This window comes from Citrus clementina, unplaced genomic scaffold (assembly GCF_000493195.1).
Source record: "Citrus clementina cultivar Clemenules unplaced genomic scaffold, Citrus_clementina_v1.0 scaffold_4, whole genome shotgun sequence".
Lineage (NCBI taxonomy): Eukaryota > Viridiplantae > Streptophyta > Magnoliopsida > Sapindales > Rutaceae > Citrus > Citrus x clementina.
In genome coordinates, this window is record NW_006262274.1 from 8,916,740 (window position 1) to 8,988,828 (window position 72,089).

The window sequence follows — 72,089 nt, forward strand, 5'->3', positions numbered from 1 at the left end:
GAAATAGCCTAAAAAATGTCTGTCTTAGTAGAGCATATTAGAGCAATACTTGATTTTAGATTGGGTTTCCTGAGTTGGGTTTAACTTGATTTGAAAAGAGTCATGCTTAATCTAAAATTAGTGATGAACTAGATATAGAGATTCACCTTGCATGGTAACTAAAATCTAAAACGTGTAATGTTATATCTAATGTTAGCATAACAATTGGTCACTGTTAAGTTGTGTTTAGGTATAAGACATCCAACATGCGACAGTTGAGGATATATAAGGATTTTACCTAGTGCTGTAGTAAATCGAGCCAAACATTAGAAAAACAGTCCAAACCATTAAGTGCGTTTAATCACTCAACTACTTCATTCCCCTTGGTTATCCTTATAATTGTTGTGTTAATTTACTTTATTGCATCTTTCTTATTGCATATTTATTTTAATTAGTTCATTAGTTTAATAATTTGCTTTAATTCTAATTGAGAATAAAAATTGCATTGACAAGAATTGTTGTAGCAATTCCCATAACAACAATGCCTATGGAGACGATCTTGAATACTTATTATTATATTACTTATTGTGTACAGTTGCACATTGACACTAAAAGCATTAGAAAATCTACAACAGGTTTTTGGCACCGTTGCCGAGGATTGGTGCTTATTGTGATTTGTGAAATCAATTTTAGGTGGTGCAAGATTTTTAATTTTCTTTGTGTTTACTGTGTTTCCAGAAGTGCTCTGGCAACCCTTGCATGCGCAAATACAAACCTATTGAATTCTAATTTCATATAGAGATTGAAAGAACTGTAAGGAGATTGAGGAAAGAGAATAAGAATTCAAAAGCTGTTGTAGCAATGGATGATTTGCAAGATATGGGAAACTTGAATCCTCACGGAGAAATAAAACCAGTGAATGGCCAAGAAGGTTAAGATGAGCAGAATATTCAGGGACAACCAGGGAACAACAACATTATCTACATGATAGATGATAGAGACAGGGCTATTAGAGACTATGTCGTGTTGATCCCTCAATTTATACATCCTAGAATAGTTAGACTTGAAGTGCAAGCTGCCAATTTCAAGCTGAGCATTACAACCGCATCCTTGTTTCTTTTCTAGATTCTTTCATAAATAAATCTCTCATATCTTTCTTATGAAATTCCTGCTTACGACAAATAGACATCCTTGAGGACATTTCACCAGGTCTATTTTTTCTTAGAGAATGTCTCTTTTCTGATACTAATTTTGATTTTGAGTGCATACTTATTGTAGAAATCATACACTAACTACTTAGATTCAAATTTCATTCCAAGCCCACGCCATCCATCTAAATCACTCAAGCGTTCTAAAGTTATAACAATAAGCATGGAACAATACAAAAGACAAGTAAAGAAGACAAAAAATAGGAGCAAATGAACAGAGAAAAAAAATTGAAATTAATAATAATTGTTAAAAAAAACAAATCTAATGAATTAAAATAAATATGCAATCTAATGAAAAGTTCTTAAAAAAAAAATAAAGCAAAATCTACATCATAATTTGCATGAAAAACCAAATAAAAATGCAATTCTTATTGTTGCTTTTCTCCAATTTTTTTTTTTTTTTACAATTTTCCACAAATTAGCGTTAAAGTAGAAATTAGAAGATTTGAGAGGCAGAGAATTTGCAGGGAAAAACTTGACAATTTGTCAAACATGAGTTTAAAGGTCAATTTAGGTAAAATTAATTAAAACAAAATCTCAACTATTCAATTTCTTTAATAACAAATGTCAAATGGATTATTGAAAGCTTAGGAGAAGCTATAAGATAAAATGAATAGAAGAGAATCCGACTCCTTTTGGAATTGGCTACATTACTATAAAGGTTTACTTTATACCAAGTGTTTCAGCACCACTCGGCCTTTGGTAGAGTGGTGGACTGCTTGCTCTCACATTTGTGAGAGCAGCGGTTAGTGGCGAGACAGCTGGCTGTTTGCATCTTTGGTGTGTTTGAAAACAAAATAATTATGTGCAGAAATCTCTAGCGATCATGTAAAAATGTAATTTTTATGTATGATATAATTTTAATAAAATGATTTTTATAGTAAATATTGGTGAATTTTCAAAAAAAAGAAATTATTGTTTTTTCATTGCCGAGCCTATGCTTAGCCCGGAACGGGATTGAAAAATTTAAGTCTACTTTTCAACTTTTTTGCCATCCTAATGGCAACCACACAACTTTCAAATCATGTAATAATTAGAAGATTAATTGTATCTATTAGAAAATGCACATCGAAAACCATTCACATGGATGTCATCTAGTAAAGATATTAATATCTCTTGTGTGAAAATAAGAGATTTATTATTCAAACCTCGTTAGCATAGATAGGGAAGAAATAGATTGTCGTTAGGCTAAACGATAATAACAAATAAATTATATGTACTAGAAAATACATATCAACCCACAAATTAGCAGTAGATGATAGAAAATAACTAACGCAAAAGATGGTAAGTGATAGATAATTTATCCGTCTACATCATTGTCACTCATTTTTTACAAAAGTTTTCCTATCATGAGTTTATGATCATTTTTAACACTCATACATATGTGAACACAATTGTTTATTCAGAAATTCAAAATTATTTGAATTTACACTTCTTCTTTTTAATTTTTGGTAGGAAAATTGAATTGTTAATTTACAAATTTTTTATTCAATTTTTCGTAGGAAATTGATAATATTTTTTTGTACGAAAGTTCAAATAATTTGGTTTATATTAGCGGATAAATATAATAATTTTGTGACAGAATTTATGATGAGTATATTCTGTCACAAAGTGTTGATTTTTTTAGAAAAATAATATTATAATAATTATTATAATTAATTTATGAAATCCTGTTTTACAAATTTAATTAATTTATAAAAAGAACAGTTAACATTAAGTAACGTCCATTTGTTCCTGTGAGTTAATCTCAAAGTACATTCAATATCCATTGTGATTGCCATCAATACATAACTTAAATCATCTAAAATTCACAAAACCATCCCAAAGTATGAGAACTATATTCTACTAAAGCAACAGTCAAATTCCAATAAAAAAACAATTAAAGTCCAGCCACCAAGCTAAGTTACCTAACAAAACTTCCAAAGGTTAGTACAAATGTTCCAATAATAAGACATCCAACAAATCTTGTAGCAACAATACCATCTTCCACCAACAGATGTTATGGAAAAGTGCAACACTCAATATTCTAACCACATATCCAACAACACTTCAACCCAGTTACTTGAAAATAGCAAGTCAACAACAACCTACTTTATGCTATATCAATCAAAATACCCAATGTCATTAGATGTATAACGTCTACACTGGAATCTTGAATAACAACCATTACAGGTTGATATTACAACATTACTTTCAACAAATTCTAACAACTAATAAGAAGGTGCATCTACAGATTCATACTCATATTAACCATTTTGCTAATGTAATAAGAATGTTAGAAAAGTGGTTAGCCCACTCTAAAGTAACCTTATCTAATTCCACTGAAGTGTAAGTTTTGTTTCCGTTAAACAATTAATCATAAGATTAATTTCCTCAAACTTAAGAAATAATGATGCATACATTGAATAAAATAATTTATAATATGTCATGATCAACTTACATTGTTCATTAACAAACTAATGTCTGCCATTATGTCCTTCATGTACCCTCAAACATAATAGCCATATTCTACATTTCTTATTTGTTTTGGAGCCTATTCACACTAAACAAAAAATGTTGTTCACAAAGCCATCTATTTTAGTTAAGAAATATTTGTTAGAGATTGAGTCAGTATTTCAAAATACCAATATCCCACATTACTTAGATAAGAGAGCATTAGTTGGTTTATATATAGAAACCAAATATAGTGTGGTAAAAAGGCTATAAAGAGGAGGCCCACGCACACGAAACTAAGCCTAAGAGAAGGGCCCATTCTAGTAATCTTTTAACTGGGCACTCACGCCCAATAACTCACGTGTAGGGGGACCCCCTAGGAGGGTGTCGTGTATATGCGTGAGCTTGACCACCTTTTACGTTTTGCCCTTCTTTTTAATTTTATTTATTTTTAATTCGAATTAAATTGGGATTTATTATTTAAAGAGCTGATCATAGCATGCAGTGATTCTTTTAGAAAGTGCTATTGATAACTCTATGAAATGAGAGTTATTACAACAATTCTAAACTTAAATCAAGATCACTTAGAGAGTAAATGAGGTGTTTTTATTATATTTTGGTTATATTTTGCATAAACATTCATTTTAGTGAGTCTTAATAAGTTTTGCTTGAATTAAAGTAATTTGTGCTCAAAACGCATAATTATAGGTTTTCAGAAGTTTATAATTCATGAAGGGATGCTGAGATATTAGACCAGTAAGAGGAGGAAAGAATATTGCCACAAAAGAAGTTAAGCACAACTGAGAACAGTGCGGTATTCTAGCTGTTGTCAGTGCAACCATTGTTGTAGCAATACTAGAGCACTGAGGGAGAAAATTTAGCGCGGGTCAGCTGCAGAATTGCGATCTGCAGTTTCCTAATTTAACTCATGCACACCCGAGACCTTTGTTTACCCTAGTTTTTAGTTATAAAAGGAGGCGCGCACCATATAAAAAGGCAGTAAGAAATTATCATTAAAGACTTTAGAGAGAAAAAGAAGAAGAAGATCAGAATTTAAGAGGACGGCTTCAGCAGCATTGAAAAATCCCGCAGAATTATTTGGATTTACTTTTTGCCGTTCTTAACTTATATCTTTCTTCTTTCTTCGTCTGATTTAATGTATCCCGTGAACAATACTTTATCTTAATTTAAGTTTCCTGGATTAAGTTTATTTTGAATCCCATAAGGGCTATACTTGAAGTTAAGATTTGTGACACACTAGACATAGGTACTCACCTTGTAGGGTGGAGAGACTAAAGGGTCATAAGGTGATGCCATAGGTAGAATAGCAACTGGTCATTGCTAATATACTTAAGGGTAGAGAGTTCCAATACGCGACAGCTGATGATTCAGATTAATTCTACCCAGTACTGTAGCAATTACTGTAACAACTGGTGTAACTTGATGAAAAGCAGTCAGCCCATAAAGAGAGTTTGATCATTCAACTACCGTATTCTCAATTAAATTTTAGACACATTTAATTTAGTTTATTTCATTACTGCATTGTTTTATTTAATTCTTTCACAATTATCAATTTCGATAGAACCTACTTTACATTTGTTAACTTCGGACTTAAGTTAGATTGTGATTGTTGTAGCATTGCTAGTGACATCAATCCCTGTGGAGACGATCTTGAATATTCATCACTTTATTACTTGTTGTGTAAACTTGCACATTGGCATCAATAGCATTTGATTATAAAAATTTACCAACAAGTTTTTGGCGCCGTCGCCGGGGATTGATTGTTTATTTTTGAAGTGTGAAGTAAATCTTAATAATGTCAATTTGATTTGATTTATTTTATTTATTGGCAAATCAACACTTGCATGCACAAAGACAGATCTGTTGTATTCCAATTTGATCCTAAGATTGAAAGGACTGTTAAGAGACTATGAAGAGAACAAAGGAATTCAAAAATTGTTTCAAGCATGGATAACTTGTAGGATGTGGGAAATTTGGACCCTCACGGGCCCTTACAACCAGTCAACATTCAAGAAGAGTAGAATGAACATGCTAACCAGAGACAGCCAGACAACAACAACATTATTTACATGGCTGATGTTGTGCAAATTTTAATGTACTCGCAAGCGCACGAATCTATTGTAGTATAGACTAATGGTGACGAGTGTCGATCCCACGAGGAGGTGGATTTTAATTGTGTAGAATTAATTTTGTAAATGGGTGATTGGATTTATGGTGGAAATGATTTGGAACATGCTAAAACTTAAATTAAAATGGTGAGAATAAATTCTAAAATTGGTATTGAAATGGCGAGAATAAATTGACGAGAATTATATTGAAATGACGTACTTGGGTATCTGGATCCGTATCAACATGCATCATGGGCTAAATAATCCGTATTAATGCCAATTAAATCATGAGGGGGGAATCCACACCTCATGAACCACGCTCTAATCAATATGGTGCTAAGGGCTTATCGTGCCAAATAATAATAACCTTGTACCAGAGGGCCGGTGAAACCAAGGCGGTACTAGACAAGAATATTATTATTTGTCGACGAGAAGTCAAAACATCCACAAAAACTAGAGGGGAAGAGAAAATAAATTTACCAAATTAAGCCCATGACACATGTTGAGACTTCACCTTCAACCCAAGCTCGAACGGAAATTAGCTACTCATAATTGAACTAGGGGCAAAATGGAAATTTATTAAAATACGAAGAAAATACAAGATGGAGAGGGAATTACAGAAAATGGATCCCAAAAATGGATTCAGAGATATCAAATTAGGGGGGGGAGGCCCCCTTTTTATAGATACATGGAGTAAATCATGGCCATCGGATTAAAAACAGTTTGGACGCTCAGGATTGCGCCACGTCATCAGTCAACAGTCCACGGTTTGACCACGCGGATGAACAGTAACACGGTTTGACCCGACTTTGAACAGTAACGCGGTTTGACCCGGATGAACAGTAACGCGGTTTGGTTGAAAATAATCCTGTGTGATGCATGCACCGTACGCGAGATTTTTCGTCCACTGATATGCTGCCACGTCACCATCAACAGTACATAATCAGTCAATGCCACATCATCGGTCAATGCCACGTCATCATCCGTCTATGTGAACAGTGTCGTGAACAGTAACGTATACAGTACAGTGTCGTGAATAGTACCGTACATGTGAATAGTGCCATTTTTCCTTTTATGCTCCTCCTAAGGTTTTCGACCGTCCTGAGTTCAAAAGTGATGTCCGTTTTGCCGTCTGATCTCTCCTTTATTGTGAAATGACTATAATGCCCCTAAAATACATAAAATACTTAATTAAAATAAAACACATGTAATTAAATCACAAGAAGGTTAAATATATAAAAGTAAGGGTTGTTAGTAAGACTTAAAATGTAAAATGACGGTTTTCTCCTTTATAAATATGCATTTTCTAACACTCAACACACCCCCCAACCAGCTTATTGCTAGTCCCTAGCAAATAAAGCGAAAACAAAATTCAAATTCAATATATATTTTTTTTTAATAGAAACACTCGTATTTATTCCATCAGATTAATGATAGCAATCAAATAAAAGTATAAGCATTATCTCCAGTCTAAAGCAACATCACACCCACATCAACCATCCACATGAATTAGCCCAGTAGACTTTGTTTTAGCTACTCTCAAGAATGACATGTCAAACCCCAAAATCTCACTGGAAGTAGTGACACTCTCACAAATAAATTAATCCCAATAAAAATAGTCACTCCAATGAATGGTAATTGAGAGAGAAAATAATAAAGAAGTGATATCACATGCTCTCACCAAGATGAAATAAATATGCCCTCAGCTTAGAAATAATACGATCTCAAGTCAAATAAAATGTTAGTCAACCCACTTTATTTATCTTTTTTTTTTTTAATTATGCATCACTACATCGTTTTAGCCCATATAACTAGCTTCTACTTCAAACTATAGTTCCCTAAAATCAAGAAGGACTTTTATTAGGACGAAACGTAGGCTAGGGACATGGCTAACAAAGAAGGAAAATAAAGAAAACAAAGTGTATGTTTGAGAAAAATGCAGAGAATTTTTTTTTTTTTTTGGAAGTTGCAAGGTGGATTTCACCTATTTTTATTCTTTTGAAACAACAACTTTTGTTTTTGTTTTTGTTTTTTTTTTTTGCTTTTATTTGGCATAACTTCACTGAACAAAATAATTATTTACATTTTCTCAAACATAAATAGGTGATGGAACTTATAAGATATCGGGTAATACTCCAAATCGGAGTGGGTCAAGATGATAAGTTGACAAAGAAAAGGTTTTTTTTTTTTTTAAAGGCTCAAAAGGGTTAACTATGGATATTAAATAAAAGGGATGGCTTGAAAGGCTCAAACGGATCAAAGATGGCCTCTCCATCGTCTTTTAGGGCTCTAAATAATCTTCCATATCTACTAGTTAGATGGGCCTCCAAATGTAGCAACACACTCTTTTTTCTTTTTTTTTTATTTTACAATTTTTTTTTAAGGGTTAACTCAAAAGTAATTTAGAGATCGTGTATAAAATAATAAACTGCTAAGCTGTATAAAGAGTGGGCAAAAGGGTTATTCTCCAAGAAAAATAATAGGCTCAAAAACTCACTTGGTACTTATTATGACATGTTCATTCCTTCAAGCAACTCACATTTGTCTCCGACATCAACATGTAAAGTAGCAAACATAGCGTAACATCACTTAAGACCAAAGATAATACAAATACTAAAATTTGAAATTAATCATGTCATCCAATGTTAAAACAAATCACACATTTTTTTTTTTAAACATCATTCTACCCCCCAACCTATTCTAAACATGAAAGGAAAATATGCATGCAGAAATGTGAAAATGATGTATAAAAACTAATTAGAAAAGTTACACGTAAAATGATAGAAAACGAAAATGATTTTTTTTTTTAAAAGAAGATGCGTTTCTAGAGGAACTACACTCCATATTCAGCCATCTTCGACTCAAAAGTTGGAAAATGTATATTTATAGAGGAGAAATTAAAGAAGAAAAATAAACATAAACACATAATAAAGAAAAAGAAAATGTCTGAATTTTTTTTTTTTTGAATTTTTTTTTTCAAACAATGAAGATGCGTTTCTAGAGTAACTACACTCCATATTCAGCCATCTTCAACACAAAAAGTTAGCAACAGTTAGTTTCTACAACAAAAAATTAGTAAAAACTTAACCAAAATTTCACAATTGTCGACTATTCCCTCCCCCCAACCAGAACGAAACATTGTCCTCAATGTTTGAAATGAAAGAAGTAGAGTTTAGAAGACATCACCTGGGTGGTGCAACACAGAAGAAAATATTTACAGGCGGAGAGTTAAATCTAATTTGTACTTCTTACTGCGGCTACTGTTACCATCATTATTTGGACGCTCCAACACAAAGGTCCAGGGGTCTGGCTCCGGTCGATAAGCTTGTAACATATCAAGTAGCTCATTAGCAGTGTGAGCACAAATAAAGAGTTTTTTCACATTAGCGGGAATGAAATAGTTTTTTATTGCATGGTTAAGAAATGCGATAAAGCCATCATAAAAGTTATTGACATTTAACAAACCGATAGGTTTCTGGTGGATGTGCAGATGGGCCCAAGATGTTAGTGTGATAAGTGCCTCTAGTGTTGCAAGATCTCCTGGAAGGAAAATAAAAGCATCAGCATAATTAAGCATTTCAGTTATTCTTTCTTGCATACCTGAGACGACTAACTCTTCTCCAGTTGATGAGTCAGACGAACTGCCCAAAGGTTTTAGGGCTCTTGGGATGATGCCTAACACTTGACTTCCTCTGATAAAAGCTGCTTCTGAGACCATTTTGGATAACCCTCGGTTACCTCCTCCATACACCAAGTGTAATTTTCTCGCTGCTATGCTTCGACCAAGATCTATGGCTGCCTCAACGAACTCTTTATGTTTGCCATAGGTAAAACCGGAAAGCACACAAATGTTCTTGAATTGTCTATTGGGAGTAGCTGCCATTGCGATACTTCTAAAAAATAATTTGTGAGTGCTTGACAAAAGATATCACATTTAAGAGTCTTGGTGATAGTGGGTCATGGTTGTGTATGAGGTAATATGTCAGTGTCAAATAACGCGTAAAGCACGTGCTCGCAAGTCAAAAAGAAAACAGTAAAAAGGAAAAAGCAAACAGTAATAAAATTATTAAAGACAATAATGCAAACAATAAGACAATAGTGAAATAAAATAACAATAAAGTAAAAGGATATTTACAGGTAGTTGCGACTGTGGCTCACATCTTCCTCTGGTTTTACGTCCAGAAACGGCTTGAACGCCCTCTATGGGTCGAGGATAGGCTTCCTATCCAGTTTTCTTATAAACTGGCAAACAGGGTCGTTTATAGTCAGATTCCCGAGACTATATCGTGCATGCTCTTTCTGGAATAATGGCCATAACTGGAGAATCGCTCCTTGCACATATCCACTGGGATGCGTTTCAAGAGACAAAAGGATATCATCCAATGACTCCTTATTCAAGCCATCCCTAATGAATTGAATCTTATCTTCCCTGTTATCAGACACCATTCCTAAAGAACATGGGTTTTTATTGCAACTCATTCTGGCACACTTATGACAAGCAACAGAAATTCTTCGAGCTCGTCGTTTTCTTGCATAATTTCCTTTACCACAACCAGGCATGTATGCAATAAATTTTGGAGGTAACTCACCTGCCAATCGTACTTTAGCCTCGATTAACCAACGGATGTCAGCAGGTATGTTATTCCTCATGAGTAATCGCATGCGTTCGGACCGAGCTTTATAGATCGTAAGGAGGGCATTCTGAGGAAGTGAAGGGAATCGCTTGTGAAGTTTCGCTAGAATCTCGTTTTTGTCCATACCTTCGCCTCAGAATATCAGTTATTATGGGAAACTGAAGTAACCGACTTGATTGTCACGGAGTACCGTTATCCGCCACTTCACCGGGGTAACAAACTAAAGCACACAAATAGAAAAACAAATTAAAACACACAAAGAAAATTAAAATCGTCCTCTTATTGAATTTACCTCAAGCTCCAACTGGATGTCGTAAACACTTCTCTCAATGTCTCTGAGTTGGTGTTCTAAACCCTCAACATAGGCTACTAACTCTGGTGGTTGTAGAGTCCAAATGCGATGTGTTTTACAAAATTGAATTTGTCTTTTGAGATGAGTTTTGACACGTTGAAGTGGTTTAAGAATGTTCAGGAGGAACGGTCTAAGTATGAGACTCATGATTAACAATGATAAGAGAAAACTTAATGGTAAAATAAACACACTTATGCAAAAACAATTTCAATTAGCAAAAGAATAATAATAAAAAGAAAGAAAGAAAAATCGAATCAACGAAAAGAGAAAAAAAAAATCAATTCAAATTTGGTGGGTCACTCAAATTTATTTCGGTGTCTTCTTCATGTGGTTGGTACTCTAGATATGGCTTTAATCTTTGACCATTAACTTTAAACGTGACACCATTCTTTGGGTCTTTAATTTCAATTGCCCCATGTGGAAAAACAGTATGAACAATAAAGGGACCAGACCAACGAGAGCGTAACTTACCTGGGAATAGGTGCAAGCGAGAATTGAATAAAAGCACTTTCTGACCTGGAGTGAACGATTTTCTCATAATTTGCTTATCATGGAAGACTTTCATTCGTTGCTTGTAAATCTTGGCATTTTCGTACGCGTCATTGCGAATTTCTTCAAGTTCTGCCAGCTGTAATCTTCTTTCTGAGCTGGCTTGCTGCATGTCAAAATTGAATTTCTTGATGGCCCAATATGCACGATGCTCGAGTTCCACAGGTAGGTGGCAAGCTTTTCCATACACTAGCCTGTAGGGTGACATCCCAATCGGGGTCTTGAAAGCCGTTCTATATGCCCATAATGCATCATCAAGTCTTAATGACCAATCTTTCCTGTCTGGCCTCACCGTCTTTTCTAATATGTGCTTTATTTCTCGATTGGAGATCTCAACTTGGCCACTGGTTTGCGGATGATACGGGGTCGCCACTTTGTGTGTGATTGAATACTTTGTCAAAAGTGCTTTGAATGCTTTGTTACAAAAGTGGGCACCACCATCACTGATTATTGCTCGAGGGAATCCAAAGCGTGAAACAATGTTGCTTTTCAAAAATGCTATCACCACCTTGTGATCATTGGTCCTACATGGAATAGCTTCTACCCATTTTGATACATAGTCAACAGCAACCAATATGTATTGATGGCCAAAAGAAGGGGGAAAGGGTCCCATGAAGTCGATACCCCATACGTAAAAAATCTCAACCACTAAAATTGGATTTAGTGGCATCATGTTCCTTCGTGTAATGCTCCCCATTCGTTGACACCTATCACATGAAGAACAAAAAGTGTAAGCGTCTCGAAATAGTGTTGGCCAATAGAAACCACATTGTAAAACTTTAGTCGCTGTTTTCTTAGCACTGAAATGGCCTCCACAAGCTTGTTCATGGCATAATGAAAGGATATTCTGAATTTCATTTTCTGGGACACATCGTCTAACAATTTGGTCTGCACAATACTTGAACAAATACGGGTCATCCCAAAAGAAATTCTTTATTTCCGCAAAGAATTTGATCTTGTCTTGCTTGGTCCAATGCTCTGGAAGTTTACCTGTAACAAGATAATTAACTATATCAGCATACCAAGGTAATACTTCCACATTCATTAATTGTTCATCTGGAAATGACTCATTCAATGGTAATGATTCTGTAATTGTGTCAAAATGGAGACGAGAGAGGTGGTCCGCCACAACATTTTCTGTCCCTTTCTTATCTTTGAATTCCAAGTCAAACTCCTGCAAAAGTAACACCCAACGAATTAGTCTGGCTTTTGCATCTTTCTTTGTGAGAAGATATTTAAGAGCAGCATGATCTGTGAATATAATTATTTTACAACCAATGAGATAAGATCGAAATTTTTCTAATGCAAACACTACTGCTAGCATTTCTTTTTCAGTAGTTGAATAGTTCAACTGTGCATCATTTAATGTCATACTAGCATAGTAAATAACATGGGGAATTCGATCAACTCTTTGTCCTAATACTGCTCCTACTGCATAATCAGATGCATCACACATGAGCTCAAATGGTAATTTCCAGTTCGGGGCCTGAATGATGGGTGATGATGTCAACAACTGTTTTAATTTTTCAAACGCCATAAGACATGAATCATTAAAGATAAAAGGTACATCCTTAGCAAGTAAATTGCATAAGGGTCTAGAAACTTTGCTAAAATCTTTAATGAAACGTCTATAGAAACCAGCATGCCCAAGGAAAGATCTTACTTCTCTGACTGTTTTGGGTGGAGGAAGATTAGAAATGAGATCCACCTTGGCTTTGTCAACCTCAATACCTTTACTCGAAATGATGTGACCGAGAACAATACCTTGTTTTACCATAAAATGGCATTTCTCCCAATTTAAGACCAAGTTCTTCTCGATACATCTCTGCAGAACTAGTGTTAGATGATGTAAACATTGATCAAATGAATCACCAAAGACAGAAAAGTCATCCATAAAGACTTCAAGAAATCGTTCAACCATATCAGAAAAAATGCTTAGCATGCATCGTTGAAATGTAGCAGGTGCATTACATAATCCAAATGGCATTCTCCTATATGCAAATGTGCCAAAAGGGCAAGTGAAAGTAGTTTTCTCTTGATCTTTTGGTGCTATGGGAATCTGATTATATCCTGAGTAGCCATCTAGAAAGCAATAAAATTCATGGCCTGCTAATCTATCAAGCATTTGATCAATAAATGGTAAAGGAAAATGGTCTTTACGTGTGACAGAATTCAACTTTCTATAATCAATGCATACACGCCATCCTGTAGTTACTCTAGTGGGTATCAATTCATTATCAGCATTCGTAACTACTGTGACTCCTGACTTTTTGGGGACAACTTGTACAGGACTGACCCATGAACTATCAGAAATTGGATAAATGATACCTGCATCTAATAGCTTAAGGACTTCAGTTCTAACAACTTCTTTCATGTTAGGATTTAACCGACGTTGCATCTCCCTAGTAGTTTTAGCATTTTCATCAAGGTGAATGTAATGCATGCAGTCTACTGGGTTTATACCTTTAATGTCTGCTATGGTCCATCCTAATGCCCCTTTGTGCTCTTTCAAAACATCCAACAACTTACCTTTTTGTTCGTCATTGAGGGATGCTGAGATGATTACCGGTAGAGTACTTTCTTCTCCCAAAAACGCATATTCCAAAGTGTTGGGCAATGGTTTGAGCTCGAGTTTCGGTGGTGATTCTGATGATGGAATGAGTTGCTTCTCTGATGGTGCTAGTTGCTCAACTCTTGACTTCCATTTATTAGTGTCCATAGATGGTGCTGAGTCAAGCAGGGCATTGACCTCATCAACCGATCTGTCAATATCAAAATCAAAACCAAAGTGAGTTAAACATGTTTGTAAAGGATCATCACTAAGGTTTGAAAGAAAAGTGTTATCAACTAATGCTTCGATTAAATCCACATCAACAATTCCATCATCTGCACTGTGAGGTTGTTTGGCAATGTTGAAGATGTTCAGCTCCATATTCATGTTGCCGAAGGACAACTGCATATTTCCAGTTCTACATTGAATGTGAGCATCCGCAGTTGCCAAGAAAGGTCGGCCTAGAATAATGGGGATGTGCTTCCTTGAATCCTGTATTGGTTGAGTGTCAATTACAATGAAGTCAACAGGAAAATAAAATTTGTCTACCTGGATAAGCACGTCCTCCACAATACCACGAGGTATTTTTGTGGACCGATCTGCAAGTTGTAACACCACTGGAGTTGGGTGTAATTCTCCCAGTCCAAGTTTCACAAACACAGAGTAAGGCAATAAATTTACACTAGCTCCTAAATCCAACAAAGCATTCTCAATTGTGTGGTTCCCTATACTACATGAGATAGTGGGGGAGCCTGGGTCTTTGCATTTTAAAGGAATTTTATGTTGGAGTATAGAACTAACGTTTTCTGTTAAAAATGCCTTCTTTTGAACATGCATGTTTCTCTTTTTAGTACAAAGGTCTTTAAGAAACTTGGCATAAGATGGAACTTGTTTAATAGCATCAAGCAAAGGGATGTTAACACTTACCTGTTTGAAGATTTCAAGAATCTCACCTGTGGATTTTCCCTTTTTTCCTTTCGCTAACCTCTGAGGAAATGGAGCTTTGGGAACATATTCTTGTGGGTTGGTTTCTTCTTTCTCCTCCGGTGATGAGTCATCAACATTCACAGGTACAATTTGATTTTCTTTTGTCACTGGCATCTCCACCTTGTTGTCGACTTCTTTTCCTTTTCGCAAGGTCATTACTGCTTTGACATCTCCATGCTGTTGTGGTGAACTGGTACTTGCTTCATGTACTCCTTTAGGATTAGGCACTGGTTGACTTGGAAACTTACCTTTCTCAACGGTCATTGCCAAGGTCTGAACTGAAGAAGCAAGTTGTCCCACCATCTTCTCGAGGCTTGAAACTGATTGGGCTTGTGAATTGAAGCCTGCTCTCAACTCATTTCGTAGTCCATCAATGGTGCGATTCTGTTGCTCAATCGTGGAGTGAGTAACATTCTTGAAATTTTGGAATGCATCCTCCCATGGTCTGGGTTGAGAGTAGTTCTGGTTCTGATTGTATGGTCTGAATGGGGGCTGAGAGGCTTGAGGAACTTGAGGAATTTGTTGCATTGGTGGAGCTGGAGCTGCTGGTCCATTCTGTTGGAATCCTTGAGACCATGAAAAATTGGGGTGGTCTCTCCATCCAGGGTTATATGTGTTGGAGTATGGGTTGTAATTTGATGGCTTTCTCATTACACCTATGGCATTGGCTTGATCTGAGTATGAGTCATGGTCATGTGGTTCTGTTGATTTTGCAGTCGATAACGATGCTATTTGTCGAGCAAGACCTTCAACCATCTCCTTGACTTCTTTGATTCCCGAAGTTGACTCGCCAATTTGAACCTCATTCACTCCTTTAATTCTTCTAGTATTCCTGAGTGATCGACTCCGTTGTTGGGAATTATCCGCTTGTCGCTGGAAGAATTCCCAAATCTCTGATGCACTTTTTGACATTAGCTCTCCTCCACTTGTTGCCATTAGCCATTCTTGCACATTCGGCAATAATCCCTCCAAGAAGTATTGGCATTGGTGCCATTTCTCGTACCCATGATGTGGACACTTCAAGAGTAGCCCATTGAATCGCTCCCAAGTTTCGAAAAATTGCTCGTCTTCTCTCTGGGTAAACTCTGAGATTTCCCTGCGAATAGCATTGGTTTTATGCACTGGGAAATATTTATTCAAAAATTTCGTTACCATTTGTTCCCATGATGAAATGCTATTGGCAGGCAATGTATTAAGCCATGAACGAGCTCTATCCTTTAAAGAAAATGGGAATAGTCTAAGTTTAACATCATCGTCTGAAAAATTTTCATATTTAAAAGTTTGACAAATGGCATGAAAATCATTCAGATGATTATATGGATCCTCATTTTCTAGGCCATAAAATGTGGGGAGACAATTTAGCACACTAGGTTTTAATTCGAAACTCCTAGCAGCTACATTTGGGTATCTTATGCATGATGTACTCAAATTAGCTAAGGGACTGAAGTAGTCCTTAAATGGCCTCTCTTGTGGTTGCAAATCCATTTCAAATTTATTTTTAATGTGCTTTTGTGTGCGAAGTGTTTTTTCTAATTCAAGGTCTATAGGTTCAAGATTAGGTAATAATGACCTACGACCATGCATGCAAAATAAATAAAATAAAAATAAAGATGCAAACAAAACAAAAAATAAAGATGGGAACAAAACAAATAAAAATAAAGAAGAGGGAGAAATTACGATACTAACCTTATTGCGCTATTACAACCTTTCTATAAAAATACACAAAAATAAATACGTGAAAGAAATTAACTAAAAATTAAATTAATAAGATAAACAAAAAAAAATTACAAAGAAAAATAAATGGAAAATTAAATTACAGAATTTTAAAGAAGAGAAAAAGAAAAGAAATACTAACCTTTAAATGTAGATTCACTTTTTTTTTCTTTTTTTTTTAATTTAATAAAAAAAATACAAGAAAACAAATAAAAGAAATTATTCAAAAAAAATTAATTCTATGAATTAAAATTACTTACCTCCCCGGCAACGGCGCCAAAAACTTGTAGTGCAAATTTTAATGTACTCGCAAGCGCACGAATCTATTGTAGTATAGACTAATGGTGACGAGTGTCGATCCCACGAGGAGGTGGATTTTAATTGTGTAGAATTAATTTTGTAAATGGGTGATTGGATTTATGGTGGAAATGATTTGGAACATGCTAAAACTTAAATTAAAATGGTGAGAATAAATTCTAAAATTGGTATTGAAATGGCGAGAATAAATTGACGAGAATTATATTGAAATGACGTACTTGGGTATCTGGATCCGTATCAACATGCATCATGGGCTAAATAATCCGTATTAATGCCAATTAAATCATGAGGGGGGAATCCACACCTCATGAACCACGCTCTAATCAATATGGTGCTAAGGGCTTATCGTGCCAAATAATAATAACCTTGTACTAGGGGGCCGGTGAAACCAAGGCGGTACTAGACAAGAATATTATTATTTGTCGACGAGAAGTCAAAACATCCACAAAAACTAGAGGGGAAGAGAAAATAAATTTACCAAATTAAGCCCATGACACATGTTGAGACTTCACCTTCAACCCAAGCTCGAACGGAAATTAGCTACTCATAATTGAACTAGGGGCAAAATGGAAATTTATTAAAATACGAAGAAAATACAAGATGGAGAGGGAATTACAGAAAATGGATCCCAAAAATGGATTCAGAGATATCAAATTAGGGGGGGGAGGCCCCCTTTTTATAGATACATGGAGTAAATCATGGCCATCGGATTAAAAACAGTTTGGACGCTCAGGATTGCGCCACGTCATCAGTCAACAGTCCACGGTTTGACCACGCGGATGAACAGTAACACGGTTTGACCCGACTTTGAACAGTAACGCGGTTTGACCCGGATGAACAGTAACGCGGTTTGGTTGAAAATAATCCTGTGTGATGCATGCACCGTACGCGAGATTTTTCGTCCACTGATATGCTGCCACGTCACCATCAACAGTACATAAGAATTTTAGTCCAACAGGATCGTGACACCTCATCAGTCAATGCCACATCATCGGTCAATGCCACGTCATCATCCGTCTATGTGAACAGTGTCGTGAACAGTAACGTATACAGTACCGTACACGTGAATAGTACCGTACATGTGAATAGTGCCATTTTTCCTTTTATGCTCCTCCTAAGGTTTTCGACCGTCCTGAGTTCAAAAGTGATGTCCGTTTTGCCGTCTGATCTCTCCTTTATTGTGAAATGACTATAATGCCCCTAAAATACATAAAATACTTAATTAAAATAAAACACATGTAATTAAATCACAAGAAAGTTAAATATATAAAAGTAAGGGTTGTTAGTAAGACTTAAAATGTAAAATGACGGTTTTCTCCTTTATAAATATGCATTTTCTAACACTCAACAGCTGATGACAGGGACAGAGCTATTAAAGATTATGTTGTGTTAACTCCTCAAGTTGTACACCCTGGGATAATTAGACCTGAAGTAGAAGCCACGAACTTTGAACTGAAGCCAATGATATTTCAGATGTTGCAGACAGTAGGTTAATTCAATGGATTGCCAAATGAAGATCCTCACCTCCATCTTAAGTTGTTCTTGAAAGTGAGTAATGCTTTCAAGATTGTTGGAGCAACCCAAGATGCTTTAAGACTGAGGCTTTTTCCTTACTCCTTAAGAGATCGAGCAAGAGCATGTTAAATTTGTTACCATCTGATTCCATCACTACATGGAATGAGTTGGTTGATAAATTCTTAATGAAATGTTTCCCACTGATAAAAAATGCAAAATTACGGAATGAGATTACTTCTTTCCATCAACTTAAAGATGAGAATTTGTATGAGGCTTGGGAAAGATTCAAAGAACTGCTTAGAAGGTGTCCTCATCATGGCATTCCTTGCTGCATACAATTGGAAACTTTCTATAATGGGTTGAATCCTAGTACAAGATTGATGGTGGGTGCTTCTGCAAATGGAGCTTTGTTATTCAAATCTTACACTGAAACTTATGAAATTCTGGAGAGAATTGCCAACAATAATTATCAGTAGCCATCAACCAGGCAACTAGTAACAAGAGGAGCAGTAAGGGTACATGACATAGATGCAATTAGTGTTTTATCAGCACAAATAACCTCATTGACTAACATGGTAAAAGCCATGACATCTGCTCCAGCAGCAGTAAAGCAAGTTGCTGAACTTTCTTGCATATACTGTGGTGAAGAACATCACTTTGATAATTGTCCTGAAAATCCAGTATCAGTAAACTATGTGGGTAATTTCAATCGACAACTTCAAAACAACCCATATTCAAATACTTATAACCCTGGATGGAAGCAACACCTAAATTTTTCATGGAGCAATCAGAATCGAAATGCTCCAACATTGAATGGACAAAATAGGAACATTCAACCACTTGATTTTTATCAGCAGAGTCAAGGGCAAAAACATATCAGTCAGGATCCAATCACTTCACTAGAAGCACTGATTAAGGAATACATTGCAAAGAATGAAGCAATTGTGCAGAGTTAAGCTGTATTCTTGAGGAACCTAGAGAACCAAATGGGACAACTTGCCACAGTAATGAGTAGCAAAACTCAATGAAGCTTACCTAGCAACAATAGAAGATCCTAAAAGAGATGGCAAAGTAATTAACTTAAGATCTGGAAAGAATGTTGATATCCCTGTTGATGTGACTAAAAAGGGGCAGGAACTTAATTCCTCACAAAAACCTGGAGAACCAAATGGGACAACTTGCCACAGCAATGAGTAGCAGAACTCAATGAAGCTTACCTAGCAACAATAGAAGATCCCAGAAGAGAGGGCAAAGAACACTACAAAGTAATTAACTTAAGATCTGAAAAGAATGTTGATATCCCTGTTGATGTGACTAAAAAAGGGCTGGAACTTAATTCCTCACAAAAACCACCTCAAGATGGAAGCAAGTTACAACAACCCAACCATCAAGACACTGGTGACAGAGACCAAGCTGCAGCAACTATGGAAGGAACTCAACCAATACATGCTGAAAAAGAAGTTGCAACACCAGTAGCCACAACCGACAACAAACCAAACAAGCATAATTTGGCACCTCTTGAAGCAACCCAATAGTTTAGGCATCCACCCCCTTTCCCACAGAGATTCCAGAAGCAAAGACAAGACAAGCAGTTTAGTAAATTTTTGGAAGTGCTGAAACAATTACACATCAACATACCTTTTGTGGAAGCCTTGGAGCAAATGCCTAATTATGTGAAATTTCTAAAAGACATCTTAACACGAAAGAGAAGGTTGAGAGAATTTGAAACTATTGCTTTAACACAGAAAAGCAGTCATATGCTCCAAAGTAAGATACCTACAAAATTGAAGGATCCAGGAAGTTTTACAATACCATGTTCCATTGGAACTACGTACACTAGCAGAGCACTTTATGACTTGGAAGCCAGTATTAATTTGATGCCATTGTTTGTATTTAAGCAGTTGGTAGTAAGGGAATGCAGGCCAACCACAATCACCCTGCAATTAGCTGACAGATCTCATGTATATCCTGAAGGAAAACTTGAGGATGTACTGGTGAAGGTTGACAAATTCATCTTCCTAGTAGACTTCATTATACTAGACTTTGAGGCTGATAAAGAGGTACCTATTATACTTGGAAGACATTTCTTAGCACCTGAGAAAACTCTGATAGATGTCTAGTGTGATAAGTGCCTCTAGTGTTGCAAGATCTCCTAGAAGGAAAATAAAAGCATCATCATGATTAAGCATTTCAGTTATTCTTTCTTGCATACCTGAGACGACTAACTCTTCTCCAGTTGATGAGTCAGACGAACTGCCCAATGGTTTTCAGACTCTGGGGATGATGCCTAACACTTGACTTCCTCTGATAAAAGCTGCTTCTGAGACCATTTTTGATAACCCTCGGTTACCTCCTCCATACACCAAGTGTAATTTTCTCTCTGCTATACTTCGACCAAGATCGATGGTTGCCTCAACGAACTCTTTATGTTTGCCATATGTAAATTCAGAAAGCACACAAATGTTCTTGAATTGTCTATTGGGAGTAGCTGCCATTGTGATACTTCTCAAAAACAATTTGTGAGTGCTTGACAAAAAAGAAATCGCATTTAAGAATCTTGGTGACAGTGGATCACAGTTGTGTATGAGGTAACATGTCAGTGTCAAATAACGCGTAAAGCACGTGGCTCGCTAGTAAAAAGGAAACAGTAAAAGGGAAAAAGCGAACAGTAATAAGGAAAAAGCAAACAGTAATAAAATTATTAAAGATAATAATGCACACAATAAAACAATTAGTGAAATAAAATAACAGTAAAGTAAAAGGATATTTACAGGTAGTTGCGACTGTAGCTCACATCTTCCTCTGGTTTTACGTCCAGAAACGGCTTGAACGCCCTCTATGGGTCGATGATAGGCTTCCCATCCAGTTTTCTTATAAACTGGCAAACAGGGTCGTTTATAGTCAGATTCCCGAAACTATATCGTGCATGCTCTTTTTGGAATAATGGCCATAACTGGAGAATCGCTCCTTGCACATATCCATTAGGATGCGTTTCAAGAGACAAAAGGATATCATCCAATGACTCCTTATTCAAGCCATCCCTAATGAATTGAATCTTATCTTCCCTGTTATCAGACACCATTCCTAAAGAACATGGGTGTTTATTGCAACTCATTCTGGCACACTTATGACAAGCAACAGAAATTCTTCGAGCTCGTCGTTTTCTTGCATAATTTCCTTTACCACAACCAGGCATGTATGCAATAAATTTTGGAGGTAACTCACCTGCCGATCATACTTTAGCCTCGATTAACCAACGGATGTCAGCAGGTATGTTATTCCTCATGAGTAATCGCATGCGTTCGGACTGAGCTTTATAGATCGTAAGGAGGGCATTCTGAGGAAGTGAAGGGAATCGCTTGTGAAGCTTCACTAGAATCTCGTTTCGGTCCATACTTTCGCCTCAGAATATCAGTTATTATGGGAAACTGAAGTAACCGACTTGATTGTCACGGAGTACCGTTATCCGCCACTTTACCGGGGTAACAAACTAAAGCACACAAACAGAAAAACAAATTAGAACACACAAAGAAAATTAAAATCGTCCTCTTATTGAATTTACCTCAAGCTCCAACTGGATGTCGTAAACACTTCTCTCAATGTCTCAGAGTTGGCTTTCTAAACCCTCAACATAGGCTACTAACTCTGGTGGTTGTAGAGCCCAAATGCGATGTGTTTTACAAAATTGAATCTGCCTTTTGAGATGAGTTTTGACACGTTGAAGTGGTTTAAGAATGTTCAGGAGGAACGGTCTAAGTAAGGTACTCATGATTAAAAATGATAAGAGAAAACTTAATAGTTAAACAAACACACTTATGCAAAAATAATTTCAATTAGCAAAAGAATAATATAAAGAAAGAAAAAAAATCAAATCACCGAAAAAAAAAATCAATTCAAATCTAGTGGGTCACTCAAATTTATTTCGGTGTTTTCTCCATGTGGTTGGTATTCTAGATATGGCTTTAATCTTTGACCATTAACTTTAAACGTGACACCGTTCTTTGGGTCCTTAATTTCAATTGCTCCATGTGGAAAAACAGTATGTACAATAAATGGGCCAGACCAACGAGAGCGCAATTTACCTGGGAATAGGTGCAAGCGAGAATTGAATAAAAGCACTTTCTGACCTGGAGTGAAAGATTTTCTCATAATTTGCTTGTCATGAAAGACTTTCATTCGTTGCTTGTAAATCTTGGCATTTTCGTATGCGTCATTGCGAATTTCTTCAAGTTCTCCCAGCTGTAATCTTCTTTCTGAGCTGGCTTGCTGCATGTCAAACTTGAATTTCTTGATGGCCCAATATGCACGATGCTCGAGTTCCACAGGTAGGTGGCAAGCTTTTCCATACACTAGCCTGTAGGGTGACATCCCAATCGGGGTCTTGAAAGCCGTTCTGTATACCCATAATGCATCATCAAGTCTTAATGACCAATCTTTCTTGTCTGACCTCACCGTTTTTTCTAATATGTGCTTTATTTCTCGATTGGATATCTCAACTTGGCCACTGGTTTGCGGATGATAAGGGGTTGCCACTTTGTGTGTGATTGAATACTTTGTCAAAAGAGTTTTGAATGCTTTGTTACAAAAGTGGGCACCACCATCACTGATTATTGCTCGAGGGAATCCAAATCTTGAGACAATGTTGCTTTTCAAAAATGCTATCACTACCTTGTGATCATTGGTCCTACATGGAATTTCTTCTACCCATTTCGATACGTAGTCAACAGCAACCAATATGTATTAATGGCCAAAAGAAGGGGGAAAGGGTCCTATGAAGTCGATACCCCATACATCAAAAATCTCAACCACTAAAATTGGATTTAGTGACATCATGTTCCTTCGTGTAAGACTCCCCATTCATTGACACCTATCACATGAAGAACAGAAAGTGTAAGCATCTCGAAAATAGTTGGCCAATAAAAACCACATTGTAAAATTTTAGTTGCTGTTTTCTTAGCACTGAAATGGCCTCCACAAGCTTGTTTATGGCAGAATGAAATAATATTCTGAATTTCATTTTCTGGGACACATCGTCTAACAATTTGGTCAGCACAATACTTGAACAAATACGGGTCATCCCAAAAGAAATTCTTTATCTCTGCAAAGAATTTAGCCTTATCTTGCTTGGTCCAATGCTCTGGAAGTTTACCTGTAACAAGATAATTAATTATATCAGCATACCAAGGTAATACTTCCACACTCATTAATCGTTAATCTGGAAATGACTCATTCAATATTAATGGCTCTGTAATCGTGTCAAAATGGAGACGAGAGAGGTGGTCCGCCACAACATTTTCTGTCCCTTTCTTATCTTTGAATTCCAAGTCAAATTCCTGCAAAAGTAACACCCAACGAATTAGTCTAGCTTTTGCATCTTTCTTTGTGAGAAGATATTTAAGAGCAGCATGATCTGTGAATATAATTATTTTACAACCAATGAGATAAGATCGAAATTTCTCTAATGCAAACACTACTGCTAGCATTTCTTTTTCAGTAGTTGAATAATTCAACTGTGCATCATTCAATGTCATACTAGCATAGTAAATAATGTGGGGAATTCGATCAACTCTTTGTCCTAATACTGCTCCTACTGCATAATCAGATGCATCACACATGAGCTCAAATGGTAAGCTCCAATTTGGGGGCTGAATGATGGGTGATGATGTCAACAACTGCTTTAGTTTTTCAAATGCCACAAGACATGAATCATCAAAGATAAAAGGTACATCCTTAGCAAGTAAATTGCATAAGGGTCTAGAAACTTTGCTAAAATCTTTAATGAAACGTCTATAGAAACCAGCATGCCTAAGGAAAGATCTTACTTCTCTGACTTTTTTGGGTGGAGGAAGATTAGAAATGAGATCCACCTTGGCTTTGTCAACCTCAATACCTTTGCTCGAAATGATGTGACCAAGAACAATACCTTGTTTTACCATAAAATGGCATTTCTCTCAATTTAAGACCAAGTTCTTCTCGATACATCTCTGCAGAACTAGTGTTAGATGATGTAAACATTGATCAAACGAATTACCAAAGATAGAAAAGTCATCCATAAAGACTTCAAGGAATCGTTCAACCATATCAGAAAAAATGCTCAACATGCATCGTTGAAATGTAGCAGGTGTATTACATAATCCAAATGGCATTCTCCTATATGCAAATGTGCCAAAAGGGCAAGTGAAAGTAGTTTTCTCTTGATCTTTTGGTGCTATGGGAATCTGATTATATCTTGAGTAGCCATCTAGAAAGCAATAAAATTCATGGCCTGCTAATCTATCAAGCATTTGATCAATAAATGGTAAAGGAAAATGGTCTTTACGTGTGACAGAATTCAACTTTCTATAATCAATGCATACACGCCATCCTGTAGTTACTCTAGTGGGTATCAATTCATTATCAGCATTCGTAACTACTGTGACTCCTAACTTTTTGGGGACAACTTGCACATGACTGACCCATGAACTATCAAAAATTGGGTAAATGATACCTGCATCTAATAGCTTAAGGACTTCAGTTCTAACAACTTCTTTCATGTTAGGATTTAACCGACGTTGCATCTCCCTAGTAGTTTTAGCATTTTCATCAAGGTGAATGTAATGCATGCAGTCTACTGGGTTTATACCTTTAATGTCTGCTATGGTCCATCCTAATGCTCCTTTGTGCTCTTTCAAAACATCCAACAACTTACCTTTTTGTTCGTCATTAAGGGATGCTGAGATGATTACCGGTAGAGTACTTTCTTCTCCCAAAAATGCATATTCCAATGTGTTGGGTAATGGTTTGAGCTCGAGTTTCGGTGGTGATTCTGATGATGGGATGAGTTTCTTCTCTGATGGTGCTAGTTGTTCAACTCTTGACTTCCATTTATTAGTGTCCATAGATGGTGCTGAGTCAAGCAGGGCGTTGACCTCATCAACCGATCTGTCAATATCAAAATCAAAACCAAAGTGAGTTAAACATGTTTGTAAAGGATCATCACTAAGGTTTGTAAGAAAAGTGTCATCAACTAATGTTTCAATTAAATCCACATCAACAATTCCATCATCTGCATTGTAAGGTTGTTTGGCAATGTTGAAGATGTTCAGCTCCATAGTCATGTTGCCGAAGGACAACTGCATATTTCCAGTCCTGCATTGAATGTGAGCATCCACAGTTGCCAAGAAAGGTCGGCCTAGGATAATGGGGATGTGCTTTCTTGAATCCTGTATTGGTTGAGTGTCAATTACAATGAAATCAACAGGAAAATAAAACTTGTCTACCTGGATAAGCACGTCCTCCACAATACCACGAGGTATTTTCGTGGACCGATCTGCAAGCTATAACACCACTGGAGTTGGGTGTAATTCTCCCAGTCCAAGTTTCAACAATACTGAGTAAGGCAACAGATTTACACTAGCTCCTAAATCCAACAAAGCATTCTTAATTGTGTGGTTCCCTATACTACATGAGATAGTGGGGGAGCCTGGGTCTTTGCATTTTAAAGGAATTTTATATTGGAGTATAGAACTAACGTTTTCTGTTAAAAATGCCTTCTTTTGAACATGCATATTTCTCTTTTTAGTACAAAGGTCTTTAAGAAACTTGGCATAAGATGGAACTTGTTTAATAGCATCAAGCAAAGGGATGTTAACACTTACCTGTTTGAAGATTTCGAGAATCTCACCTGTGGATTTTTCCTTTTTTCCTTTAGCTAACCTTTGGGGAAATGGAGCCTTGGGAACATATTCTTGTGGGTTGGTTTCTTCTTTCTCCTCCGGTGATGAGTTCTCAACATTCACAGGTACAATTTGATTTTCTTTTGTCACCGGCATCTCCACTTTGTTGTCGACTTCCTTTCCTTTTCGCAAGGTCATTACTGCTTTGACCTCTCCATTCTGCTGTGGTGAACTGGTACTTGCTTCATGCACTCCTTTAGGGTTAGGCATTGGTTGACTTGGAAATTTACCTTTCTCAACGGTCATTGCCAAGGTCTGAACTGAAGAAGCAAGTTATCCCACCATCTTCTCGAGGCTTGAAACTGATTGGGCTTGTGAGTTGAAGCCCGCTCTCAATTCATTTCGTAGTCCATCAATGGTGCGGTTCTGTTGCTCAATCGTGGAGTGAGTAAGATTCTTAAGATTCTGGAATGAATCCTCCCATGGTCTGGGTTGAGAGTAATTTTGGTTCTGATTGTATGGTCTAAATGGGGGCTGAGAGGCTTGAGGATTTTGAGGAATTTGTTGCATTGGTGGAGCTGGAGCTGCTAGTCCATTCTGTTGGAGTCCTTGAGACCATGAAAAATTGGGGTGGTCTCTCCATCCAGGATTATATGTATTGGAGTATGGGTTGTAATTCGATGGTTTTCTCATTACACCTATGGCATTGGCTTGATCTGAGTATGAGTCATGGTCATGTGGTTCTGTTGATTTAGTAGTCGATAACGATGCTATTTATCGAGCAAGACTTTCAACCATCTCCTTGACTTCTTTGATTGTCGAAGTTGACTTGCCAATTTGAACCTCATTTACTACCTTAATTCTTCTAGTATTCCAGAGTGATCGACTCCGTTGTTGGGAATTATTCGCTTGTCGCTGAAAGAATTCCCAAATCTCTGATGCACTTTTTGACATTAGCTCTCCTCCACTTGTTGCCATTAGCCATTCTTGCACATTCGGCAATAATCCCTCTAAAAAGTATTGGCATTGGTGTCATTTCTCATACCCATGATGTGGACACTTCAAGAGTAGCCCATTGAATCGCTCCCATGTTTCGAAAAACTGCTCGTCGTCTCTCTGAGTAAACTCCGAGATTTCCCTGCGAATAGCGTTGGTTTTATGCACTGGGAAATATTTATTCAAAAATTTTGTTACCATTTGTTCCCATGATGAAATGCTATTAGCAGGTAAAGTATTTAACCATGAACGAGCTCTATCTTTTAAAGAAAATGGGAATAGTCTAAGTTTAACATCATCGTCTGAAAAATTTTCATATTTAAAAATTTGACAAATTGCATGAAAATCATTCAGATGATTATATGGGTCCTCATTTTCTAGACCATAAAATGTTGGGAGACAATTTAGCACACTGGGTTTTAATTCAAAACTCCTAGCAGCTACATTTGGGTATCTTATGCATGATGTGCTCAAATTAGCTAAGGGACTAAAATAGTCCTTAAATGGCCTCTCTTGTGGTGCTTGTAAATCCATTTTATTTTTAACATTCTTGTGCGTGCAAAGTATTTTTTCTAGTTCAAGGTCTATAGGTTCAAGATTAGGTAATAATGACCTACGACCATGCATGCAAAACAAATAAGAAAAATAAAGATGGGAACAAAACAAATAAAAATAAAGAAGAGGGAGAAATTACGATACTAACCTTATTGCGCTATTAAAACCTTTCTATAAAAATACACAAAAACAAATACGTGAAATTAAATTAACTAAAAATAAATTAATAAGATAAACAAAAAAATTCAATTGAAAATTAAATTACAGAATTTTAAAGAAGAGAAAAAGAAAAGAAATACTAATCTTTAAATGTAGATTCATTTTTTTTTCTTTTTTTCTTTTTTTAATAAAAAAATACAAGAAAACAAATAAAAGAAATTATTCACAAAAATTAATTCTATGAATTAAAATTACTTACCTCCCCGGCAACGGCGCCAAAAACTTGTTGTGCAAATTTTAATGTACTCGCAAGCGCACGAATCTATTATAGTATAGATCAATGGTGACGAGTGTCGACCCCACGAGGAGGTGGATTTTAATTATATGTAGAATTAATTTTGTAAATGGGTGGTTGAAATTGTGGTGGAAGTGATTTAAATTATCCTAAAATTGGAATTGAGATGGCGATAATAAATTCTAAAATTGGAATTGCAATGGCGAGAATAAATTGAAGCAAAATCTATTGAAATGACGTACTTGGGTATCTGGATCCGTATCAATATGCATCATGGGCTAAATAATCCGTATTAATGCCAATTACATCATGAGGGGGGAATCCACACCTCATGAACGACGCTCTAATCAATATGTTGCTAAGGGCATAATAATAACCTTGTACTAGAGGGCCGGTGAAACCAAGGCGGTACTAGACAAGAATATTATTATTTGTCGACGAGAAGTCAAAACATCCACAAAAACTGGAGGGGAAGAGAAAATAAATTTACCAAATTAAGCCCATGACACATGTTGAGACTTCACCTTCAACCCAAGCTTGAAAGAAAATTAGCCACTCATAATTGAATTAGGGGCAAAATGAAAATTTATTAAAATACGAAGAAAATACAAGATGGAGAAGGAATTACAGAAAATGGATCCCAAAAATGGATTCAGAGATATCAAATTAGGGGGGGAGAGGCCCCCTTTTTATAGATACATGGAGTAAATCATGGCCGTCAGATTAAAAACAGTTTGGACGCTCAGGATTGCGCCATGTCATCAGTCAACAGTACGCGGTTTGACCACGCGGATAAACAGTAACACGGTTTGACCCGGATGAACAGTAACGCGGTTTGGTTGAAAATAATCCTATGTGATGCATGTACCGTACGAGAGATTTTTCGTCCACTAATATGCTGCCACGTCACCATCAACAGTACATAAGAATTTTAGCCCAACAGGATCGTGACACCTCATCAGTCAATGCCACATCATCGATCAATGCCATGTCATCGTCCGTCTATGTGAACAGTGTCGTGAACAGTAACGTATACAGTACCGTACACGTGAATAGTACGTACATGTGAACAGTGCTATTTTTCATTTTATGCTCCTTCTAAGGTTTTCGACCGTCCTGAGTTCAAAAGTGATGTCCGTTTTGCCATCTGATCTCTCGTTTATTGTGAAATGACTATGATGCTCCTAAAATACATAAAATACTTAATTAAAATAAAACAAACGGAATTAAATCAAAAGAAGGTTAAATTTATAAAAGTAAAGGTGTTAGTAAGACTTGAAATGTAAAATGACAATTTTCTCCTTTATAAATATGTATTTTCTAACACTCAACACTAGTCTGAGAGGAGCCAGTAAAAGAAAGGGTAGCACTTCTGGAGGCATTGCTACAGCAGCCTCGACAAAACCAAAAAGGACCAAATCGGTGTCAACCAAGCAAGCTACCCCAGCCACAACACCTCCCACCAGCCCAGTGAAGAAAAAGACAAAGACATTGTTAGCTACCTCCCCACAAGCTCCCCCAAAGAATAAGCTGGGCAGTGCATCCAAGAAGCGCTGATGCCATCTCACCATGTTGCAGCAATACCCAAACCACAGGGGAGTATCCCCTTCTTGCTAGTCAATTTATTTAATTTTTTAAAACTTTTCTTTCATTATGTTTTCAATTTGTGTGGTCTTTTCTAAATGTCCTCCTTCATGTCCTTGTCAAATTGTGTGACTTTTCTGTTGCGTGCTTGTGAGGACACAACACCTTTTTAGTTTGGGGGGGGGGATGTATATCTGGGTGCTTTGGATATGTGTTTATGTATATGTTGTGTGAAGCTCTGATATCTAATATTTATGTATGGATTTGAAATCCTAATGAAGATAAATTGAGTGTTAATGGGTGATTATAAGAATACCGAGTAGAGATAGTAATAGATAGAGAGTGAAATTTTATCCTAACACTTAAACTTTGGTGGAGTTTATGAGACTGTTGTAGCAGAGCCAAAAGAATAAAAAAGATCTTAAGTTTGAGGGGGAAAAGTTTGATTGACTGTGCTAGCTATGACATAAATTCTACTCCAATGGCTCAAGTTGCTGAGTAACCAGAGCTGAGTATGTACCCCATACGCAGAGTTGTGTTCAAATGCAACAAGAGTTATGAGCAGTGCTGTATCAACTACTCTTATGAAAAAAAAAAAAAAGAGAAAAGTGAGACAATAATACAAGGAAGTCATTTGTTTAGGATATTGAGTAGTCAGGTCTGTTCATGAGCCCCATGTTCAGCCTTGAGTAAAAGATATGTCTAGATAAGATTATGTTACATATATTGCTACAACAACTCTGATCTGTGCATGGTTTAAGTAATTAGGTGTCATCATTACAATTGATTGGCATTCACATAAAAAATAAATGTTGTAGTGAGGAGGTTGAATACTCTCAAATTTTCATTCCTAAAATCAGCACAGTTTGAGTATGTGAGATTTATGCTACCCCATATATGAATAAAATTATGTTATTGCTGAATTACATGCAATCTCTTGGTAATGTTATAGCATTTCTGGAATTCAATCAAAGTAACACACACACACTGTGGACAGAAGGAAGCTTAAGTCTAGAACTAATTTACTATGGTCATTTTGCATGATTGGGATTGTGATCTAAAGGTGGAAGAATCCTTGCAAATTTGATAAAAAGAGCTAAAGTTGCGTGTTGCATGCTTGTTTGCGTGAAGTGTTAGTATGTTGTCATTGCTTGAGTACAAGTAAAGGTTTAAGTTTGGGGGTGTGATAACTCCATGAAATGAGAGTTATTACAGCAATTCTAGAGTTAAATCAAGATCACTTAGAGAGTAAATGAGTTGTTTTTATTATATTTTGCATAAACATTCATTTTAGTGAGTCTTAATAAGTTTTGCTTGAATTAAAGTAATTTGTGCTCAAAACAGGTGCACAATTGTAGGTTTTCATAAGTTTATAATTCATGAAGGGATGCTGAGATATTAGACCAGTAAGAGGAGGAAAGAATATTGCCACAAAAGAAGTTAAGCACAACCGAGAACAATGCAGTGTTCTAACTGTTGTCAAAGCAACCATTGTTGTAGCAATCCTGGAGCACTGAGGGAGAAAACTTAGTGCGGGTCAGCTGCCGAATTGCGACTGTAGTTTCCTAATTTAACTCATTCACGCCTGAGGCCTTTGTTTACCTTAGTTTTTAGTTATAAAAGGAGGCGCGCACCACATAAAAAGACGGCAAGAAATTATCATTAAAGACTTTGGAGATAAAAAGAAGAAGAAGATCAGAATTCAAGAGGACGGCTTCAGCAGCATTGAAAAATCCCGCAGAATTATTTGGATTTACTTTTTGCCGTTCTCAACTTATATATTTCTTCTTTCTTCGTCTGATTTAATGTATCTCGTGAACAATATGTTGATGTTTGTTTTTCTCTTTCAGAATATGAACTAAATTTACTTGTAGTTAAGTGACAAACAATCTAATGGGTTCTTGACTATTCTTATGAGTTGTTATGTCATTGTTGTAGCATTTTACTTAGTAGCTATTATTTTAACTGTTATTTCGGTTGACCACCCATTTAATAGTTCAAGTTAAGATAGAGCCGCAAAAGGGCATGTCTTAGCGGATATTAGTAGAGTAATACTTTATCTTAATTTAAGTTTCCTGGATTAAGTTTATCTTGAATCCCATAAGGGCTATACTTGAAGTTAAGATTTGTGACACACTAGACATAGGTACTCACCTTGTAGGGCGGAGAGACTAAAAGGTCATAAGGCCATGCCATAGGTAGAATAACAATTGGTCATTGCTAATATACTTAAGAGTGTGAGAGTTCTAATACACGATAGCTGAGAATGCAGATTAATTTTGCCCAGTGCTGTAGCAATTGGTGTAACAACTGGTGTTAACTTGATGAAAACCAGTTAGCTCATAAAGAGAGTTTGATCATTCAACTACCGTATTCTTAATTGAATCTTAGACACATTTAATTTAGTTTATTTCATACTGGATTGTTTTATTTAATTCTTTCACAATTATCAATTTCGATAGAACCTACTTTACATTTGTTAACTTCGGACTTAAGTTAGATTGTACTATTGTGATTGTTGTAGCATTTCTAGTGACATCAATCCATGTGGACACGATCTTGAATATTCATCACTTTATTACTTGTTGTGTACACTTGCACACTAGCATCAATAGCATTTGATTATAAAAATTTACCAACAGCTATACGTTCTATATTGCTTTCTCTGCCTTTATCATTGTAATTTTATTATTTTAAACTATCGTGTCGAAGTGCAGCATCATGATAGTAGTCATTGTATCCTGGAGATCAAACTCTTTTGTTATTCATTGCACCGAGATATCCTATCTTGAGGCACGAAATTTGGTATTAAGGATAGTGTTGTCGTACGTCTCAACTATTTTTACGTTTCAGTCCAGTGTTTAACTTAAACTTTCATTGTTTTCCGTCTTCATTCTCCAACAATCTTAAGATTAAATTATGATTGATCTTCTGTTTTCACCGGTCGCTGCACTTCTTGCCCTCGCAGTCTTTGCATTTACCGATCTTTATGTTACTGATTTTCCTATTTCCGCTGTCATCACAGGGAAAACTTGCCAGATACTTCCAAGATTGAATTGTTTAATGGCAAAAATTTTTAAGGGTTGACAAGAAAAGGTCTTTGATTTACTGGATTTTCATAACCTTACTGACCACTAAAACAGGGCATTGAAGATTAGCCAAGAAACTTTAGATTTGGAATATTGGTAACAAGGTTTGCAGGTATATAATACTCAATACTATTGCTGGTTCCCTTTATGATGTTTATTATCCATATAAGAATGCATTTGGGATATGAGCAGTACCTAAGAAAAAATATGTGGTAGAAAATATTGGGACTTAACAATATTATATTGATGATTTTCTGCATTATCGGATGGTGGATGATAAATCTATGTTATACCAAATCCATGAATATCACATATTGGTTAATAATTTTAAAAAGGAGGAAATATTTCTTCCTGAACGATTTGTAACTGGTTGTTTGATTGGGAAACTACCAGAATCATGGAGAGATTGTATTAATACCTCAAAACATAAAAAGAAGAAAGTGAGTCTTAAAGATGTTATTACACATATTAGCATTAAGGAGAATAATAGAATTAGAGATACATTTGATGAAGAAGAGGAATTTTGTTCTAATGCAACTATAATGGAGAACACTCGGCCTAATAAAAAGTGGAACAATCCTAATAAGTCAACAATTGATGTTTCTAAAAGTTCAAAAATTGAACAAAAAATAAGCACAAGGATGAGAAAAGCCATTAATTTTGGTAATTATTTCTATGTCTTTCTTACTAAGAATGATCCTCAGACTTTCACAGAAGCTATGATTTTTTAATATGCACCATTGTGGAAAGAAGCTGTCAACAATAAACTAGATCCCCTCTAAGCAATCATGTATAAGAGTTAGTTGATTTACCTCTAGGTACAAAACCCATTGGGTGCAAGTGGATTTACAAAAGGAAATTAAAAGCTAATAGATCTATTGATAAATATAAAGCAAGTTGGTTAAGTCTTTATATGGCTTAAAACAAGCACCGAAACAGTGGCATGAAAATTTTGATCAAGTATTGTTGTCCAATGGATATACGATTAATGATTTAGATAAATATATGTTTTTTTTAATTTAAATCCACTAGTGACGTGGGAGGTTAGGCGTGGACCCCTACTTGTCACATATATCAATAAATGATAAAATACATATGGAAGGGGGCATATACCAAAACCTCCACTTCAAAGAAACAATACAAGAGGTAAGTAAATCAACTAAGGTGAAACCTAACATCTAAAATATAATAAGCAATAGATAACTAGCGAGGTCTGCTAAAAAGTTGTTTACGATAATTGGGATTGGTGAGTAATTTGACCCCTTCCTAGATTGTTGCCTAGTAACACTAAAGTTGGGGCTTAGATCATGTCTCCAGTGTCCTCTAGTGTAGACAAGAAAGAACCATCATCCATTGGGTACTCATATGAATTGCGATCTAATAACTGTGAGACTTATAGTTCACAAGGTATTTAAAATGCTTGTCACATCCCCACTAATCCCTTCATCAGATTGTGTAAGAATATCGGTAGAGTGGGTTTTGCCCACTACTGTCGTGCCTACATCATCTGATAACGATTGAAAACTTGTAGATACCTAATGATTTAAAGTCCCAATGCTCTGCTGGGGAGATGCACTATTATCATGGGGCTCAAATTGTCATAGATAAATATATCTATTCTAAATTTATTGACAGTAATACTTTTGTTATCATATATTTCTATGTTGATGACAAGCTTATTCCGAGTTCTAATACTGGAACTATTGATGAGACTATCACTACTAGAAAAATGGTCTTTACTGACTTTAGAATAGTGTCAGAAATTACTTTTACTGACACTTATTAATTGTGTCAGTAATCTGGGAGTCAGAAAAATAGTGACACTTGTAAGTGGTGTCAGTGATTACTATTACTATAGTATCACTAAAATAATAACACCATGGTATCAAAATATTACAATACTATATTAGTATTTGTGATTACTGTTACTATAGTATCACTACTTTATTTATTATTTAAAAAAATAATTATATAAAATGACATGTTGCCCATTGATTTGTTGATAGAATTAAAAGGCTGTGAAAAATAAGAACAAAAATCAATTTATATATCAAAACCTTTCATAACATTTAAATATTATCAATATATATTACACAATCCAAATACTTCAATACACAAAGACGTCTGATTACAAGACAAGTTATTCTTATAATTGAATAATCTTAACTGCTATTATCCAATCAATTTGATAATGATACTTCTCTAGAAAATATCTTCATAGTATATGACTAATTACCGAATTCTGTCCACAGGATAAGGCATCTTGAGCAATGAGCCATATCAAATGAATTTGAGGGGAAAGGTAGGCGCTGTGTGGAAATGATGCCAAGAATTGCGGGAATTCCACGTTCCAATGCAAATTGAACTTGAGCTTCATGATTATCTCTTGGTGCAAGAGAAACCGTTAAAATTCCACGATCTAATAAATCACCTCCCCAGCTAGCAACCTATAAAAAAAAATGTAAGTGAGTTAAATTTATCCTAAGATGACCAAGAGGCACTATAAGAATAAACCATCAATGCAACATAGATTAGCCCAGTATATGATTAGATGAAAAAGTGGGCAAATGGAAAAAAAAAACTCACCCCACATCCAATGTCAATAGCAGTTCGAACTGTCCCATCTTTTATTTCTGGAATCAGATCTCGCATCAAATCAACATATGCACCAACTCCTTTGGGAAACATTGTACCTCCACCAGGAAAGAGGAACTTCTCTCCTTGTTTTCTCAGCCAATTCTGATTTGACTTCTGCTTGTTAATCCAATCATAAGGCACATTCCTGAAACCAGATCCAAATAATAGAACAAAATTGACTTACGGCCAACATCAGTGGACAATAAAACCAGTTCATTAATAGATCATAATACATGTACTAACATTCATCCCTACTTTTTGGCCACTTGATAGGTGGCTTATACCCATCAGGAGGGGGTATTAAGCATTCCTTCCTCTCAAAAACTGGAGGGCAGTGGCGTTCCATGAAAGTCGCGTTCCATGAAAGTCAGCCGATGAGCACCGTACTTTTTCCACCTCTGTAGCAATGAATGTTTGCCATCAATATGGCCACTTGATATCATATAGCTTTGTAACATTGCCTAGAAGCTGTTACTATTATCAAATAAGCATTTAAGGTATACCTTTGGATCTGTGCATGGAGTGTAGTCTTGATAGTTGCTGCTGCATTCAGGGAAGTTAACAGATTTGATCTGAAGCGGAGCAACCACTGGATCCTTGGGAGACGAGACTGCTTTCTGGACATCCCTAATCTCGACCCTGTTTTTCTCAGAACAAAAGATTCCACCAAGGTAAAACGAAAACCCACGTAGTGCAACAAACAATACTGTCAAAGGAACAATCCTGGGACTTTTATCACCATTTGGAGAAATCGGTTTCCCATCTTTATGCTTCATTTTGTCAGAAACAATTAATTACCTGCATTGATAATAGTAAAAAAAAATTTAGTCACAGCTAAGTGAGATTAAATTTTTAGCTCAATGAACAAACACGTAAAGAAACATCTCCAAGATCCCAACTATGGAAATAAATACATTCCATGCTCCAGTTTCGATTCCTCCATTGTCTAAGATATTAAAGTAAGCATCATAAAGCAGAATGAAGCGGACAGTACAATATTTGAGTCACAACTCAATGTCACAACCCAGTCACTTATAATTATCCTGAGACTATTAATAGGATCCAATTAACCAACTAAGACGGTTGAGAATTAATGTGTGAACTTAAATGAATGAGTAAATATCAATTTGACTAACCAAAAAAAAAAATCAAATGGGAGTTAAAGAACACGAATTTGCCTGACGAATGAGCACAATAATAAAGCAAAAGACGAATTTGCCAGACGATGAAGTTATTTCTGGTTCATCACTAAATTCTCTAATAAAATAAAACCTCTAAGATCACCAATACAATTCAAACAAACTCAATTCGTAACCCAATTAAAAAATGAAGAATGAACCAACTGATAACAAAAATATTACAACAAGGTCATCCCAGGTTTCAAAATCACCAATAATTAATTTTTTTTAAAAAAAACTCTTGCCTGTCTAATTCGAAACAGAACCTCTTCTCCCTTTGCTGCTTCTTCTTTGCTGTCATAAAACCCAGCTCCAACCACAAAACTTCAACCCTCAGGGTTTTCTATACAGAAATAAAAAAATAATTATAAATAAAGATAAAACAAAACCTTTTCTCATGGGTTCTTTGCATATCACCCTCCATCGATCCTGCAATTGATATTGGCTTCGTCACTCCATACTGCTTAGGCGGTAACGGCGGCAAAATCATTCTCTTCGAACTCAACATTAAAAACAATGAAATACCCCCTACAAAAAAGCCCTAATTTTTGGATTCGAACTTTCGAAAAAACCCTAGCTTTGCTCAAATTCTTCACAACACTTTCTAGTTCAAGGGTATTTTAGGTCAAGGATGGCGATTTGAAGGTTGACGGCGACGGCTGAGGTAGATCATTGTTATAGAGAGAGAGAGAGAGAGAGAGAGAGAGAGAAGAAAGGAAGAGAGCTTCAGTTCATAGCAAGAAGTGGCCGTGGAGAATGTTTTTTCACTTCTTAAAAATTTTAAATTTTAGGTTTTCATGTACACCTTCCATTAAAACGACATAGTATCTAGGTAATTTAATTTAATTTTTAATATTATTTACTTATTAAGCTAAAAATCAAAATCCAACTCATGGCCCAGTGGTTAATGTTTAAAATTAAAAAGTTAAAGTTTAGAGGTCTTTAGTTCGATTCCTAATGGACGCAAAATTAAAATTTTATTTTTCTAATTACTAACACCTTATTGTCACAGATCTCTGATATTTAATTTACAGACACTATAGTATCACAAATTTGTGATATTTATTTGTTAAACACGAAAAATGTCCGAAATGCACGTAATTACTAATACTTTTTAATAAAGTATCACAAGACAAGTGTCAGTAAAGGTTATTTTTCTAGTAGTGTATGATAATGCTTGTCTCTAACTTCGTTATTAAAGACATCAGAGAGGCAACTGCTATTTTGGGCATCAAAATCACAAAAACTAGTGATGGTCTCATAGTCTCACAAAATTAAAATGATATTGCAGTGATTTGGATATTATAACTACAAGATAGTTTTCAGTCCATATGATGGTACTACTTATCTGAAGACGATGAACATTATAGTGATTAAGTGAGATATGCCCAATTACCTGGTAGCCTAATGTATTTGATGAATAGCACAAGACTTGATATCGCATATGCTGGAGGTAGATTGAGTAGTATACCCAGAATCCAAACTAGGATTACTGGACTGTAGTAGCAAGGTATTTGAGAAGCACCATTGATTATAGGCTTAAATATGGTAGATCTCTATCAGTACTTGAAGGTATAGTGATGCAAATTAGATCTTTGAATCAAATGAGATCAAATCCACTAGTGGTTATGTTTTCACCCTTGAAAGAGGTACCGTATCTTGGAAATCATCTAAACAGATAGGTATAGCTCGTTCTACCATGGGGTCTAAGCTAATTACTTTAGAAAAACTTGTTCTGAGACTGAGTGGTTGCAAAATCTCTTGGCAGATCTTCTTATTCCTGCTCATTATTAGGTATAAATTCAAATGCTATTAGTGTCAATGTCCAAGTGTACACAACAAATAATATAATGATGAGTATCCAAGATCGTCTCCACAGGGATTGATGTTATCGGATTTGCTACAGCAATTCTGACAGTGCAATTTAGATTAAATTAAAATAAAATAATTAAATAAACTAAATTAAAAATGTAATAAAGGAAATCTTAAATCAAACACGAAGATGCAATCAATAAGAAATGGGTAGTTGAGTGATTAAGCTCACTTAATTATTTTTTTTACTATATTTCTAATGTTTGGCTCGGTTGCTGCAGCATCTGCTCTAACACTGGGCAGAATCCTTACATATCCTCAGCTGTCGTATATTGGATATCTTATATCTATATGCAACCTAACAATGATCAGTTGTTATGCCAACATAAGATATAACATTACTCGCTTAAGTTCTAATTACCCTACAAGGTGGATCCTTATATCTAGTTCATCACTAATTTTAGATTGAGCATGGCCCTTTTGGGAATTAAGTTGAACTCAATCCAGGAAACCCAATCTAAAACCAAGTATCGTTATGATATGTTCTACTGAGAGAGGCTCTTTTGCGGCTCTTTCTTAGCTAGTATCATTAAATTATATCAAAGCAAAATGCTATAGCAAACATGCAACAACATATAAGTTCAGTTAGTAAACCATCAAGATTGTTTATCACTCAACCACAAATAAATTCAGTTCATGGTTTACAAAAGAAAAATAAAGAACAAAGTTTCAGCCATTAAACACATCCTTGTGCATACAAAGTAAACAAAAAAACAAGAGAAGAATATGAAGGACTAAGTTCCCGATTGATTTCTGTAAATTCTCCTCTTGTGCAGCCCTCGATTTCTCTCTTAAATCATGTTTTTCTTTTGTTTATTTGTAGTTTTTCTCCTTGGGTGACGACTCTCCCTTTTCCTTTGCGTAGGGTAAACGAAAGTGTAGGGCGCGCATCATCCAGATTAGGAAACTACAGTTCGTAATTTTCTGGGTATCTCGCATGGAATTTTCTCTGTCGTTGTTCTAAGATTGCTACAGTAATGATTGCTACAACAATTGTACTGTTCTAGATTTGTTTCAATTCTTCTGTAGCATACTCATTCGCTCTTTGTGTGAATGAAATGAGATGTGTACCATAAATAAATAGATAGAAAATAAACCAACGTAAGCTAAAGTAACAAATCAACCACAAGAGACACAGATGTTTACGTGGAAAATCAAAAACGGAAAAAAAACGACGGGACTGTAGTCCAATGTAACCTTCCACTATAATTAATAATAGGATTACAGTACAAATTCTTCTCTAGATAACACTAAAGGCTGATAACTATTAACGTAAATGTTCTTATAATTTTGATTTTGATGATAACAAACCATGTGGTTAAAAGATTAAATGGTAAATTTTTTCTTAACAAAATGGTTTTTCATAGAATAAAGTTTCTAAACAAATTATTATTATAGGTTAAGAATGTTGGATCTTTCAAATTGGAGAAATTTGTTAAGCCAATTAATAACTTGGAATAGGTTTGAGATTCTGGATAAAAATGGATAACTACTAACATTGAAATAGCAAACCAATTTTATATGGTTAACATGTTTGATTCTGGATAGAAATAGTTAACCGTTTGTTGGAAATGACTAAATGATAAATTTCAAAAAAGAATTTGTTTAAAAATGGTGAACTGTCTATTGGAAACAATTAGCCGATAACTCCTTGCAGAGGTTTTGGACAAAAACGACTAACCGACATAATCAAACATTGATCAATTGAAGGTGATTCGATTATTTAAATTGTTGTATAACAATAACTTGCACAAATTCAAAATGGCGATCTGATTTAATGTTAACGGCAACCTGATAACCTCTAGAAAGTCTACAACAACTAGTTTTCTTCTCCAACTATTAAAAGACTATAAAATTCAGTTTGAAGTGATTTGACAATCGTTATTGAGCTTGTTTTTGCGTATGCTAACCAGCTTGAGTATAAATTTGTTTTTTCTTTCACCAAATCACACTTGAGGCTTTCATTTGTAAACACATAGATGTTAGCCTATATGGCTATAAATATTGATTTTGATGATAACAAACCACATGTATTTTAAAAGCTTTGATAATGTTTTTAAAGTTTCGGATTTGGACTTATTTGAAATTATTTAAATGTTTTTGGGGTCATTATATAATTTCACAAAGTTTGGCAAAGTCATAATTTCATAAAGTTTTGGGATTAACAAAGAATTACTTAAAAATTCTGAAATTAGACCTATTTGCAAAGTTTCATAACGTTTTGGGCCATACTACAGTTTTTATAAAGTTTTGGGGTCAAACTGAAATATGAAAAAGATTTCACTGTAGCAGGTTACTGTAGCAAGCGGCTTACCGGATACTGATAAACAGTAAACCAAATTCGGGCAGCAAGCACCCAGAACGAAAACAGCTTACCGGATTCTGAATCCGGCAAGCCGGTTAGGCAAAATTCAAAATTTTGCCTTAACGGTAACATAAATCCGGCTTACCGGATTCCATAAAACGGAAAATCGGATAGCCCAGAATGTGCGTAACGGCTAGTTTTCGAGCTCAGGCTATAAGAACTCAAATCCAACTCATTTTGAAGCTCTCCAACAAGCAAGAACAAAAAGCACACGTGATATCTTGAGTGTTCAAACTTGCGAAATACAAACATTGAATCTTTTCTTGTTCTTCATCATTGTATATCTACTCATTGAGTGAGTTTCATTGTAACCATCATTTGTTCATCTCATTTGTAAGAATTTGAGTGTGTGAGACACTTGAGTGAAGAGATTGGGAGATAATCTCTGTGTTGTAAAGGTTTATTGACACCTCGAAGTCAATTGTAATTGTTGAAGCCTTGGAAAGGCTTGGATAGTAAAATCTTCGAGCTTAGATCGGTTGGAGGCGTGGACGTAGGCGGGGATTGCCGAACCACGTAAAAATTCGTGTGTTTGTTTCTCTTCTTCCTTACTATTTAATTATTGTGCTATTATTGAACTTATTGTTTTCAATTATTGTTAAGACATTAGATTGCTTGTTGTGTGGATTTGTTAGGATAGATTTTAAAAATCCAATTCACCCCCCCCCTCTTGGGTTGCACACTTGTATTTCATTTGGTATCAGAGCAAGGTGCTCTTATTTAGATTTAACCATCTAGAGTTAAAGATCAATGGCAACTCAAAATGATTCTACATTTAGGGAAGGGCAGTCCACCACTAGACCACCTTACTTTGATGGAAACGATTACCCATATTGGAAAACTAGGATGAGAATTTACTTGCAAGCCTTAGATTATGAGATTTGGGAAATCGTTAATGATGGTCCTTTCATGCCCTTGACTAAAAATGAAGTCGGAGAAGATATTTCAAAACCTTCACGGGATTGGAATGAATTCGAAAAGAGAAAAACTTCTCTAAATTCCAAGGCCATGAATGCCTTGTTTTGTGCACTAGATAAGAAAGAGTTTCATAGAGTGTCTAGTTGCGAAAGTGCTAATGAGATTTGGCACAAACTTGAGGTTGTCTATGAAGGCACGAACCAAGTGAAAGAATCTAAAATAAATAGGTACACTCGACAATATGAATTGTTCCAAATGGAACAAAATGAAAATGTGTACTCTATGTATACTAGATTCACGGATATAGTGAACACTCTAGGAGCCTTAGGAAAGACTTTTTCAAATAGCGAAAAGGTCAAGAAAATCATTAGGTCTCTACCTAAGGAATGGAGACCAAAAAGGACTGCCATTGAGGAAGCCAATGATTTAAATGTATTACCTATTGATGATTTAATTGGCTCTCTTATTTCATATGAAGAAGATTTGGCAGCTGAAAAAGGGCATGAGGAAAAGAAGAAGAACATTGCTCTCAAGGCTTCAAAACGTGAGAGTGATGAGGAAAGCGAAATGGATGGTGAGGAGCTGGCTATGTTAGCTAGAAGATTCAGAAAATTTTACAAGAAGAATAATGAGCAGAGAAAGTTCAGAGACTACAAGAATAAGAAGGAGAAGAAGGAGCCAATCACTTGTTATGAATGCAAGAAGCCCGGACACATATGACCGGAATGTCCTCTTCTTAACAAATTCAAGAAGAAGGCTATGGTGGCCACATGGGATGATAGTGATGAGGAAACAAGTGACGATGATGAGCAACAAGAAATGACAAACTTAGCTCTCATGGCCTTTGGGGAAGAATCATGTGATGAACTTGATGAGGTAAGTGTTCCTCCTACATATGATGAATTGCATGATACTTTTAATGATTTGCATGATGAGCTAATGAAGATTGGTAAAAAAAATATAAGTCTTAAAAAGAAGATGATAGAGCTTAAGAATGAAAATGATTCATTTAGTGCAAAGATTACATGCCTAGAATTAGAAAACAAAACATTACATGATAGTATTGCATTATTTGAGAACTCTAGCACTTCACATGAGCACTTAGAGTCACACATGAATGACTTGAAAAATGAGAATGAAATGCTTAGAAAGAAGAGTAATGAACTAAATGAAATTGTGCTAAAATTCACAAATGGGCAAAAGATGTTGGACAATTTGCTAAACTCACAAAAATGTATATTTGACAAAAGTGGCATAGGTTATAAACCGAATTTGAAACAAAAATTTTACAAGAGTTATTTTGTGAAGAATACATCTATTAACAATAAAATTGTATGTCATTATTGCAATCAAGATGGCCATATGAAAAATAGATGTGCAATGAAGAGAAATGCATATTATGGTATGAAATCTGTTTGGGTTCCGAAGGGAACCATTGCTAACTCTCAAGGACCCAAAAAGGTTTGGGTACCTAAAACTTGAGATTTTTTTTCAGGGCTCAAAGAAGAAGAAGAATAAGTGGTACTTGGACAGCGGTTGTTCAAGACATATGACAGGGAATTATTCTTGGTTTTCAAGCTTTACCAAGATCGAAAATGGTGGAGATGTATCGTTTGGAGATAATTCAAAAGGAAAAATCATTGGGATTGGAAATGTCGGTAATGTATCCTCTACTCTCATTGAAAATGTGTGTTTGGTTGAAAACTTGAAACACAATTTGCTTAGTATTAGTCAATTATGTGATAAAGGATATAGAGTTATCTTTGATGAATCAAAGTGTGTTATTGAGAATGCATGTGATGGGAAAGTCTTGTTTGTAGGAAATAGATGTGTTAATGTCTATACCATTAATATAGATTGTGCATCAACAAATGAGAAATGTCTTTCCGCATTGCATGATGAGGGTCGGTTATAGCATAGAAGATTAGGTCATGCAAGCATGGATTTGATTTCAAAAATCGTGAAAAATGATTTAGTGAAAGGTCTTCCAAAATTCAATTTTCAAAAGGATAGAACTTGTGAAGCATGCCAATTTGGAAAACAAATCAAAACTTCCTTCAAAAACAAAAATCATGTTTCCACTTCAAAACCACTTCAATTGCTTCATATAGATTTATTTGGACCTTCTAGATATGCTAGTTTAAGTGGCAAGTTTTATGCATTTGTAATTGTGGATGATTATTCGAGATACACATGGGTATTGTTCTTAGCTAATAAGGATGATGCCATTGATGCATTTCGAATTTTCTGTAAAAAGGTTCAAAATGAAAAAGGTTACTCCATCACTTGTATTAGAAGTGATCATGGTGGAGAATTTGAAAATCATGCATTTGAAAATTTCTGTAATGACTTTGGCATTGAACATCAATTTTCATCACCTAGGACTCCACAACAAAATGGAGTAGTAGAGAGAAAGAATAGGTCTATTCAAGAAATGGCAAGGACCATGTTGAATGAAAATTCTTTGCCTAAGTATTTTTGGGCCGAAGCCGTCAACACCGCTTGTTATGTTTTAAACCGGGTGTTGATTAGACCTAATCTTAATAAAACTCCATATGAGCTTTGGAAAGATAGAAAACCCAACATTGGTTATTTTAAAGTTTTTGGATGCAAATGTTTTGTTTTAAACACAAAAGATAATCTTGGTAAATTTGATCCAAAATCTGATGTTGGTATCTTTCTTGGTTATTCAAATTCAAGCAAAGCTTATAGAGTTTATAATAAAAGAACTTTAGTTGTGGAGGAATCTATGCATGTTACATTTGATGAGTCTAACCCCTCCTCTACGGAGAAAGTTGTTGTTGATGATAATGCAGAAGAAGAACAACAAGAAGAAGCATCAAATGGCAACCAAGAAGACACACCACCTGGAATTCAAGAGGAACATCATGAAGAAACAAATGTAGAGCAAAATGAAGGTACTTCACAAACACTCCCCAAGGAGTGGAGGTATGTGTCCTCTCATCCTAAGGATGTAATTTTAGGAGATCCCTCACGATGTGTTACCACTAGATCATCTCTTAGAAACACATGTGAGCATGCTGCATTTATTTCTCAAATTGAACCAAAATCCCTTGCGGATGCGGAAAATGATGAATCTTGGATTATGGCAATGCAAGAGGAGTTGAATCAATTTGAGAGAAATAATGTGTGGGAGTTAGTTCCTAATCCGGAACATCAATCCATTATAGGTACTAAATGGGTATTTAGAAACAAAATGGATGAATCCGGTGTGGTTATAAGAAATAAAGCTAGATTAGTGGCTCAAGGTTACAACCAAGAAGAATGAATTGATTTTGATGAAACTTTTGCACCTGTAGCAAGGCTAGAATCCATTAGGATGTTGTTAGCATATGCATGTCATAAGGATTTTATTTTGTATCAAATGGATGTCAAGAGTGCTTTCTTAAATGGATACATTATAGAGGAAGTTTATGTGAAACAACCTCCTGGTTTCAAAAATGAAAAATTTCCAGATCATGTATATAAGTTATCCAAGGCTTTGTATGGTTTAAAACAAGCACCTAGAGCTTGGTATGATAGGCTTAAAAATTTCTTGTTGGATAATGAATTTTCAATGGGAAAAGCGGACACAACTCTTTTTGTTAAACATAAGAACCAAGACATACTTATTGTTCAAATTTATGTTGATGATATTATTTTTGGTTCTACTAATGAGTTGTGTAAAGATTTTTCATCATGTATGAGCCAAGAGTTTGAGATGAGTATGATGGGAGAGTTGAAGTACTTCCTTGGTCTTCAAATCAAACAAAACGAGGAAGGAATTTTCATAAACCAAGCCAAGTACGTGAAAGATCTAATCAAAAGATTTGGCTATGATAATGGAACGGCAAAAAGCACTCCTATGAGTACTACCATCAAGCTGGACAAAGATGAGAAAGGTAAGGAAGTTGATATCAAGACATATCGAGGTATGATCGGATCCTTACTCTACTTGACTGCTAGTAGGCCTGATATTATGTTTAGTGTTTGCTTGTGTGCTAGATTTCAATCTTGTCCTAAAGAGTCTCACATGCTTGCTGTCAAACGTATTTTTCGATATTTAATTGGCACTATTAATCTTGGCCTTTGGTATCCTAGAGGAACTCATATTGATTTAACTTGTTATTCGGATGCCGATTTTGCTGGGTATAAGGTTGATAGAAAAAGTACTAGTGGAACTTGTCACTTCCTAGGCCATTCTCTTGTCTCTTGGTTTAGTAAGAAACAAAACTCGGTTGCACTTTCAACCACCGAGGCAGAATATATTGCCGCAGGCAGTTGTTGTGCGCAAATTTTATGGATGAAACAAACCCTTAGAGACTATGGCATTAAACTTGATCAAATTCCTATCTTATGTGACAATACTAGTGCTATAAATCTTTCCAAGAATCCCATTCAACATTCTAGGAATAAGCATACAGAAATCAGACATCATTTCCTTAGAGATCATGTTCAAAAAGGAGATGTCGTGATTAAATTTGTTTCCACTGAAAATCAACTTGCGGATATCTTTACAAAACCTCTTAGTGAAGAGCATTTTATAAAGATAAGGCATGAGCTTGGAATGATGAATGTTGAATCTTAATTCATGTTTTTCCACTTGACTTGATTTGCTTGTTATCATATGGATTTATGCTTCATAGATTAGATAGCATGATATGCTTGTAATTTTATGATTTTATGATTTTATATTGCATGCATTAAATGGCTTATTGAAAAGTTTTAAATCTCGAAATGATTTAAAATTAATCAATTTTTAAAGCCGGAAATAAAATGGTGTGTAATATAAGTACAAGAGCTAGCAAATATTCCCTTATTATTCTTCCGGAAAATCTTTTCTCTTTATTGATCTCTCTCGGGACAAATTCCGGAAAACCAGATTTTCAATCCGGAAAACCGAATTTGGAAGGATACTTACTGCCTAGTAACCGGTCTACCGGTTATCAAAAACCGGAAAACCGAATTCACGTGCATGCTTTGCTGGAACAAAACCGGATTTCCGGTTCAAGACATCCGGAAAATCGATTGTTTTTGGAGGCTCTCGAAATCGGCCAGCCGGTTAAGGAAACCGGCAAGCCGAATTGCCTCTTGCATCTCTCGGTCCATATCCGGTTTACCGGATTTCAATTTCGGAAAGTCGGTTTCGGCTTTCTCCTTTTCTGCATGCTAACCAGCTTACCGGTTAGGAAATCCGGCAAGCCGGATTCGTGCCTTTTAAATTTGCTGAAGATGGCTGTTCTCGGGTTCACAACCGGCCTACCGGTTATCCACAACCGGCAAGCCGAATTGCTTCTTTCTACTCTCGGGTTCGTTTCCGGATTTCCGGATTTAATTTTCGGAAAGCCGTTTTCGGCTTTGTTCAAATCTGTCCACGAACCGGCTTGCCGGTTAGTATATCTGGCAAACCGGATTCGTGATCTCTTAAGCACTATTCATCTTTCTCAAGCATTCGACATATCGATTCTTCATCTCTCTAAAACCCGTTTCCATTTTCTCTCTTTCTCACTCCAAAATCCTTCTTTTTCTTCCATTTTCACATCAAATTGAATCAATAAAATCATTCCCCATCTCATTAAGATCACAAAACCATCCTTGAAACCCGTTTTCAACATCTAAATCCTTAGATCCCAATTCCAACCTAGGTTTTGAGCCGAATTTTCTCTCTCTAGATTTTTCACTCTCAAGCAGTTTTTGATCAAATTTGTTTCACCAAATCACCTCTAATCTTCATCTTCTTCATTCTCTTTGGTGTTTTTATCTTCAAATCAATCAAAATCAATATGTCAAGCTCTCGGCCGGTTCGGAGAAAAGGCAAGGAACCGGTTCAACCATCCACACGGCCACGGGAAGCAAAGGGCACCTCCAATCAATCCACCTTTGAGTCCATTCACTTTCAGAACACGCAACACTTGATCAAAAGGTTTCATCAAAACTTTCGGACTCGTGAGGTACTCAACACTTTCTTTGTTTTACCGGATGTTTTACATTCTCTCCAGATTAGTCATAGAACTTTATTTCAATTGTTGGGAGATGTTGGTTGGATTGATGCATTATTGATTGAGGAGAATGTGTATCCCGACTTGGTGAAAGTATTTTACTCGAATATAGATTGTTCCGCGGAGAAAGAGAATCGAGTAATCACCAAAGTTGGAGGAGTTTTGATTGAATTTGATGATTCGGACTTGAACAACATCCTAGGATCTTCCGATGATGGCTTGGACATTTTTTCTCTTAGGAAACCCCCTGAAATTGATGATTATATTCATGTTGATGCCGTTCGTAATATTTGTCGGCGTAATGATCTTTCTGTTGAAGACTGTACCATTCATTTCCGTACTCAGTGTCTTTGTCTTCAAACTCATTTTTTGCTTCGTATCATCCAGTCCATTGTACTTCTTAGATCAGGACATTTGGATGAGGTGTCTCACATGGATGTCGCCATGATTGACTGTATTCTTAGAGGTCGCCTGGTTGACTTGGGCTATTCCATCGTTCACACCATGTTGAGCATTCCAGCCTTGATTACCCGCTCTCTTCCTTATGGTCACTTCATTACCCGAATTCTTAAATTCTTTGAAGTGTCGATTCTAGAACCTTCTTGTAGGCCGTCCAAGGGTATTGGGGATGAGGTTATTCTTGGGTTAGGCTTTGAGTGGAAGGATGACACTTGGGTCAAATACAGCGATAACAAGTTTACCTTTTTAGCCCCAAGTGATGATCGGCCACTTAATGCTGTGATTCCAGCTGATCAGCTTCCAGTCTTCTCACTCTCATTTCGAGGGCAGTGTAGACGCCGAGTTTCTTCTACAGTTGCTTCAGCTCCTAGTGCATCTACATCCGCTTCATCACCTCCACGGCCTCCTACCTCTGGAGATGTCATTCTTCAGCAGCTTATGGATGAAGTTCGGACACTTTCGGTGAGGCAGACTGAGCTATGCTCTTCGGTTTATGTATTTGTTTTGGATTGTATGGATTTGTTATGACTATCTAAGTTGATGTTATGGATTTTGTGTTGCTTGCTCATTCTGGATTATATGGATTTTATATGGATTTCCTTATGCTTATGGATATTTTTGTTTTTACTAATGAGCTTATGTTGCTATTTTGATGATTGATAGGGGGAGCTTTTATTCTTTTATTCTTTTATTCTTTTTTATGATGAAGGGGGAGAATGATTAAATATGTGTTATGAAAATATGCATGTATCTAGGGGGAGCATGTATGCAGGGGGAGTTTTTTTTTTTTTATTAAACTATTTTCAAATCATTTTTTTAACTTGCATTGATTAAGGGGGAGCTTTCTTTTTCATAACAAGATTAAAATTTTTGAATGTGCTTTGTCATCATCAAAAAAGGGGAGATTGTTAGCCTATATGGCTATAAATATTGATTTTGATGATAACAAACCACATGTATTTTAAAAGCTTTGATAATGTTTTTAAAGTTTCGGATTTGGACTTATTTGAAATTATTTAAATATTTTTGGGGTCATTATATAATTTCACAAAGTTTGGGCAAAGTAATAATTTCATAAAGTTTTGGGATTAACAAAGCATTACTTAAAAATTCTGAAATTGGACCTATTTGCAAAGTTTCATAACGTTTTGGGCCATACTATAGTTTTTATAAAGTTTTGGGGTCAAACTAAAAATATGAAAAAAATTTCACTGTAGCAGGTTACTGCAGCAAGCGGCTTACCGGATACTGATAAACAGTAAACCGAATTCGGGCAGCAAGCACCCAGAACAAAAACAGCTTACCGGATTCCGAATCCGGCAAGCCGGTTAGGCAAAATTCAAAATTTTGCCTTAACAGTAATATAAATCCGGCTTACCAGATTCCATAAAACGGAAAACCGGATAGCCTAGAATGTGAGTAACGGCTAGTTTTCGAGCTCAAGCTATAAGAACTCAAATCCAACTCATTTTGAAGCTCTCCAACAAGCAAAAACAAAAAGCACACGTGATATCTTGAGTGTTCAAACTTGCGAAATACAAACATTGAATCTTTTCTTGTTCTTCATCATTGTATATCTACTCATTGAGTGAGTTTCATTGTAACCATCATTTGTTCATCTCATTTGTAAGAATTTGAGTGTGTGAGACACTTGAGTGAAGAGATTGGGAGATAATCTCTGTGTTGTAAAGGTTTATTGACACCTCGAAGTCAATTGTAATTGTTGAAGCCTTGGAAAGGCTTGGATAGTGAAATCGTCGAGCTTGGATCGCTTGGAGGCGTGGACGTAGGCGGGGATTGCCAAACCACGTAAAAATTCGTGTGTTTGTTTCTCTTCTTCCTTACTCTTTAATTATTGTGCTATTATTGAACTTATTGTTTTCAATTATTGTTAAGACATTAGATTGCTTGTTGTGTGGATTTGTTATGATAGATTTTAAAAATCCAATTCACCCCCCCTCTTGGGTTGCACACTTGTATTTCAATAGATTGTGTGAGTGAAAATCTGTATAATAGTCATCTTTATACCAAAATTGAATGATTGAGAGTGTGAAAAATACTTAGGAAAAGAGGTGTGAAATGATCACAAGTTGTAAACGTTCATTGACATCTTAAAAGCCAATTGTAATCATCTTGAAGCCTTGGAGTTGTAAGGCTTAGATAGTGGAATCCTCAAGTGTGGTGAGCTTGGAGGCGTTGACGTAGGCAGGATTGCCGAACTACATAAATATTTCGTGTTTGATTCTCTTTCTTTCTCTCTTTATATTTTATTATTGTTATTTAATTGCTATTGATTTACTTATATTAAAGATTTACATTGATTTTAAATTTTAGTATTATATAATTTTTAAAAACCCAATACACTCCCCTTCGGTTGTTTAGCCATAGTTTCATTTGGTATCTTAGCAAGGTTCTCTTATTAGGATATAACATCTAGGGTAAAAGATCTACGACAACCTAAAATGACTCAGCCTTTAAGGAAGGACAATCCACCACTAGACCTCCATTTTTTAATGGAAATGATTATCATTACTGAAAAATTAGGATGATAATTTACTTACAAGTATTAGATTATGAAATATGAAAAGTTGTTTGTGATGGTCTATTTATGCCCATGACTAAAAATGAAGAAGAGGAAAAAACTTCAAAACCTCCACCTAAATGGAATGAGTTGGAAAAGAGAAAAGCGTTTCTTAATTCCAAAGCCATAACCCATGAAGGCTATAGTTTGTGCATTAGATAAAAAGGAATTTGATAGAGTTTCATGTTGCTCTAATTCTTATGAAATTTAGAGAAAACTTGAAGTAGTGTATGAGGAAATTAATCAAGCTAAAGAGTTTAAAATTGGCAGATATGCTAGGCAATATAAGTTGTTTTAAATAGAACAAAACGACAATGTACATGCGATTTATGGACATTATAAATACTCTCGGAGCCGTAGGGAAGACTTTCTCAAATAGTGAAAAGATAAAGAAAATTATTAGGACTTAACTAAAAGAATGAAGACTTAAAAGAACACCCATAGAAGAAGTTAAGGATTTAAATACTTTATTTATTGATGATTTAGTTGACTCACTTATTTCTTATAAAGAAGATTTAGCCATTGAAAAGGGAGATGAAGAAAAAAACAAGAACAGTATTGCTTTGAAAGCCTTAAAGCCTGAAAGCGATGAAGAAATTAAATTTGAAGTTGAGGATTTCACAATGATTGCAAGAAAATTGAAAAAATCCTTCAAGAAACCAAGCGAGCGAAGAAAATTCATAAACTTTAAGAATAAAAGAGAAAATAATAAGGCAATTATTTGCTTTAAATGCAATAAGCCTAGTTATATAAAAATCATAATGTCCTCTTTTTAATAAAATGAAGAAGAAAGCTATAGTGGAAACATTAGATGGTAGTGATAAAGAGTCTACAGATGAAGAACAACCACATGACGTGTCAAACATGACACTTATAACAATAGGAGATGAATCTTTGATGAACCTGGTAAGGTAAATGATCTTCCCTCATATGATAAATTATTTGAAACTTTCAAAGAATTGCATGATGACTTAAAGAAAATTGAATGGAAAAATGCTTCTCTTAAAAAGAAAATGTTGAAGTTCTCAAATGAAAATGACAGCTCGCAAGAACAAAATATTTTTTTTAAATGAAAAGATTAAATGTCTTGAAATAAAGAATAAGATGTTACATGATAAAATCATTTCATTGAAAGAAAAACAATGCGCTTCATTTGAGCATGAAAATTGACATGTTAATGTTTGAGCAAGGAGAAAGAAGATCTTAAAAAGAAGAGCAATGAACATGATGATATTGTCTTAAATTTTAAAAATGGTAAAAAAAAATTAGAAAAACTGCTCAGCTCTCAAAAATGTGTTTTTGACAAAAATGAGGAATTAGTTATAAGTCAAACATGAAACAATAATTTTTATAAGAATTACTTTATTAAGGCTACCTCTATTAATGATCGTTAAATTGATTTGAACTATTGCAATGGAAATGGTCATATGAAATACGCATGTCTAATTAGGAGAAATACTTATTTAGGTATTAAAAAGATTTGGGTTTTGAAAAGAGCCATTATTAACATCCAAGGACCCATAATAGTTTGGTTACCTAAAAAATCAATTTGAGCTTTTTTCTACAAGGATAACAAAAGAAAAGAAATAAATGGTATTTGGATAGCGGACATTCAAGACACATGACTGGTGACTATTCTTGGCTCTCAAGTTTTACCAAAATCGAAAAAATGGTAGGGAAGTATCTTTAAGAGATAAATCAAAAGAAAAAAATAATTAGAGTGGGCAATGTTGGTAAAAATTCCTCTACTATTATTGAGAATGTTTGCTTGGTTGAAAATTTGAATCATAACTTGCTTAGTATTAGTCAATTGTGTGATAAGGGATATAAAGTTATCTTTAATAAATCGAAATGTGTTATTGAAAATACATGTGATGGTAAACTTCTGTTTATTGGAAAAAGATGTATAAATCTATATACCATTTATATAGACTGTGCATTATCTCGTGATAAATGTTTTTCAGCATTACATGATGATAGTTGGTTGTGGAATAGAAGAGTTAGTCATGCAAGCATGGATTTGATTTCAAAGGTTTCTAAAAATGATTTGGTTAAGGGTCTTCCAAAGATTGGTTTTCAAAAGGATAAGGTTTTCAAAATGATAAAGTATGTGAAGCCTGTCAATTTGAAAAACAAATCAAATTATCTTTCAAAAACAAAATTCATGTTTCTATTATAAAACTTCTTTAACTTCTTCACAATGATTTATTTGGACTTTTTAGGTATGCGAGTCTAAGTGGCAAGTATTATGCATTTGTAATTGTAGATGATTTCTGTAGATACACTTGGGTATTGTTTTTAGCAAATAAGGACATTTGTAAAAAAAAAGTCTAAAATAAAAGAGGGAATGTTATTTCTTGCATTAGAAGTGATCATAGAAGAATTTGAAAATCCTGCATTTGAAATTCTTACAATGACTTTGGCATTGAACATCAATTTTCATACCTAGAACTCCCCAGTAAAATTATTGAGAGAAAGAATAGGACAAATCAAGTAAAAGATAGAACAATGCTGAACGAAAATACTTTACCAAAATATTTTTGGGCCGAAGCTATCAACATAGCTTGTTATGGTTTAAATCCTCTGTTGATTATATCTTATGTAATTAAAACTACCTATGAGCTTTGAAAAGATAGAAAAATAAAAATTAGCTATTTCAAAGTTTTGGGATGAAAATGTTTTATATTGAATACAAAAGACAATCTTAGTAAATTTGATCCAAAATATGATGTTGATATCTTTCTTGGGTATTCAAAGACAAGCAAAGCCTATAGACTGTATAATAAAAGAACCTTGGTTGTCAAAGAATTTGTGCATTTTATGTTTGATGAATCTAACCCTTCCTCTGCATTGATGATGATACAGACAAAGAGTCACAAAAAGAAAAGTCTTAAAAGACAAGCAATATTATCTACCGGGAAAAAATAAGAAGAGCAACAAGAAGAACAAGTTAGGCAAAATCAAAATGAAGATAATTATCAAACACTCCACAAAGAGTAGAGGTATGTTTCTTTACACCCTAAAGAATTAATTTTAAGAGATCCTTTATGAGGCATAACTATAAGATCATCACTTAGAAGTATATGTGAGCATTCTGTATTTATATTTCAAATTGAACTAAAATCTCTTTCTGATGTTGAAAATGATGAATCTTGGATTATGGCAATGGAAGAAGAGTTAAATGAATTTGACAGACATAATGTGTGGTGACACGACTCAAAAGTGTATTACTCTCAAGTATAAGAGTGTCTAGTTATAATATAACCCGGTGAGACCGGGGTCGGACCACAAGGAGTTTTAAATCTAGTAAAACTAAGAAAATTAATTGTGGGGAAAAGAAATTATTTGAAATCAATTTAAAAATAAGCTAAGGTTTAGGATCCACTCTCTGTATTCAAACTATAATTTTAATACTCTCTCATTTATATTTTGTCTCACTTTTACCAATTAATTATTATATCATTTAATTCTATGTGTATGGATAAATATAGAATAAAGTACCTAATGTACCACACCATATTAATGTGTCGACATTATGTCAAAATACCATAAAATCCAGTGAGATTTATAAATTAACATGATATAAAAATAATTAGAAAAGAATTAAATAAACTTAAAAACTCATTTGAGAAAATAATAATAATTAATAGTTTAAAACATTGAGCTTCATCCTTCATCTCAGCTTAATAAAATTAGCTACTCATATTGAAAGAAAACACAATACTCTTTTTATTTGATGAACCTTTTGAAATATATTACAAAGAAAATTGATACAAACGGAAATAAGAAAAGAAAAGAAACAAAGAAAGAAAGAAAATCTTCAGTCTCGGCTTCAACTCTCAAAATAGCTCTCTAGCTTCTCAATCGCTTGCCACCCCTTTGCCTTTTATAGGCAAAGTAAATCATCTTCTTTTCTTTTATTTTTTTAATATTAATATTTTATTTTATTTTTATATTATATATATATATATTGAATTGTGTGATGGTCAAGAGGCGTCATGGCCTCCTGACCATCACAGGCAACCAAAACATGGTTGCCTTTTACTCTTTTGTCTTTTTGTTCTTTTTTTGTTTTGTTTTTATTTTTATTTTTTATTTTATTATTATTAGATCTCCTCAATTTTGTTCCAGTAGTTCTTTGTTCCCGCTTTCAATTATAATTCCATCTTTATTCCTGAAAAATATTTACAAGATAAAAATTAACAAATTACGAATTAATTTAACATAAAATATATTTGGGAAGTATTAAAATAATTTATAAATAATGAACGCATTAATCGACACAATAAGTAAAAAACTAATAATTTTATCCTTATTAAATGTACATTTTTTAGTGTCAATCATGTGGTAATTGGTTCCACAACCAGAACATCAATATGTTATAAGTATTAAATGGGTATTTTGGAATACGATGGATGAATCTGATGTGGTTGTAAGGAATAAAGCAAGATTAGTAGTTCAACGATACAACCAAGAAGAATGAATCAATTTGATGAAACCTTTGCACATGTAACTAAATTGGAATATGTTAGAATGCTCTTAGCGTTTGCATATCCTAAAGATTTTATTTTGTTTTAATTTAATGTTAAAAGTACATTTTTAAATAGTTATATTATAGAAAAAGTTTATGTGAAACAACCTTCTGGTTTTGAAAATGAGAAATTTCCATATCATATTTATAAGTTATCTAAAGTTTTGTATGGTTTAAAACAAGCACTTAGAGAATAGTATGATAAATTTAGCAAATTTTGATTAGATAATGATTTTTCAATAAGGAAAATAGATACTACTCTTTTTGTTAAGCACAAGGTCCAAGATATACTTGGTGTTCAAATTTATGTTGATGATAATATCTTTGATTCTACTAATGAATCTTTGTTCAAGGAGTTTTCATCTTGTATGAGTAAGGAATTCAAAATAAGCATGATGGGAGAGTTGAAGTGTTTCCTTGGACTTCAAACAAAACAAAACAATAAGGGAATCTGAAAATCTAACTAAGCAACCCAAAAGGAGGGTGAATTGAGTTTGTAAAAACTTAAGCAAATAAAATGACAAAACAATTCAAACCAATACCTTAAAAGATTCGATAACGATAAATTTAATAATAAATAAATATAAAGAGATAAGGGAGAAGAGAGCAAACACGATATTTTACACGGTCGACAGACTCCGCCTATATCCATGCCTCCAAGCTAATTGAGCTTAAGGATTCCACTATCCAAGTATTTACAACCCAACGTTTTAAGATGCTTATAATTGACTTTCAAGGTGTCAATAAATCCTTTACAGTATGAAATGATCACTCACCCCTTTCTTAAACTATTTCCCATTCTTACAGTCACTTAATTTTGATGTTGAAACACATATTAAAACAATCTTCACACAATGTATGTGTTTACAAATGAAAGCCCAAAGTATAATTTGAATACTTAATAATAACTTAATGATAATCATGGAATCTTTTGTAATTTGAATTTGATTGAGCTGTTGTTGACTTTTTGGCCATAATTGGATCATTGTTAATCTCAATCAGTTTTTTGTTATGACTTATGCCAAGTAATCGTTATGCTGAAGTTTAAATTGTCTGCTCACCATTTAAAATAATTGGTTTACCTTCTAATTCTAAAGAGTTCACCGATCGAAGTCAGATTACTGTTGTCATTGTTGGTTTACTGTTTAATTCCAGAAGCTCAACTGTTTAAAATCAGTTTGCCGTTTATAGAAAGTGGATTGCCATTTTTAGACAAGTTTATTTCTAGAATTTTTCGATTAGATGTTTTCCCATTAACGGTTAACCGTTAATTTCCAGAAGCTATTAGTAACTCAACCAAATATTATCGGTTTGCCATTTTTAAGCTTAACGGTTAGCCATTTCTTTCCAAAACCTTTAATTTGTTCAAAATATCATATGGCCTTAGAAATTATCCAAATTTAACAACTCCAATATTTTTAATCTAGTTTGTTATCATCAAAAAGTAATATTATGAATACATTTATGTCAATAATCTTCCCATTTTTTACAATCGCATACCTTTCATGTGAATGGTTCAAAAATATTAGCTCCCCTTAAATAAAAGCTAATTTTAACAAGTGCAAGGTTCAAATACATTTATCCTTCTCCCCCTTGATCATCAAAAAATAAATTTAGTGACAAAAAAAAAGGAAGCAAAATGGAAAATAAAAGATTTTTACCAATGTTGCTCGAGTTGAAATTTTGGCAAAACCTCCTTAACAAGAAACATTACTTTAGGAAACATGTTAACAAGTTTACACCCAATTCATTAAATTGTAGAAAACAATATATCACCATCATCAGCAAATCATCATATATATCAACCATCAAAGCAAATATCAATTATATATATATATATATATATATATATATATATATATATAAATATCTTAAAATGTATAACAAAATCAAGGTGTCATAACACATTAAGAAAAATGATACATATAAAATGTTTGTGCGAAATCTAAAGATAGAAACAAATACTAAATTACTGCAGAGGATGTGATGAAGAAAATAAAGGAAGAAAGCCAAGTTCAGTGAAGATGCACTGCTGACCATTCAGAAGCTACTCTTGCTGATCGAGAATTCGTTGTCGCTTATGCTAAAAGGCAAAAAACTGAGACTGAAGCTGCTCCTGGTGTTTAGAAAGTGATAGAACCTCATTTACTAGCTGCTGTAGAGCTCTCTCAAAGATTGGAGGCACCTCAGGAACTGGATACTCATCAGTATCCATGTCATGTCGCTCTTATTCCTCTTGGTCTTCAGTCTGTGTTGTTGCAGCTTGTCGTGGCAATTAAGTTCTAGCTCCTAGCCTAAAATCAGGTAACTGATTAGTAGGATAGATATCGTTGAGCACTCGATCATCCTCTAGGGCTACAAGGGTGTTCTGGTTCTCAGACAAAGTCTTCTTAACCCACTGCCCATTCCTTAAATGAAAACATATTGCCATTATAGCCTTTCTTTTTAACCTCTTGTTCTCCACATAGATCGGTTCACTCAAAGGCACTTGAAAATGTCTCAAGATCTTGGTAATGATATTGTCATATAGGAGTAACATGTTGGATACTAATAGAGTAATCAACATTTGGCAAAGGATAATATAACCTAAGTTAACCAGATTCCTCATAATATGACAATCTAGTAATCCCACATCCAACCTTGTAATCTCATGATTATAGCCCTTCGTAGAAATGGTTATATGTTGTGGGATATTGTGAAGTACCCGAACTTGGAGGGGTAAAATCTAGGAATGGAAGAAAAGATGGCAGATATCATCTGAAAGATCGTTATGCCTACAAATGTTCCTAACCACATGAGTATAGAGAAAATGGTTGAACATAAGTTCTTTCCTAGAAATATATATCTCTAAACCTTTATTCTTAGTCCCTAAAATCAAGTTTAGATCCCCCACATTAAACTCAATAGGTACCCTTCTAACGTTGGTAATTATCCTATCCAGCCTAATTGTCGAAAATTTCATATTTGAGTAAAATACTCTAACTAGATTAGGATATACCTTCTCCTCAATATTCAAGGCTTATTCTCAAGGTTCCAACATCTCCTTTATACTACCACCACACACAACTAGCTCCTCAAAATCATCTAAATCCACAAAGTAAGAATCGATTACCTTACATTGCATAAACCAGGTTTGGAATCATCTAGTCATAGGGACAGTAGGGAAATGGGTTCTTTAAAACTCTGGGACGTCCCTGGGAGGTGCTGGATTCCTCCTTACTACTTGTTTTCCACTTACTTTAGCCCTTGAAGACTCAAAACTGGCCATTTATATAAAATTTAGGAATTTGGGAAATTTGATGTTTTGAGAGAAATTGAACCAATTAAAGTGACGAAGAGGGTATAGGAAGTGATGTGGTTGCTCAATTTGGCAAAAACAATTGGTGAAAATTTAGTCAATTTTGAAGAGAGAGGTTCAGCTGACAGTTAGGGTTCCAATTTGGGAATTTTAGATTTTGGGCATGAAATGTTGTTTTGATCAGTTAAAAATGTTCCTAGAGTGATTAGAATGATTGTATGGCTTCAATTTGGCTAGGAAACAATACGCAATTGAATGTTTCCTTTACTCAAGCGGTCATTCGTTTATTCGTAATCCATTAACATAAACAACCTTTCTGAATTCAATCGATAAACCATTATCTTTATCGATTAACCGATAACTTACAGATTTCACTCCTAGTTTATGTTTTCAAACGATAAACAATTTATTTAAAACAATCATCCATTTATTTTAACAATAATTTCACAATTATATTCCAAGATTATGTCAAGAACTCGAAACGTCTCAAAAGGCTAATTTTAATGCATGAAAGTGAATGCAAATATAAGCTTCAAAACCAAAACAAATCATCCAACATTAACACACATACACATCAATAATCACACAACATATAATCTAATAGACTCGATATCATACAAAGAAATGCTAATGTGAAATTTTTCATGTTGAATTTTGACAAACTGATCATCACTAAAGGGTTTCGTAAAGATATCCGCAAGTTGGATTTCGGTTGAAACAAGTTCTAATATTATGTCCTCTTTCTGAATAAGATCTCTTAAGAAATGATATCTAATCTCTATATGCTTGGTCTTAGAATGTTGAATGGGATTCTTTGACAGATTTATAACACTAGTATTGTCACACATGATAGGTATATGATCCCGAAGTTTATTTGATCCATATGGCTTTTGCATAACAACTACTGGCAGTAATATATTTAGTCTCAGTGGTTGAAAGAGCAACCAAATTTTTTTTCTTACTAAACTAAAAGACAAGTGAGTGACCTAGAAAATGACAAGTTCCACTAGTACTCTTGTTATTGACTTTATATCCGGCAAAGTTAGCATCCCAATAACAAGTTAAATCTATACGAGTTCCTTCAGAATACCAAAGGCCAAGATCAATTGTTCCTCTCAAATAACGGAAAATTCTTTTCACAGTAAACAAGTGAGATTCCTTAGGACATGATTGAAATCTTGCATGCAAACATACACTAGATATGATATCTAACGTACTAGCAGCCAAATAAAGTAAAGATCCGATCATACCTCGATATATTTTGACATCAACTTCTTTAGCTTTTTCATCTTTGTCAAGTTTGATTGTTAAGCTCATCAGACTACTTTTAGCCTTTCCATATTTAAATCTGAACCTTTTGAGTAAATTTCTCAAATATTTAGCTTGATTGATGAAGATTCATTTTTTGTTTTGTCTTATTTGTAGTCCAAGGAAGTACTTCAACTCTCTCATCATGCTCATATCAAATTCTTTGCTCATACAAGATAAAAATTCGTTAACAAAGACTCATTAGTGGACCCGTTGAAAACATTTTCCAAAAGAAATCTACTAAGCCTTTTATACCATACTCTAGGTACTTATTTTAAACCATATAAAGCTTTAGACAACTTGTAAACATGATTTAGAAATTTTTTATTTTCAAAAAGGAAATTATCCACCGTCCACCTATTTTTTCTAACTTTTTCAAAAATATATAATTTTTTTTTTTTTTGCGGGAATCCACCTGAAGTTAAATTTCTTTGCGCTCGTCACTTCCATTTGGAGACCATTAAGAAAACTAATGGAATATTGTATAAATGACTTTTTTACCCTCAAATGTAAAAGATAAATTATCCATCGACCACCTATTTTTTCATATTGTTTTAAAAATACACAATTCTTAATTTCTTTTTGTTGAACTCCACTTGAAATTATATTGTTTTGCACTTGTCCACTACTGTGTCATTGTAAAATGACAATTTTACCCTTATGATGTTAGCAAAGTGCTAACGGTGTTATAATAGGAGTGGACCAATGAAAAAAATGTTAACTTCAGGTGGAGTGTTGCAAAAAAAAAAAGATTTGTGTATTTTTGAAAAAAAAAAAGGGTGGACGGTGGATAATTTTCCTTTTCAAATCTAGGGGTTATTTATCATAAACTTCTTCCATGATGTAACAATTTAGAAAGCCACTTTTAACAGTCATTTGTTACAAAATGAAATCCTTATAACATGCAAATGCCAAGACCATCCTAATGGCTTATAATCTACCTATAGGGTGCAAAGGTTTCATCAAAATCAATTCTTTCTTCTTGGTTGTATCCTTGAGCTACTAATATAACTTTATCTCTTACAACCACATCAAATTCATTCATCTTATTCCTAAATACTCATTTTCTACTTATAACAAATTGATGTTCTGGTTTAGGAACAAGTTTCCATACATTGTTTCTCTCAAATTGATTTAAATCCTCTTTCATTGCCACAATCCAAGATTTATCGTTTTTCGCATGTCAAAAGGATTTTGGTTCAATTTGAGATATGAATGCTATATGTTCGCATGTATTTCTAAGTGATGGTCTAGTAGTTATACCTCGTGAAGGATCTCCTTAGATGAATTCTTTAAGATGAGAAGAAACATACCTTCACTCCTTGGGGAATGTTCGAGAATTGCTTCATTTTGCCTTATATTAGTTTGTCCTTCTTGTCACTCCTTTTGATTCTTACATAGTGCAATATCTTGTTTGTCATTTGAAGATTTTTTTTTTAACTCTTCAACTGCATCATCATTAACAACTTTTTCCAAAGAAGAAAGGTTAGACTCATCAAATGTAACAATATCCAAAAATTTTTGAAATCATGATATTCAAATTCTCTACCATGATCACTCCTAATACAACAAATCACATAACCATTTTCATTTTGAACCTTTTTACAAAAGATTTTAAAAGCATAAAAGACATCATCCTCATTAGCTAAGAATAATGCCTATGTGTATCTAGAATAATTATCAACAATTACAAATGCATAATACTTGCCACTTAGACTTGCATTTTAGAAGGTCCAAATAAATCCATGTCAAGAAGTTGAAGTGGTTTTGAAGTAAAGATGTGATTTTTATTTTTGAAAGAAATTTTGATTTGCTTTCCAAATTGACAAGCTTCTCAAATCTTATCTTTTTGAAAAACAATTTTGGGAAGACCTTTGAACAAATCATTTTTTAAAATTTCTGAAATCAAGTGCATACTTGCATGACCAGTCTTCTATGCCATAACCAACTATTATTGTGTAATGTGGAAAAACATTTATCATGAGTGGTTGCACAATCTATTTCAATAGTGTACACATTAACACATCTTTTTCTAACAAATAAAACTTTGCCATCACATGCATTTTCCATAACACATATTGTTTTATCGAAAATAACTCTATACCTTTTATCACACAATTGACTAATACTAAACAAGTTATGCTTTAAATTTTCAAATAAACACAATAAAGATAGAGGAGTCTTTACCGACATTACCAATACCAATAATCTTTTCTTTTAAATTATCGCCAAAGGATATTCCCCACTAGTAATTGTCTGTCATATAAAATACAAGTTATGCAACCCAAGATGGGTGAATTGGGATTTTAAAACTTAAGTGAAGCAAACAACACAACAATTGAATCTGATGCCTTAATAGAATCGAAAACAATAAATTCAATAAATCACAATAATAAAAGAGTAAGGGAAGAGAAAACAAACACAACAATTTTTACGTGGTTCGGCAATCCTCGCCTACGTGCACGCCTCCAACCACACCAAGCTTGAGGATTTCACTATCCAATCTTCCCAAGACTTCAAATGCTTACAATTAACTTCCAAGGTGTCAATGAACCTTTACAACAAGAGATTATCTCCCCAATCTCTTAACCACAAGTGTTTCTCACACTTGTACACTCACAAATTTATGAGAAAATGAAGATTACAACAAAAACTCTCTTAAAGAGATATACAAATTTAAGTACAAAGATAATTCAAAGTATGATGATTTGCAAAATGAGAGCTCAATATATTTTGTGTGCTTTTTGTTTTTGCTTGCTAGAGTTCTTGAAAATAAATTGGATTTGAGTTTATATAGTTTGGCCCAAAAACTTGTCGTTATGTGTTTTCTGATGATAACCAGCTTGATTACAAGGTTACACATATAGCCAAGTGGGAGATTGTTGGATCATTAGTCCAATACTAAGTTTATATGTGAATAACTGTGTTGCAAACTGTCATATAAGGTTAAGCTCAATTAAAAGTGATTTATTAAGGTCTATAAGGATAACCACACAACTCTAGAGAGTAATTAAGGATTATGGATTCAAGTACACTTTTGCATATTCAATTATTAATTCTTAGTGATACAACATAAATGTTTCTGGAATTTAGGTAGGAGACTCTCCCTAAAAAAATTATTTTCTAACATGATTGAGGAGCCCAAAAGAATTGTGGAGCTTGAAATTGTGGTGGTTGTCAACCAAAATAATTTTGTTTCTTCCTATCCAACTTAATACAGAAGTGAGCATTGGAACCACGTCCTTGTTTCTCCTCTAGATTCGTTTGTAAATAAATCTCTCTTATCTTTCTTACGAAATCCCTCCTTACAACAAACAAACATCCTTAACATCATTCCACCGCATTTACTTATTCTTAGAAAATGTCTCTTTTATGATATTAAATCTCGTTTTCAGTGCATACTTATTGTAGAAATCATAGGCTAATTCCTTAGATTCAAATTCCATTCCAGGCCTAGGCTTTCCATCCAAATCACTCAAGCCTTCTAAAGTCATAACAAAAAAACTTGGGAAAAAAAAAAGATAAATAAAGAAGACAAATGTCAAGAACAAATTAACAAAAACAAAAAACTTGAAATTAATATTATTTGTTAGGAAACAAAATCTAATGACGAGCTAAGATAAATACTCAATCTAATGAAAAATTCTTTAAGAAAAATAAAGCAAAATCAACATCATAATTTCCTTGAACAAATAAAAAAAAAGCACACTTATTATCACTTTTTTCCAACTTTTGCTCTTTTTTATAATTTCTTTTTTACAATTTGCTAGAGATTGGCATCAAAGTAGAAACCAGAAAGAGTTTCATAATATAATTTTTTAAAAAAAATTAGAGTAATCAAAATAATTTTTAATGTACAAATAGTCTCATCCTTTGCGTTCCAGATTGCCAACCGATGATGAGCAAAACGTACTTTTTTTCTTTTTTAATTACTTCATCATGTATGCTTTGTTATAATTTTTGCATAGAAGTAGGGATTACAAAAATTTCCCGCGAATACGAGGCTTGCAGGGGCCCAATATTTCAAGGTCAGGTATTGTGATTTTTTTTCTTTTGGTATATAAAAAAAGAGTTGGACTATTGGAACCCCTCCATAATTCTTTTAAAACCCTTCTTCTATTATAATTACATTTTAGGACAAATACTCTAATATATCTCACATCTATTTTATCTCACTTCAAACTTTCTTTCTTTAAAAAAAAATTCTTATATTTTCTCTTCTATCACCCTCACACATGTAATTTTTTTCTCAAATTCTCTATAAATTTTTCTTCAATTAATTAGACAATCTATTAATAATAAATAAAACATATTATGATAAAATTATCTGACTTTTTTTAAGCTTATACTAAAACATTTCACATTATAATCTTAGAGATAATTTATTTGATTCATTGATTTTTATCAAGATGTTTATCACTGATAAAAATTATTTGTGAGGAGCGAAGAAAAAAAAAGAAAATTAAAAGATTCACAAAGTAATTGTTTTTATTTAGAAATAAGGATAATTTTGGCATTATGTTTAGTATAATTGAAAAAGGGGTTTTAAAAGAATTTTAGAGGAGTGCCAATAGTCCAACTCATAAAAAAATCGAGTATGAGTATACTTATTCATACATGTTGATTGGACGGGCCGAGTATGGGTACTCAATACTAAAACCCGCACTTGCTCACAAACCCATTTAATTTTTTATTTTTTATTAATTTTTAAAAGTTAAAATTATTTATTAAAAACTAAATCTAAATATTAAAATCCTAGAAGACTAAAACGTGAATAACTAAACATTAGTGGCTTTAAATATTTAATTGTGGAATATTTTGAAACCCTAAGGGGTACCAAAAGTAGATATTTTAAATTCTAACTATCTTTACAAGATTCGATTCAAGATGTCAATTTTGATCGTTGTTGTATTGACTACAAAAAATAGCTAAAGATGGTCCGATCCGAATTTCCTTCCAAAATAGCTAAAGATGGTCCATATTCTTATAGTAACAACTACTATGTGTCTTTGTTGGAAGTAGATTACATGAACCTGTATTTTTTTAATTAATTTATGTAATTGGATTTTCTTTTTATAAGTTGTTAGGATTTTGTGTTCTAAATTGTATTAACCATCTCATCACATTATTATTCCAACAATTTAGTAATTTTCGTATTTTTTTTATTTAAATAGACTTAATATTTCAATTTAATAATATATTAATTAAAATTAATGTTACCAATCAAAAGGACATATAGCAGATAAGAGAAGGGGATTAATAGAGAATCTCTAACCCGTATCCGTTCAAAACTTAAACAGGTACGGTAGACAGAGATATCTACTATCAAACGAATACAGGTACGGGTGTCAGCATCCTTGCACAATACCCGCCCCATTGCCACTCCTACATATAGGAGACAGGAGACGGTTTTTGCACTTTGGTTCTCCTTCAAGTGCTTCAATCAGGTATTATGCAAAGCTCTTAGTTAGTCTTAGCAGAATAGCAGTTATTGTTAGTACAACAAAGCTCATGATCGGGATTGACGTAATTTATGAATTGAGTGTAAATCCATTGTCTAAGTAAACTCAAATATGCAAATATAAACCTACCTTCTTCTTTTTTTTATTTTTTATTTTTTGGAAGAACCTCAAATGAATAAGGGGCAAAATCCTACCTGAATAGAAAACTCTAATCACATTTTGAATATGACTCTAGTAAAATGTGTTGAAAAGTCAAGCATGCAATTGACAACTAGCATGCAATTGTTGAGAGACAGCTAACTTTGACTACAATTTGGTGAGAAAGTTGGCACCGATTGCTAAGCTTTCAATTTGGCAAATTGAAGCCAAATTGAAACGTATGTTAGGTGAGCAATGCTTCCTATAAATAGATAAGCACTTTGCAATTGTTAGTATCTCATTTTGTATTGAGAGCAATTGCAAGTGAAAAGATTTGCGAAATTTGAGAGATCTTCCACTTGAGTGTTCTAATGAGAATACAATTGGGTGTATTGGGGTTTTGGGTTTTGAGAATTTTTTTCACTTTTATAAATTTTCATTTATTAGTAAAATTATCTTCCAATCTTTGTCCGTAGATATAGGCATTACGCCGAACCACGTAAATTATTGTATCCTATTTTCTTTGCATTTGTTTACACCACATTTATATTTTTTCAGAAGTTACAGTCACTGTAATATTGGTAATTGCTCAACCTCGCGCTTCTGCAAAAAAATGTAATGACAAAAATTAAAATACTTGCTAAAATAATTGTCCTTCCATTTGTAAATATTTTAATTTGCAAACATAATTAGGGTGTTGGCCAATGCCTAATTATAAGAAGTCGCAAACAATTTTATTGTTGGCCTTAATAAAATCATTCACTCTTGAGGCATTGAGTGATGGAATTAATTACTATTTCCGTTCTATGCACGAGACGAAAATAGTAGCTAGATCTCTTTGTGCTAATAAGCATTTTCTTTTCTTTTTTTTTATAATGACATGACGGATTTAGTGCTAAGTAAAATTGATTTTGAAGTTGTTGAAACAAAAATTGTAGCCCGGCTTGATATTGGGCTCACTGCAATGATAAGGGCGGGCTCCAGGTTGTGATTAAATAGACAAGTGATCGAATTGCATCATTTAAATGTTGCTTTTTTTTTTGGTTTTTTGAGCATTTCTTTGGTTTGAGCGATGGGTGCAATTTTTGCAGAAAATAAGTGATGGTGATAAATGTTGGGTTAAGATTTGGCAACTACTTTAATATCTGGTTGAAGAGTCAAGAAGAGATGATGACATTTCAGCTATGAAATAAATGTGCTTAAAATTATGAGAAGAAATATAGTGTGATCAAGAACCTTAGATGGGTTATCAACAAGTGCGTAGATCAGCTGACATGAGGTTATTCTATCTTAATTAAGGCCTTTGGTTCGAGACTTGGGAATGCAGTTGCGTTAAATACTTGTTGGGAAAGTTTTGCCGCCCTAGTAGTCTTGCCCGGCTCGAATCTGGATTAATCGGGCCTTAATATGATTTTTAGATACCAAATGATTTAATATATTGAAAAGAAAAAGAACCTCATATAGGCCTTTTGCATGAAACTTCGTATTTTTCTTATATATAAAAACTCATTGGAAAGTAAGGACCAAAATAAATGCAAAAACATTACTGCCCTTATTACATAAACGGTCTCACCATTTCTCACATGAAATGTTAAACTTCCTATTGCCACATTTTTACAAGGGATGGTGTCCATTATAATTGCAGAGCCAATGGCAAAAGACCCATCCACTCTCATCATCCGACCCGATGAAGCACCACATAATTGATCTTTTCTTCCACAGCCGAAGCCTGTCAGTCTTCTATTTGAACCAGTCTTATCAAGTCTGTTGAGTCCCTTTTTAATGTAACCTCCTCTTCAGAGGATGGTCTCAAGTTTATCCCAAAGCGTCTATCCCATCAGTGTCTATCATCATTTATGAAGTCAAGTCGGCCACGGAGGCCAGAAAGTCTGTAACTAAGGAACTTGTGGTTTGCAGTGAAATGAAATCTAGAAGATCAACTGGAGGACTTTGTTAATGATGATGAGATGCTTAAAATCTTTTTTAAAAAAAAAAGGAAAACAAATAGCAGACGTTAGCTCCCTTTCCAGTGATCACTGCCTCATGCGGGTAGATAAGGAAGAAACCTGGAGCGAAACTCCTCCTGAACTCTTGGAAATGGTGGAGAGATCAGAGGAAAGGAAAGGTTCAACCTTCATGGAAGAAACCCCAAACCATTACCATTAAGTTAGGGACCGCAGACGAACCCTAAGAGGGTAGGATAGGAACCACTTTGACTCTCGAAGAACGAATAAGCATGTGGCCTTTGCATGATCCCACGATGATATGCATAGACTCTGTTGAAATATTGAATGAAGCTGAACTTGAATCAAGTCATGTGGGAGTATTGGCTAAAGCATACTTGCTGACCAAGGATGTTACTCACACGAGAAATGGATTGAGGATCACACGTGACAAGCCAGAAGATTCCAGTTGGCAAAATAGCTATACAGAGATTCCTCTGACTTTGCATGATTAAATAAATTAGTTAGAAATGTACGGTTGTGATTAGATTCTTAACATGCATTTCATGTGTTTGTAAATTCGTGAATAAGCTGGATGCTGAGCTAAGCAGCTATATAAACCAGCTCATTGTAATTTCACTATTTTTGAGCTTAATAAAACAGTTAGATTCAGCTTCTCTCATCTTTCTTCGATCTTAAGAATTCTTTCATGGTATCAGAGCTAGACGAGAAGCTATAATGGCAAACAATGAGAATCAAAACAATAATAGAGCTTCAAGCTCAACTACAAACTCAAATCAAGTCTCAAACATCAGTACCTCTATTCTCTGCTCGCTTGTGTTCAATACTCCTATTAAGCTCACTAATAACAACTACCTGCTATGGTGTTCTTAAGTTGTAGGTACTATCAACGCAAGTGATCTAGAAGATCTGATTGATAGCTCAAAGACTCCACCAAATCGCATAATGATCAACATTGACAGTGATCGGACTGTGATTACTTCACCAAATCCACAATTCCAGATCTGGAGGAGGAATGATCAACAACTCATGAGCTGGTTACTCTCAATCTTGAGTGAAGAAGTTTTGAGTGCTGTTGTTGGAGCAAGATCCTCACTGGATGTATGGCAGATCCTTGCTACTCAGTTTAGAGCAAGATCCAGATCCAGAGTTCTACACTTAAGAACTCATATTGAAACCACAAGGAAGGGATCTATGACAGTGCATGAGTACTATACAAGAATGAAAACTACTCTAGATGCATTAAGAGTAGCTGGTAACAACATGAGCGATGAAGATTTTATACTCTGCTTACTTGCTGGCTTAGGTCATGAGTATGACTCGATTGTTACCACAATCAATGCTAGGCCTGAAAGCACTATGCCTTCTGAAGTGTATGGAATGCTGCTGAGTCATGAAAATAGGATTGAGCATCAACATTCTGTTAGTCACATGGACTATCAAGCTAACCTAGCTTATCAAAGAGGAAATCAGAAAAGAAACTGGCAAGGAAATTTCAACTTCAATGGAAATAACAACAGCTATGGTGGAAGACAACCTAGAAACTCAAATGCAAGACAGTTTGGTGGAGGAAACTTTAACCAAAGCTCAAATGCTTCTGATAAGGCCAAAGGCAAAAGTCAGATTGATGAAGATGAACCTAAGGGACCTTGTCAGATCTGCTTCAGGAAGAATCACACTGCTGGTACAGGTTCAAAAAGAATTATGTACTAAATCAAATGCCAAATCGAAGAAGTGCATATGTAGCTGAAAATGGAGGAAATAGAGATGGTGCATGGTACCTCAACAGTGGAGCAACAAACCACATCTCAAATGACTTCAACAATCTCAACATCAGCTCAGAATATAAATGGAGTGATCAACTTGTAGTAGGTAATGGAGCTAAACTTAAAATAGTTTCTATTCGTCATTCATTGCTCAGTACACTTGAACCACACATTTTACCTCATATTAAACTCAATCACATACTTTATGTTCCTGAAATAACCAAGAATTTGATTAGTGTCTCAAAACTTTTGCATAATAATGATGTTTATATTGAATTCAATTAATCATTTTGTGCTGTTAAGGACAAGAGAAGGGGGAGCGTTCTTATGAAAGGAATGGCTAAAGATGGATTGTACAAGCTGCTGTGTTTGCCTCTTAATTCCAATCAAGCCAAGTCTATTCTATCATCATCTACTATCAGTTCAAGCCTATTCTTAGTAAATAAAGATCACAAACCAGAGTCTATACTTTCAGTGAATTGTAGTGAAAAATGTACAAGTACAAAGTGCTAGACCTGTGGCACTTGAGATTAGGTCATCCTAATGTTGTTGCACTTAGGAAAACTTTGTCAGCTTGTAACATTTCTCTCGGAAATAATAAGTTTGATTTGTCTTTCTGCAAAGCATGTCAATATGGAAAACAACATAGATTGTCATTCAAAAGTAGTGAAACAAAAACTAAACATGCTCTAGAAATTATTCACAGTGACCTCTGGGGTCCTGCTCCTACAATTTCAAATCAAGAGTTTAGATATTACATAGCCTTCATTGATGATAAAACAAGCTGCACCTGGATTTATGGTTTAACACAGAAGTCCCAAGCACTTACAGCATTTATCACTTTTAAAAACCAGATTGAAAAAAGCCTTGAGCTAAAAATAAAAGCCTTACAATGTGATATGGGGGGTGAATACAAAGCCTTTGAAACCTATCTTAAACGTGAAGGAATATCCTTAAGATATTCTTGTCCATACACTCACCATCAAAATGGAAAAGCTGAAAGGAAACATAGACATCTTGTAGAATCTGGTTTGACTCTTCTTTCTCAAGCCCACTTACCTTTAAAGTTCTGGTGGGAAGCTTTCTCAAATGCAGCCTATCTTATAAACAGAACCAGCACACCTGTCCTCAATGACAAAACACCTTTTGAATCTCTTTACTAAAAAAAACCAAATTATTCCATTATAAAGATTTTTTGCTGAGTGTTATCCATTTCTGGGACCTTATAATAGTCATAAGTTCAGCTTTCACAGTTCAAAGTGTGTAAATTTGGGGTTTAGTCATTCACATAAAGGTTACATGTGTCTTAGCTCAAGTGGAAGGATATACATTGCAGCACATGTAAATTTCAATGAAAGTTCTTTCCCTTTCCAAACAGATCCAGAGTTCATGTGTACTGAACCAAAACAGTTAGTTGAACTCACAAACACCTTTAGTAAATTCCTCACTGTGTCTTTTCCTTCTAAGAGTCACAGTCATGAGGCAACAGCAGCTGGTGTAAATCCATCTGACAATCAAAATCTGGAAATTACTCCTCCTAATGATCTGAGTTCTGATAACAATAATGAGATCACTTGTTCATTACTCAACAATGCTTCAAATGCACAATCTGGCACTCAAAACCCTTCAAATTATTCTGTCACTTCTGGAAACAATCATCTCCAAAATCAAACTCCTGAAATGCCTCAAGTCACACCTCAACTAAAATCCTCACATCCCATAATAACCAGAGCTAAAGCTGGAACTTTTAAACCTAAAGTTTTCAATACAGAAAAAACCTTATCTCTAGACACACCCTCAAGTGTTACTGAAGCTTTGAATGATCACAACTGGAAACTAGCTATGCAAGATGAATTCAATGCTTTAATAAACAATCAGACTTGGTGCTTATTTCCCCCAGAACAAAATATGAAGTTGGTGGGAAACAAGTGGATTTTTAGAGTTAAGAAAAATTCTGATGGGTCAATAAGCAGATACAATGCCAAGCTAGTGGCAAAGGGTTATCTACAAACTAAAGGAGTGGATTATCAGGAAACCTTTAGTCTAGTAGTTAAGGCTGCAACCATAAGGATTGTTCTAAACCTTGCTGTTGTACATGACTGGAAATTAAGACAAGTTGACATCAATAATGCCTTTCTAAATGGGGAGCTGATTGAAACTGTGTACATGCCTCAACCAGAAGGGTTTGTAAATCCAGATTATCCAAGGCATGTCTGCAAGTTGAAGAAAGCTCTCTATGGGCTGAAACAAGCTCCTAGAGCTTGGTTTAACAAACTGAAATCAGTACTGAAATCATAGAATTTTTGTAGAGCAAAATCATATACATCTGTGTTCTTCAAACAGAATGGAAATGATGTGGTTATTGTACTGATCTATGTTGATGATGTTATAGTCACTGAAAGCAATAACATTAAGATTGAGCAACTAGTTCAGGACCTAAGTAGTACTTTTGCTCTCAAGGATTTGGGACAGTTAAATTTCTTTCTTGGTATTGAGGTAACAAGAAATGAAAACACCCTAGTGCTATCTCAAACCAAATATCTAAAGGAGTTACTTGCAAAGTTTGATCTACAGAACTGTAATGGAACTGATACTCCACTTGCAACAACTGACAAGTTGAGTAAGTTTATGGGAACAAAATACTCTGACCTACTCAGTATAGAAGCGCCATTGGAGGACTTCAATATGTTGTACTTACCAGGCCAGAGATTGCTTATGCTGTGAATAAGCTAAGTCAATTTATGGCAAGTCCTCTACAGCCTCATTGATTAGCTTGCAAACGAGTCCTAAGATATTTGAAAGAAACTGTTGACCATGGTTTAAGTTTCAGGAAGTCAGAGTCTTTTGATTTGATAGCTTATTCTAATGCTGATTGGGGTAGTGATCCTGATGACAGAAGGTCTACCAGTGGT

General features: G+C 34.7%; 1 protein-coding gene, 3 non-coding genes and 1 pseudogene across 4 annotated transcripts; 3 read left to right on the forward strand and 2 right to left on the reverse strand.

Moving 5' to 3' along the window:
• Nucleotides 1-18,582: 18,582 nt before the first annotated feature.
• On the reverse strand, nucleotides 18,583-18,690 carry LOC112099442. Its single transcript, XR_002906243.1, has one exon. It is a non-coding gene; the product is annotated as a small nucleolar RNA R71 (small nucleolar RNA).
• A 1,339-nt stretch (nucleotides 18,691-20,029) lies between these two features.
• LOC112099060 lies at nucleotides 20,030-20,488 on the forward strand. Its single transcript, XM_024186161.1, has one exon. It carries the CDS (start codon nucleotides 20,030-20,032, stop codon nucleotides 20,486-20,488), a length of 459 nt encoding a protein of 152 aa, XP_024041929.1.
• A 6,577-nt stretch (nucleotides 20,489-27,065) lies between these two features.
• Nucleotides 27,066-27,169, forward strand: LOC112099369. Its single transcript, XR_002906173.1, has one exon. It is a non-coding gene; the product is annotated as a small nucleolar RNA R71 (small nucleolar RNA).
• Nucleotides 27,170-34,929: 7,760 nt separating this feature from the next.
• LOC18043818 lies at nucleotides 34,930-36,243 on the reverse strand (annotated as a pseudogene).
• A 32,427-nt stretch (nucleotides 36,244-68,670) lies between these two features.
• Nucleotides 68,671-68,808, forward strand: LOC112099389. The gene has a single exon (XR_002906193.1). It is a non-coding gene; the product is annotated as a small nucleolar RNA Z247 (small nucleolar RNA).
• The last annotated feature ends 3,281 nt before the right edge of the window (nucleotides 68,809-72,089 follow it).

Coding starts and splice junctions, on each gene's coding strand:
- LOC112099060 (XM_024186161.1), top strand. CDS start 20,030: ATGCCTAATTATGTGAAATTTCTAAAAGACATCTTAACACGAAAGAGA.